This window comes from Parus major, chromosome 4, assembly GCF_001522545.3.
Source record: "Parus major isolate Abel chromosome 4, Parus_major1.1, whole genome shotgun sequence".
Classification (NCBI taxonomy): Eukaryota; Metazoa; Chordata; class Aves; order Passeriformes; family Paridae; genus Parus; species Parus major.
The window spans coordinates 39,928,126-39,990,964 of record NC_031771.1 but is presented as its reverse complement, the minus strand read 5'-3'; the positions used below and the strand labels follow the sequence as shown (position 1 = coordinate 39,990,964).

The following is a 62,839-nucleotide window of genomic DNA, read 5'->3' as shown; positions in this document are numbered from 1 at the left end:
CGGGACGCGGGTGGGCGCTGCCGCCCCTGCCGGGGGAGCACAGCCGGGGGCACGGGCACGGGCGGCCGCCTCTGTTGTTTGGCGGAGCCGGGGCCGCCCTCGGCTGCTGCTGCTGCTGCCACGCCCGGGCCGGGGCTGGGCTGGGCTGGGCTGGACCGGAGCCCCGCGCCCCGGCCCCCCGGGCGGGCGAGGGACATCCGCCCTAGCCGGGATCCCCCGCGACCCATCGCGCCTGGTTTCCACTTCCACGCGAGGAGGGAGCCGGGAGCACGGGGCTTTTGACAGGCGTGAGTTGCCTCCGTGGAGTGCGCAGTGTGGCCGGTCCCAGCCCCGGACACGGGAAGCGGGACTGGCTGTGCAGGGGGCTGAGCAGAGTTTCCCTTCGGCTCACACGCACAGATGTACACACACGTGTGTGTACACACACACACACACACACACACATACATGTACAGAGCCATTTGTGGGCGGACGTGGATGCAGGAATAGGTAACAGGAAATCCGCGAGTATCCCTCTGCCACTCTTCTGTCGTCTGGAAAATGCCCGGCTGTCACAACTTCTTGATGCCTTCTTTGTCACCGGCAGCCTGCCACTACGTTCGGAAGTGATCCTGAGCACGCACCTTGGCACCTGATCCTTAGCGTCAGGCGGATCGTTAATTACATACTGGAGGCTGGGTGTGCTAGAAGCGTTTGTGTCAATTAGAGTTGCCGAGACAGAAAGATTTATTAAATGACCAGCTCACCAGCGTCCCTTGGTTTGGAGGGGTTTTTTTTCTGATTTTGGTTCTGTTACGGTGTCTGTTGTAGAAAACCATTGAATCTGATTTTCACAGGCTAATGTGTGGCATACTGATGTTTTGATAACAATGTCATCATAATGGCACACAGGAATGTAAGTTAGCTGTACTTAGTTTTCAGCTGTTCGTGTTGAAAATCTCAGCAGTCTATTACCTAATTTTTGATTTTTTAAATTGTATACAGAGAACTGATAGGATTATTGTCCTGTGGATGCTTGGCTGAGCAGTTGGGGGATTAAGCAAAAAGTGATAACCAGGTGTAGCACCTGTTTTTTGGGGCAGTATTAAGACTTGATGTAGCTCCTATGTTGGAGGTTAGGCGTTTCGCATTTTCTTCTTCCCTACCACCATTCAGATCTGTTGGTTCTAAACATCACTCTTCAATAAAGTTGCTGTGCCCTCATGAGAGGAAGAGAGAAGTGTCTGCCCACAGCACAAGGAAGTGAATTGCCTGCAGGGCTCTGGGAGTTGACTGAAGCCTGGAAAGGAGAGCTGTAAGCTGACACGAGGAGGGCAAGGATGTTCCAGGGAAATGCCACTCTGTAGTTAATGTACTAATGTATGCAGCTTTGTGGTAGGTACACTAGGCTTGTTCTGGGCACTACTGCTTCAGTATTCTACTGTATTTTTTATTCTGCATAACTGTATGACAGAGGAAGGCTGGGTTTTAGCTTACCTGAAAGCAGGTGCCTCTTAAGGAAAGGACAGGCTTGAAACTTGCTTCAGACTGTAAACTGTGCTTCACTGCTCCCTTGAGAACCCCTCGAAGCAAAAGGCCACAGTGGGAGGGGGAGGAAGTGGAATCCTGGGTCTCAGCTAAAGCATCTTTTACTGAATTCCTTTCAATGGACATCATCAAGGGTGATTTGTTTGTTTGTTTGTTTCCCACCCACGCCCACACCTTCCAGTTGGAGCTGGCTCACCAGTTTCTTTAATTCAGCATAATAGTCATCCACAATCTCCAGTAATTCCATCTTTTATCTATATCTGGATGTTTTCCCTCATTTTTGGCATATTAAAATAAAATAAGCTTATGTCTTGTCTTACTAATGAATATTTAGTGTAAACAACAGAAGGAATAACTAACAACTTTGGGAACGAAAGCCAACGGCAGAAATAGACTGTAAGCATTTCAGTGCTTTGAAGCCAGCCTGTCTATTCAGTGCATCTTTTATTCCTGCAGCACTGAATGCTAAAGAGAATGTATATAGCTGGGTTTTTTCTGCAGCTTTCTGTCACTGAGGCTGACAGGGAACAGTGTTAACCGTTGTGGCATAGGACTTAGCAAGGACTTTGCACTGTTGTAATGTAAGTGGTCTGTTTGAGCTTTTAGTAATGAGAAAGTGTTTCAAGTATAGTATTTTGAATAGGTTTTTGGGGTTTTTTTTAGGGGTTATTTGTTGTTTGGTTTTGGGTTTTTTTTTTTATTTCATCTGAGCATTATAGGAGGGACAATTTTTTTTAAAGAAATCTACTAACCTGATTCCTTATATACCTAAAGCTGAGTAGTTACAGTATTGAGTAGCATTTTAGAAACAAAAAAGGCTTTTAGAAACAGAAAAATGAATCCACTGTTTTTAGCACTAGTATTTAGAACTAGAGTTCTGTCTCTTAGTAGATTCAGATAAGTGTTCATGCAGCTTTAACCTTTAACAAGGAGAAAGGTGTTGAACACTACCAAAGGTTCTTTCTTCTGGATGTAGAATGAATACTGAAATTAAATGTGTATATGAGTTGGTCTTAACAACTCAACAACTTGACTAAAAATTGCTTACCTCTAATCCAGTGCCATTCTCTTGATTTTGCCAATATTGTCATTTCACAAATCCTGTCTAGCAGCAGTACTTCTTTTTTCACCCTGAATAACTTCGTGTTTAAAATGACTGGGTCTTTAAGTATTCCTTCCCTTAAAAAAAAAAAAAATAAGTGTGTTTGTGAGAACCTGAGGGATACAGATTTTTTTTTTCTTTCTCTAAAAAAGGATAGGGAAATAGAGGTGGCACACAGGGAGTACAGTGAACTTTGATAGCTCAAGCTACTGAAATTTCAACCTGGGATACATAGAACAACAGTAACATGAAGTGCAAATGAAATACTTAACCCCAGCACCTGTGTCCATGTGTCTGTACTCAGAAAATACACATTGGATTCACTATGAAAACAAGAAAATGAACATTCAGTGCTTATTAAAATCTTTGCATACTTCACATGCAAAGAAAAAAAATTATTCTTACATTTCCCTTCTTAGATACATCTCTAATTCAGGATAGCAGAACCATAAGGGACTTGGAGGAGTTATCCATTCCATGCTTTAGGTAAGGCAAACCTGTAGTTACTTGCAGTTTCTGACAGCTGTTTTTCAGAAATGTTCTTGACAAATGCAGATACTGATATCCTTTTGTTTTGCTTTGTTTTCCTACCAGTTTATGATTTGGAGGTGCATATAAGAAGGAAAATGTAAAAAATTTGACAGTGTTGTGACAGATTTTTTAGTAAAAAGAACAGCTTAGCTGATGAAAGGGTTATCCTGTAGATGTTCTGTATCCAATAGAAAATGGATGTTCAGTTTTGATCCATTTTTACATGGCACTAATTTTAATTCAAAGGATTATGCTCTTTCTCAGGGAATCCTGTCAGAAAATGCAGCTTGAATTTGTAATTTTGAAGGAAAATAGATTTTCTGTGGAACAAACGAGCAATAAGCATTTTGTGACTACTCCAGTGAAGGGAAAGAGAGGAAATATTGCCACCTGGTGCGTGATTTGCCTGATTTGGAAAAGAATAAATTACTTCAGCAAAGCTGAAGAGCGGGTACAAGACATTCACAGTACTGTTAGGAATGCTCATAAGTCACATCTTTATTTTTGGTGTAGAATATGTGACTGGTATCTGTCCACAGCTACCTTCAGAATGGAACAGAAAGCATGGAATGACATCCAGCTGCTAAAGATGTTAATGATCATGAAAGATTTTTTGCTGGAGGATCAGATTGATTAGTGCTGAATTGAGGTTTTTGACCCTGTGAACCATCAGTGGAATGGAATTATAACAGAATATAAAGCTGCTTAATTCATCAAAGTTTAGAGGAAGAATTAATACATGCCCTGTGGTCTTGGCACAGTGTCATCAGGGCATCAGGAGTGGCAGAAAATAAGGAGATAGAAGCTGATGGGGCGGGGGGGGGAGAAAAGCTAAAAAAGGAAAAAAAAAGTTAGATCTAGTATTTGGTCAGCTGGATTTGAACTCTTTGCTCAGTGTGTTCTCCAGATGGATTAAAGGATTTATGGTACTTGCAGCTTATATCTTGTAACCATTTAGAGTTTAGGTTTGGCTATAGAAATGCAAGTACATTGTAACATTGCAGTTGGCTGATGTCAAATACTGGTTAAACACCCTGTCAGCACGTTAGGTACTGCTCAGGTACAAAAGTACTTTGGTCCAAGAAAGTTTTCATTTTTATTCCATGTTTTGGAAATACTACCTCTTTTTTTTTTTTTTTTCCCTTTCTTTTTTTCCCTCTTGTGACATCTGTGGTTACTCTGAGAAAAGTTTCAAAACTGGTGACTGAAGTAGAATTGGCTTCTGAATTATAGCCAGCAGTGCTCCTGTGCATTTCCCAAATTTTGTTCAGATGCTTTCTCAGACTTTCAGGGGCAGCTGCCATTCTACAGCTCTGAAACAGAATTGAAGTGTATGTTAAGCATGGCTGGTTATCTCTCCGTGTAGTGCCCAGTGTACTACCTGTGGTTTTGTGCCTTGAAATGTAAACCATGGCTTGAAGTTGAAAACATAAGGTCTGTGGTGAAGATACAGTTACTGGACAAAATTATGTTTTCAGGTAAAGGTTTAACACTGCTTGATACATAACTTCTAGAGCTGTTCCTGTTAGGGTGTAGTTTTTGTTGATAAGTGTCTGGCAACACAAGTGTCTACAACTTTGGTAGGGCCAGACACTTTTCATTCTTTAGTCTGTCTTTGTGGCTTGGAAGGTAAATGGGAAGTTTGTAAAGAAGAAAGCTTGTCAGTTTTTATATACCCTATACAAAAGATTAAAGCAGTTCTTACATTACCCTATACAAAGCAGTGCTTTTGTGACCCTACCTACAAAGGTGCCAAATAGCAGCTTGCTGCTGGGCAGGTGGACAGTGATGCAGTTTGATAGGCACAGTGTTAAAATGAATCTTCTGAAACATTTGCAGATACCATCAAATGCAAATTTATGGGTTATTGACGACTACCTATGCCAACCTTAAATATCCCAGAAATATTTCCGTCACTTTTGTTCTGAAACAAAGCACTGGTGGTACCTTGCCACACTGAATCAATGCAGATCACTGCTCTGTCTAGCAGAGAGGTAGTTGCTTTATTGCAAGCACTGATATTTTTACTAAAGGACTATTGCAGGCAATGACAGAACACTTGTCACAACTATAAAACACTTTTATGTGTGCACAGAGCTGAGTCAAACTGCATCTATAGATCAATGTTTTACAGCTTCAAGTATGCTATAAAGATAAAATACGTACTTAGTTTTGTGAATCAGATCCAAGATGTTAAACTTCATGAAAGTTTGAGAGAACTGGCTATTTATAGATGTGGCTGCAGAGTCTCTAAATCAGATGTATCTTGTTTTCCAATTCTAAAGATTTAAATATTTTTAAAAAGTACGTAAAATACAATAGCAAATTTTTGCATATTCTCTTTCATCACAGCTTTAAAAAATTAATTGCTTTCGCCCATTTTATTTTTTTAATTTTTCCCTTATTTTTAAATCTAGCCATTACATTTACAGTTCAGAAACTTTGATTTTGGGTTTAGAAGTCAAGCAAAATTTAACATTACAAAACCAATGCACATTTTGATATGAAATTTATCTTTCAAAATCTTTTGGGGTTTGTGATAGCAATGTGTCTAGCTATGTGGAGATGGATGTCTACCTAGTTTTTACATGGTTGAGTGAGAATAAAGATTTCTAGAGAAAATGAGTGGAAACTGAAGAAGTGGGCAATCCACTTGGTCTGACCCAGTGTGCAAGGTGCCTGGAGATGTGGTTTCTCTTCCTAGCACACTAATTTGGTGATGGAAGCCATCCTGGACTGTTTACGATCTTTTGAAACGCAGTATTCTGTCATCTTTGCAATTGTTCTCTGGAAGCGCAGGCTGCTTTGTGGCATTGACTATTGAACGTGCTGTTCCCGTTTCTGGCTGCTTGTGGCTTGGGGCAAGCAGGGAGCAATGTTTCTGGCTCAGGAAATTGGCATCTACATTGGCTGAAATGCTGTGTCTGTCCCAGCCTGGTCCCTGATTCCGATGAGCACCATCTGCGAGCTGCGTAATGAACCAGAGAGGCTCTAATGATGTGACAGTCTGCTAGTGCTGAACTGTAAATGGCATCCTGAGGCTTTAGCAGTGCAAGGGTGATTCTTAATGAAATTGGCCCCTGCAGTATCTCAGGCAAACAAAGCTGTAACTTTTTAATGATTTCCTGAAGACGGGTCATGTTTGTATAATTATTTCCATCTCTGAATATACAGGAGTATCATTCCATTTTGGTCCCGAAGGGATTTACCCTGTGTTCTCCCAGAAATTGCTTAGCAGTTGGGATTGCCATGTCCTTTGTGTTTATTTTAATCATCATAGACATAAATGGTTTTTACCCGTATTATTTCTGTGCTATTTCAATATCAGCAAGTGCATTTGCAGCATTTCAGCTGATATTTATTAATGACAGAATGCACAGTCTGACCTACTTTTCACTACAGTGAGTGTAACCCCTTGAAACAAATGAGAAAACTGACAGAAATACTGACACAAATTATTCTACTAGAAAATACAAAATTTTGTTTAAATAAGCACATTGTGTGCTATTCAGAAGGCAGGGAAAATAACAAGTATTTCTTTGATCAAATCCAAAATTAGAGGACTTTTTCATATTAGAAAATTATTTTCCATGCTCTTAAATAGTTTGATTTTAATGTGATCTTAGGGTAAATATCGTGTAGTTAATTTAAGAAGTCTTTGTATTGTGGTCATTCAACCAATGGAGAAAGTTTAAATTTTAAGAGAAATTTAAGAGAGAGTTTGATTTATAAGAGCCATTTTTTTTCCTGTTGGTCAGCTCTGCCACATTGGTGAAAAACAAAATGTTCTCCCACTCCCTCCCCTGGCAAAAAAAGCCAGCAACCAGACCAAGAAAACCCCAGCCAACCAAAAAATAACCCCACACCTTCAACTTTCCTCTCTGTTGTATTGTAGATGCTTGTCCATTAGTTTCCCACACACTGTACCTCCTCCTGGGAGCCTTGTTAGAGTGATTTAAAAAGGCATAAGCAGAAGGTCTGGTACCTCACTTCATGCAGGTTATTGGATATCTTGCTTAGTTCATTTCTGTCACTGTCTGTGGGAATCTTGTTGGGCAGTGCAGCCAGTCTCCTTGTAAACACCAGTTCCAATATGTGTGGAGAAAAATAATGGTAAGTTTGAAGGGACTAGCATCTCTTTTCAGCCTTGTTCCTCTCTGCTTTAGGCTCTTACAGTGGCTGTAGCTCAGGAGTGTATGAAATAACTTTTGATTTATACTCAGTGGTAAAAAAAAATAAAATTGCAAGATACACATATTAAAAAAACAATCAGAAAAAACAAAACAAAACCAGAAACATCTTTTCACCCTCCTGGGGTTAACTGGACATCTCTGGGCACTTGTGTTTTAGTCTTCGTGGTCCTGACTGTCAGGAGCATTTGTGTTCCAAGCTAGATACTGCAAAAGCTGAGAAGACAGTCCTCTGTGCAGGTGTAGACTCTGAGGAATGCTTTTCCTTCTGGAGGCAGACAGAAATTTTCAAAAACTTTAGGTTTGCTGTCTGGTAGAAATTACTGAATTTGGATTTGTCTGTCCTTTACTTATAGGCATTCTGGAAAATTTAGCCATCTCAGACACATTAGTAAATACATTTTATCCAAAGATAAGGGGTGGAAAAATCATGAAAATTGCTTTCACAGCAATTTTCTCCCTCGTAAGGAGAGAAAAATGCCACAAATTATTGTGAAGGTTGGCTAAGTAGATTTTGTTTTGAAACTGGTGATTCTACAATATATGCTTGGCTGTGACTTTTTAATTAGCAGAGAGTAGTTATTCCAAGAATACTGGCAAAATTTCTGCACGCTTTGCTGACCGTTCCAAGTGGAGAAAGAAAATTAGAATTTGAATAGTGGCTAATTTGTCTTAATCTGAGTACTCTATCACTCTTAAATTGCATATCAGCTCTGAAGATGTCTTTTGTTTTGTAAACAATCATCTGGTGGATGACTGTTTTGTTACAATTTTATAATTCTTGTGTGTTATTGTAGGGGAGCATGTCTGCTCTTCAGAGTCAAATGTACATTTGTGTTCCTTCAGCTTCTCTCTAGCATCTGTCTAGATGGATATTCAGCTTATCAAATTCTGAAGAGTTCAGAAAACTGAGGGCAGAATATAGTTTACTTTATAGTGGCTTATGCAAGTTCCGTGGTGTCTTTCTGGGGCTTTTTTGAGCTTTATAAACACAGTTGATTACTGTTTTCCCTCACATAAGGTAGATGCTTGTTTTGGTAGAGCTATAGCCGAATCTCCATTTTAATGCACCTATTAAAATCTATAATTACAGAGTTGTGGAATAATTCACGTTTGAGAGGATCCAGTCCAACCTCCTAATCAAAATACGGATAGGTGTGAGGTCACACCAGGTTGTTCAGGGTTTTATTGGCTTGAATCTTGAAAAACTTCACTGGTGGAGGCTGTGCAACACGTCTGGACAGCTGCTCCTACTTGTGGATGGTTCTCATGGTGGAAATGTTTTTCCTTGTGTCAAATCTGATCCTTTTATTTCAACTTACTCTTACTGGCTCGTGTCATCCCGCTCTGCACCAGCCTGAAGAGCCCAGCTCCTCAGTGCCTCCCTGGAGGTCCTGGGAGGGACCCTGTCAAAACCATGTCTTCTCCAGGCTGACAAGCCCTGGCTGTGCAGCCTGTCTTTAGAGGATGAGACCCTGCCAGTTTGGTTGCTTCCTCCTGGCCTTTTCTCTTTGTTTTGGGGGTGCCCAGATCCCCACAGTGTTCTGGATGTGGTCTGATGAATGCTGTGCAGAGGGGGATAAACCCTCCCCTTGACTGACCAGCCGTGCCCCTGCTGATGTAGCCCTTGTGGCTGGTGGCCCTTTCTGCTGCTCACCAGCAACACCATGGCTTCTTCCAGAGAGCTGCTCCAGCCCAGCAGTCCCCAGGCTGTGTCTTTGCAGGGGTTTGCTTCTTTACAGGTGCAGGACTTTGTCTTTGCCCTCACAAATTGGTTCATTCCCCCAGCCTGTCATGGTCCCTCTGAATGGAAGTCCTGCACATACCAGCTGCTGTCCCCAGGGTGGTGTCATCTGCAAACCTGAGCATTAGTTTAGGTGTTGAGCAGCACTGGTCCTGTGGGCCACCCTTGCAATGTGCCAGGTGTATTTAAATACTGGCTTTAACTCGACCACCAAGCCTAAGTTTAATCCACCAGTTAGACAGCTGTTTGGCTTTTCTGTAGGAGTTCCTTGTTCCTGGTGCTTGAAGACCAGCCTTTTGCAATCATTTTTATTAGGAGAACAAGAGTGGATGGGAGTTCTGTATATCTACTGTGCTGTTGTAGGCACCAGTGCTACAGCTTGTAGGCTGCTTAGCTGGGATGGATAAATGCGTGGTGGAGTAGTTTGGGTGAAAAGACAGGTTTTGGTCAGTTGGGAGTTTCTGATCTCTCTGAGATACTTGTTGTGGGATGGTCACTTTTAAATAATGTGACCAAGAGTGGAAAATGTGGTCACTGATATGTGATACCTGTGTGGTCCCTTCCATGCCTGACATACTTGCCCTTTCTCACTCTCTTACTGTCCCCAAATCTTGTAATCAGTGGGCAGTTTCTTAAAGGAAGTGCAACTTTTTTCTACTTTGAGTTTTCATGCTTTGAAGATCTAAGGTATCACCAAATATTGCTGTTAAAACCAGTTCTGGAGCCTGATACCTTCACTTCAAGAACAGAACATAAATAAAGAGTGAACCTGTGTGTAACCACATTTAGAAGAAATAACTGCTCTTCAGAGATGGCTTTTTTTGGATTAAACTTTGGCAGCTTCAGATAGATGGAGGTCCTAGTTATCAGGAAATGAGTCTGGAAGAGGAGCCAAAAACCCTTATAAGCAGTTGATATTGTGTACCTATTCTTGTGATGAATGTACACAGCATAAAAGCTTCTTAGTGTGTGACCTTAAAGTGTATTGTTTGATGATTGCTCTTCCATCTTTGGTTGAAAAAAAAGAAGTTAAAATACTGAGTAACATCATTTGCTATTAAACATAACATTTTATTATTTCCTTTTTTCTTTTTTTCAGTGACAATGACAAATATCGGAGAAAAAGGTAAGATTTTTATTAGCTGTCTATAGGTGTAATTCATATATCAGAGTAGAACAGTAGTTTACTAGTAGAATTGAGAAATAGTCTAACTTACAACAGTTAGATTTGTACTTTCTTTCTTCCTCAGCACCTTTTATTATCTTGCTGTTCCCGAATGTTGCCTTAGCCATTACAAACAGAGATGAGAAAAATTAGAATTTTTACTCTTCTCACTGGCTTTCTGATGTGTCAACTAAATCCTTATATTCTGGTTTTTTTTAAAAAATGTATTCATAGTACAGAAAGCTCTTATAAAAGCAGGGTTTCAGAGATGAGCAGTGTATTTGTGCAGATGCAACATACTTAAATGGGAGGTGATTTTTTTTTCTGCATTTTCTTTTTAACATATTTAAAGAAGTAGAATCATTCAGATGTGTAAAATTGTCAGAATATAATAAACCTGCCTAGTCAGCACTCACTACAGTTCCTACCCTGAGGCTGTAGATTAGTTTTAGATTGTTTTTCCAGATACTATTTTAATATTACAGCACAACATGGAAGTGTAAAGTGTAAGGCTGCAGAGCTTTTGGAGGAAGAGCTTTTTATGTTTGTCTAATTCCAGCAGATTTTATTAAGTCATTGGCAACTCCCTCACTTAGAAAACATGTTTGTCAATTAAGAAACATTTTCTTGAAAAATTTTTTTTCAGTTCAGTGATCTCACCCCCTATATGAGTACAGAAGTGTTATCTGCAGGCACTGAATTTCAGTTTCTTATTGCCTTGTATTCTGTGGGAGGAGAAAAAAAGTGAGTTGATGGGCATTGGTCACAAAACACATTAAAATTATCAGCAAAATCCATTGGGGAGCATTACATTTTCATATTTTCACTCAAAGCCTTGATGGTCTTCAGCCAGTCAGAAAAAACTTACCCAGGCTGTCCTTCTGCCCTAAGATTTTTCAGGAGAGAAAAGTGGGAAAATGGGGCTCAGCCATACTACACGTTGCCTCAAATTTCCAGGCAACTCTAGCTGTGCTAGCTAGCTGTAAACTGGTTGCCTTCAAGCAAGGGATACACCTTTTGGGTTGGGATTTGTTTTGTTTGGTTCACTGGGGGTTGTTTTGGTTAACTGGTTGGTTGATCAATTTTGGGGATTTTTCCAGAGAAATGTAAAATAGAAAGATTTCTGTCAGGGAGCAGCAGACAGCTCTTCTTTAACTGTCTCAAGTGAAGTGAGGTTCTTACATTGGACTCTGAACACCCAGGGAGCAGCTGGGTAGCCCAGGGTCTCCATCGCAGTGCAGGGAAACTGGTGGGCAAATAACCTGGGAGGAGTGACCAGTCAGGACCAGGGCCAGCCTGGGGAACTGAGGTTCAAGATCAAGCAAGATGAGCTTGAGTCTTGTTCAGACATCAAAGGGAGAGCCTTGGATAATGTCTTTAGGCATTAGGCTTTTTTTTTTTTTTTTTTTAATATGTGAACAATTTTCTTGTCACTCAGTTACTGGGGAGTTTTTTTGCACCAATAAAATGCTTAATGCAGATCAGTAAGTGCATCATGTACAGAACTGAGGTAACTTTGCTCTCCCTATATGCCATGAATGTACTGTTGCTTAAAAAAATACTGATTTTGCCTGAGTAAACTGGGTGTTTTTAGAGTTCATAGAAATGTTCTCATAACAGCGGGGACTTTTCTTGTCCAGATGCTTATGCAAGCAAGACTGACAAGATGGTCATTTAGTGTACTGTGCTTTGTGTGAATTTCAACAGGATCACTAGGTTGGAAGAGACCTCCAAGTCCAACCCAGCCCTAACACCACAGCTAGACCATGGCACTGAGTGCCACCTCCAGTCTTTTTTTAAACACATCCAGGATAGTGACTCCACCACCTCCCTGGGCAGACCATATCACTCTTTCCGTAAATGTTTTCCTAATATCCAACCCATATTTCCCTTGGCACAGCTTAAGACCGTGTTCTCTCATTCTGTCAGCTCCTGCCTGGAGAAAGAGACCGACCCCCACCTGCCCACAGCCACCTTTCAGGGAGCTGTAGAGAGTGATGAGGTCACCTCTGAGTCTCCTTCTCTCCAGGCTAAACAACCCCAGCTCCCTCAGCCACTCCTCACAGGGTTTGTGTTCCAAGCCCCTCATCAGCCTTGTTCCCTCCTCTGGATGTGCTCAAGTGTCTCAATGTCCTTCCTGAACTGAGGGCCCAGAACTGGACACAGAACTCCAGGTGTGGCCTCACCAGTGCCCAGTACAGGGGAGGAATGACCTCCCTGCTCCTGCTGGCCACACTATTCCTGACACAGGCCAGGGGTACCTTCTTGGCCACCTGGGCATGGCTGGCTCATGTTCAGCTGCTGTCACCAGCACCCCCAGGTCCCTTTCTGGGCAGTGTCCAGCCACACCATCCCCAGCCTATAACATTGCAGGGGGTTATTGTGGCCAAAATGCAGGACTCAGCACTTGGACTTATTAAACATCATCCCATTGGACTCTGCCCATCCATCCAACCATTCCAGGTCTCTCTGCAGAGCCCTCCTCCCTTCCAACAGATTGACACACACTCCCAGCTTAGTGTCATCTGCAAATTTATTAATGAAAGACTCAACACCCTCATCCATGTCAATAAAAATACTGAGCAGAACTGGCCCCAGCACAGACCTCTAGGGAGCCCAGTTCTGTCATTTATTTATGCTGATAAAATTTTTCTTTCAGTTTATAGCCATGGCATATGACTCTTTGCCCCATCATTCCATAAGTTTTGTATAGAGCTGCACCTCAGATTCTATTAGCTTTTGTTTATTATTTTTAAGTTTAGTGAATAAGAGTAAGTATTTACAATGTTCCTGCTATTTGAATAAACAAACTTCAACACCAAAAGTATTTATTCAGTGTTACTTTTGAGTCAAAATGGCAAAAAGTAAGAACATACCAGACATCTGTTCCTGCACTTATATGCACCATCATGCATGTGTTTTAAAGAATTCTGTAGCCCTGAATAATATGGCATATAAAAAGACTCCATCAGCTGACCATACAAGGGCAATATTTTGGATCATTAAATGAAAGTACAGAAATTTTCCGTTGTGATGCTTTTTGAGGATAGGAATTTTTGGAAGAATACTATTTTGTTGTCATTAGAGTAAGTTAATCAGGGGATATGAGTTCATGATTTATTTCCCGTAGTGAATTGCTTGTACTAGGGTGAGAACTTTTAAATGGAAATACCTATCAACCTATGCCAGACTCTTTGAAAAAGTTACTATTGCCTTCTGTATTCTAGTAAAACAACTCAGCATGCTAAATGTTGATTCTCACCTATTAAAAAGCATCAGAATAAATGCTGACTGGCTCTGAAGAATATAAAGTAATGAATGAATACTTGAATTTAAAGGACCTGTAGGTTTTAAAAACCATCCAACTGTCCTCCCTCTTAAAATCTAGGAAAACAAATTAACTGGATATGGCTACTGCTCAGGTATCATGTGCATATTCACCCCAAGAATTCCCTCACACTTGTCACTGTCCCCTTACATCCTTTGGGGGCCTGGGGCTTTTGCTGGGGGAGGCAGAGTTGGGGTTTGCACAGCCAGCAGTCTCCCTTCAAGGGTTATAAAGCTAAAAAGGCAGAGATGCATCAGTTAATTAGTATTTAACAAATGTGTAAAGGAGACTGCTTGCTAATTAATGGTGGGGCTTTAATAGGCTATTAACCATTTTCCTCAAATTTCTGTAATCTATGTAGACTGTATCATGACCTTCCCCACACAGTTTGTATTTGTCTTATGTAAAGTTGCAGTGTAGTATTTTTGTTGCAAAGCTTTTCCAGAGCCTCTGTATTTATATATCTGTTAGAGAACTATCTGTGATGCCTGCAGGCACTGTTTGTAAGTACTACAGTTTCACTGGTCTGTTTGTATTAATTCTGTTCCCTTCTGATTTTAGTTGTGTGCCTGGTTGCTTACCACATATTTTTCATGCTGTTCGTCTGGTCATATTGGAAAACAATCTTTACGCTACCAATGAATCCTTCAAAAGAAGTAAGATAAACTTAACTTCTGTTTATGAAATAGCCTAGCCAAATGCCTGATTTTGTAGTGTGTTAATAACTTATTTTCTGATCTCATGTAGTTTTACTCTCTGTAGAAAAACACAGATGGCAGTTACAGCTTCTTAATAGGAGTCAGATTGCAGTCAGTGTAGTGACCAAGACAAAAACAAAAGGTAACAATTTCTCTAATTTTTTAATAGCTATTTTAAAATGAGATATTTATGGTAGAAGAAAAAATCCTGTCCGCTTGAAAAAGATGAGTTATTTGAACTAGCGGCCTGTACCTTTGCCTTTGGAATAGCAGACTTTTATGTGGGCAAAAATGTATTTCCCTGTGTTTAAGACTTATATTTCTTGTCAGCATCTGTCTGTTGTCCTCTGAATTAAAACTTATTCTCTGTCTGTTTTGGTATGAAGGAACTTTTGGATTGTGCTGGGAGTGCACATTAGGTAAGCTGATGGTGGGAAGCCACAGCTGGCTAAGCAGGAAGGGAGCTGGTAAAGAACAGCCATATGAAAAAAGAGGTCTGGGAAGTTCCTCCATCAATGGCCCTGATGGAAATTCTGCCCATGCTGCCTTTTATAGCTAGCACAACTTTTTGGCCTCTTCCATTCTGTCTCTGAACAGAAACCCCCAAGTCCTCAGTAGGTGCTGTGTTACACAGCCTCTGAGGTCAGGAGGAATCATGCTATGGCTGCCCTGTAGTTTGAAATTCCCACAAAGCAAACACTTACTTTGGCATGGACTCAACTCTAGCTGCTCTAAGTATCAGCTCAACCTAAAATGAATAGCTTGTGATTTCTACTGTCTGTTGTGTGGAGGTTCTTATCTGAATAGTTTTCATTCACTACTAGGGTATGCAGTTGTGAAAGTGAGTAGATAATTCAAACTAATTGCCATCTTCACTGGAGTTCACGCTGCAGTCTTTACTACAGCCTGTGGTGGGTAGGAGCAAAATAAATTAAAAACCTATTTCATTTGGAAATTACACAGCAAAATGTATGCATGTATATGGTGACTGTACTGATCATTAGCAGGGCTTTCAAATCATTGGGCTGATGCCAATAAAAGCATTTTGACAAATCCTGCTGATTATAGTCATACAATGCTACTAGAGAATTTCAAATGAGATAGGAAAAGTACTGTAATTGAGTAACAGAAAGCAATGTGTGGTGTTCCTGCGTTCTTTGAATTTACACAGTGTTGCTGCCAGCAAGTGACATCTTGGTTGTTCCATATCTGTTTCCTATTCTACTAGAGCAGTATTTAAAAATTTTAATTAGGGTATTTTGTAATGTTAAATTACTGCTTGGCTTCCATATTATTGGATGAAATCTGCAAATAGAAAAAGAGGTGTTTTCAGGTGAAGTGAATTAGCAAATGCTCACTTGAAGAGTAATGCGAAATTACTCAATACTTTTGCGTTTTGTTTTCATGAGTGCTGCAGCTGCTTTCTTTTAAGCTTATTTCAAACTTTTACATGTAAAGTAGGTTTTGAGGGGCTTTACTGTAGTGTGTGCCATTCTTTACTTGCACCAGCTTTATACAAGCACTGCATGAAGATGGGAGTGGAAATGGTTACCCAGGCATGAGGGCTTTAGATGTAGGACTACTCTGAGGAGCTATAAAGAAAAATGGAACAGTAGCTCAGTTTATATCAAATGAGCATTAAAAAAAAAAGCATTCTAAACTAAGTTTCTACAGTGAGAAATCTTACGTATCCCAATATAAATCAACTCAGATGTTGGTAAGTGTTCTTGCAAGGGAAAAAAAAGCGTTGACCTGAGAAACTCAAGTTAAACAGTGAATATCCAGCTTGACTGTGGGCTTTGTCAGAAAGGGTGGAGTGGTTCCTTCTCCGTGGAAGTGAGAATTGGCTCCTAACTGCATGTTTCTGTCTGCTTTCCTATTTTTATATGCAACACTTTCTTTTAGGAAAAAAAAGAAATCAATATTATTGTAATGACTAGCCTTCCTGTAAACATAAATGCTGTGCAGAGGGCTTCTGTTTCTGGCACAGGATGGAGACATCTCTTCCTGCCAAATGTGGCTATCTTTTCAAAGGTGATTTTGTATCATCTTTCTCTGATAAAGATAGCAAAGACTTCTGGCTGTTTCTAGAAGCTACAGTGACAAAGCTGGCTATGTTGCTGTGTTGCAGAGGACTTCAGAGTTTAAGAAATTTGTACTACTTCATGTACACTAAGCATCTCTTTCAGTAATTTTTACTTTTTCAGCACTTGCTAAAGCCATGTTTGTTATTGTTTTGGGCAGTGACAGAAGCTGGCATTTTATTCAGGAAGATATTCAAGATATGGTTATTTTCCCATACAAGAGACATCTCTTCCTTCTCTCTGCCAGTCTCTAAAGTAAAAACATATCCTAACACCTGCATGAAGAGAACAGCAGTGACAAAGAATAAAAGGAAAAATGCCAGACACCAGAGGAGAACTAAAGCCTTTTTTTCTGCTATTACTAGTAGTGTATTTTCTTTCAGTTAAACACTGACATCCCTAGGTTATATTCACTAGTTAATATTTACCATTGCAGAAGTAAATTGACTGCCCTTTCACAGGAGTGATAAGATCTTGCTATTTCTCTTGAAGAATGTTGCTTAATACTTCTTGAAGCATTCGTCATTGCATCAATACCAAATCAGAAGTTAATTTGGTCTTTAGTCACCATAAAATAAATTAGTTATCGTGGGAACACACTGGGTTATTTGCTGTAATACCCTGTACACATTGCTAATCCATCTTTAGATAATGAATATTTATTCCTCTTTATACATCTACAGTTACATATTTAACTTGGAATTTGCTAATATTTCTTTCATTTTAAAAATTATTCCAGTTTCATCTATCATATTCAGACAAGGAGTCCCTAGAGAGGGAGCCTAGAGGTGAATCCCAGCAAGAAGTCTTAAGACGGGCAGCCAAGGATCTTCCTATCTACACACGGACAATGTCTGGAGGTAAATAGATGTTCAGGAGCCTAACAAAAGCAAGTGTCTTGATGTACTAGTTAAACTAATTAAAAAAAGAGTTTTCAAGGGTTTGGATAGGAGGGAAGAAGTGGTTTTCATATTTCATAAAGTGTTCCATGAAATTTAATTTTAGCTTTGTGCAGCTACATTTATTCAGTGTATAAAGATTGTTGGGAGGTAAATTGCAGCATACAATATAGGATTTTAAAGTGGATTGACAATTACTTCCTTTTGTTTTCAAATTGATATTAACAAATAGCTTGTGATACTAACAAATTGCTGAAGGGACTGTAGCAGTCATTAACTCAGTCATTTATCATAAGTTAAAAATAGAAACAGAATCACTATCTGCATGTCATGTCTAGCTAGATAGATCACAGTAAGAAACAGTTACTTTTACTTGTTGGTTGTTCAGTTGCAAGAAAAAAGATCTTCCAAACTAAGAGTTAATCTAGCCCTACTCATATTGTCAGGTTTTGAATGCTGGCTAGCTAAGCAAATCCAAGAGATAATCTCACATAATGAATTAAAGCTTTTAGAATAATAGCTTAAAATAGCTATATTGTTGAACAGACTTTAACATTTTTCCAGTCTAGTGAGGGTTTTGTAGGTTTTGTTGGTCAGTTGTTTTGCAGAGCTAAAAGGCTGGGAAAACAAAAAAAAAAAAGATTATTATGATTAGCAGAGATTGCAAAAACTGAGCTTTTTGGAGTCTGATAGATTCAGCGTTAGAAGTGGTTGAAGAATGCTTTGGTATTTGCAACTGACTGTGATCGTGCTGAAATGCCTTCCTGGGGGTTCTGCTGGGCTGAGCTGGTAGTATTTACTTCTGCACAGACTTCAGAAATCAAAATGTGTAACTGTACATTGAAATCTAATCTTGGAACTTTTTTCTTTAGCAATCAGATACTGTGACAGATGCCATCTTGTAAAACCAGATCGTTGCCATCACTGTTCAGTATGCGACAAGTAAGAATATTTTTTAAATAAGTGATTTTTTTGATTTAAGCAATTTTTCTTTCTTAGCACAGAAGCTTTTATTTTTTATGAATAGATTTTTCAGGCTTCATATTTTGGCAGATCCACTTTTTTCCCTTTTTCTTTGATTTAGTTTTTATTCACTTATTTCTAAGGAAGTCTATAGCTTAGTCTAATTCATTTCATGACTTCCTCAATGCCAGCTTGGATTACATGGTTTTACACATTCTTTACATAATGGTTAAAAATTATAAATACTATTAAAGAATTTTCTGTAAGAATGTAACCAAAAATAGCTGATAAAAAAAATGTGCTTTTTTTGTTAGAATCTGAAAACACATCACTCTCCATCTCAATCTAATCATGATATCACTTACATCTTACCTGAGGTAATAAACTTAATATCCTATTTTTTACTGGATAACTTGCAGGTTACTTTTGTTTAAAGAAAGAAACAGGCAAGCATTTTCCCTTTTCTAACTGAGGCCATAAAATTAAAATTAAGTTCTTGTTTGTCTCACACAAAAGAAGTTCTTATCCATACTCTCCAGAGGTCTGATTGCTTTCTGATTTAATCTTTCTTTTGGCTGTTCTCTCTGACCCTTCTCCAGTTAGCTTGGATGTCTGTGTGTTTCTTCACTCTTACCCCCAATACTTTATGTATGTAACTTTGAGAGAGGACATCTCTTCAGAGGGTGATTTATTCTTAGCTTTAAGGCTGTTCCAAATACTCTCCAGCTCATCAAAGGTTCCAACACGATTGTGAGTTGGAGAAGACATTGTTTTGTCCAGGAGGGCAGCAGAGGCGCTGAACGAGAGACGGAGTTGAGGCAGGAAGAACATGTTGGTTGTGTTGTATGGAATGGTGGTTGCAGTGTAAGATAGGAACATTGTCATGTGGGGTTCTAGTGAAGAAAAAAGGTGACTTGTTATCCTAAAAAATGTGAGTGAAATTTGCAGGATTGCAGGATGCAATTAGTTAACGTGTTTTGTAGAATACCTTCATTTTGTCCTTACATTACTAAAATTTCCTCATTTCAATCATATCTGATTTTCTTGTGAACATTTTGTTAATGGAGAGTGATTAATTGCAAAAGTGATTGGGATTTTTCATACAAGGTAAGCCCTTAAAAACCTTCTCTATTTTCATAGAAAGATGTATATATTTCTATAGAAACAGACCATGTTCTTGGAAATATATTTAATTGTATGACTACAAAATAATTGAATTAGCCCAGTTTCTAAGGCTCTGCCAGAAAATAAACAGTAGTTGAAAATCCTACTCAGATTGAGGACCAAATGCTAAAGTTGACCAAATCCTATAGATTGCATTTTCTTACATCATGAGTTCTTGACATATCAAATGTTTTCAGTTTGGCTTAGCTGCCAGTTCTTCAGTTCCCTTGCAAGTAAACTGTATTGTGTGAATTTAAAATAGATGTATTTATTAAATACATTAAATACCATATAGGAAATATGGCAAATTCTGAATCTGTACGTAAATAATTTAAATCTGGCATGTTACTTTGCTTCTGACAATTTTTTTTTTTCTTCTGTCTTTTGGTGATGCTTGGAATTCTGCTGGGGCTTTTTCAAGATGCATTTTGAAAATGGATCATCACTGCCCTTGGTGAGTGTACTATTGGGTTTCTTTTCTTATGTTCAGATTTGGTAAAATACACTTTTGTGGGGCCTGCCATGATGATGATGCTTCAGCATTCCTGGAGTTAGGAATGTGTGAGATTACTGGTCTTGCAGAACTGTTGGAGTTACTTACTGTATGTCCTCTTTTCCTAGTTATGACATACAGAAAGAATTTGTTAATTTATCATTTTGCTGGGACCTTTGAGTTAGGTACCTCTTTATGTTTTTACAAGTATGAATGAAGTTGAATTCTTTAGTCTACTTCAGATCAGTGAGAACTTCTTTTAAGAACTGCATCTTTTCTTCATAGGGATTGAATATTACTGTGCCTTAGTTGAAGTGTGAGGTGCTAACCTAGTTTTAAAATGAAAGGGCAAGGCTGTGCCTGGTTCCTTTTACCAAAGCTCCCAAGACAGCTGAAGTGGGCTTGCTGGAAACACCAAGTTACCACTTTGAGTTTTATGGGTTCTTTGTTTTCTTTCGTTCTTTCTCCTCTCTGCCTCCCACCCTCCCTTGTTTTGCTGCCGTGTCAGCCCACACAGTGATTTTGTTCTCCTGTCTCTTCTTAGCAGCCCTTGCTAAGAATCAATAGACAGCGTGTATAATTAGTTTTATGTCAATTTGGCAGATGTATCTCACAGAAATTATTGAAGATAGTTGCTTAGTAAGGTCCAAGTTTACAGGATTGAGTGGTACAAGGCAGTTCTTCACCATATAAAATGATCAGAAAAGTAGAATCCTCTGTGTTGGACAAACTGAATGGTAGATGGTTCTAAGCAATTGTTTTGACACTTTCTTATATCGAATTCTAGGAAAGAGGAGGCTTTGTCCTGAAGCACGGGTGGGTGCTGAGCTCCACCTGTTTCTCTTGGTCCTGACTACAGCATCTGCCATAATGTAATTTAATTTGAAGCATCTCATCCTCTTTTGCTTCTACATGGTGGATACAATTGAAAGAAATAGTTATTTGTGTAGGGTAGAGGTTTTTTGTTGTAGGGATAATGAGCATGTGAAAATTTATCATGTTCAGTGTTAGTAGTGTGCTTCTTAAAAAAAAACCCACAAACAAGGCCACAACAAACCAAACAGGTAAAACTATTGAATGTGGAAAAAAATTCTTAGAACAAAAAAGACAGTTTCCTTTTTTTCAGCTTTTTAATAGCTGCCTTGTTGAAAGCTCTAAGAAAAACAGTTGCTAGGCTATTCCTGACAAAATAGCAGTGAAAAGTCTTGATATGACTAGTAATACTCAGTATTATAAACACTTCTTATAAGGTTTGTGGTCTCTTTGGGAGTTTTGTGTTTTTCTGTCTTAAGACATTTACATGAAAATGTTCTTCATGTTAGCTTCGATTTCAGAATAAAAATCCATTGTATCAAATAACAAATCATAAACACTACTTAGGTTTTGTATAAAGGGACAGTGAAGTGTTATTTCACTAGAGCAGAAACTTCTAGAAATACTCTGTTTTCCTCTCAGTAGTGTTTGCTTACTATACATGTTTGCACTCTTTTTAATCTAACAACATAAACATCCCCAGTTTGAGAGAGTATGCACACTGCTCATTGGTTTTAATCTAATAAGCAATGGGTGCAAAAACTAAAATAAAATAGAGAAGGTAATTGAAAGATGTGTAACACTTCCTGGAGAAATGTTCCTTTTGCAGTAGAAAAAGAGGTATTGTGCATTTTTTCCTAATTTGAGCAGATGTGCACAGTTCCTTGCTCACCCCAAAGAAAATAACTGTGGAAAAGATGAAAAATTTTTGAAATACTGCAGATGTGCTGATCAAGCTTTATAGTTTCCTGTAAAGACCCATGTTTGAAGGTTCTTAGGAAAATATATATGACTATTTTGCCAACAAAAGTAAGGGTGCAATTCAATATAATGGATGGGTTTTAGCCTCTCTGAACATCACTAGGTTTTGCTTTTCATGTTGTGATTTTTTGATGGGAGCAAGTTGGGTGGGAAGGAAAGGGGAAAGAACTCAGGTGAAGCTTAAGGAGGGAGAGCAGGGAAACAGCACTGAGAGCTAGCTCTAATTTAATATTCTGCCAGGAGAAGGATTTCTGGAGAGAGGAGGAGTAAAAATAACCTATGGAAAGTAAGACGAAGCTTTTAGAAGGCAGAGGTAATGAGAGGTTGTCATGTCCTAGCCCCAAGTCAGCTGTCTTCTGCTCTCTGGGAGTCTTTGTTTTGGCTGTCACTCTTGTGCTAATGGGAACACTGATAAACAGAAACATTTAATGCTAACTGCCACTAACTACTCTGAAATGTGTAAGTGATGCATTGGTGATTTCTAGTGCTGCTGCTATTCACTACGTACAAATGGAGCTGGAGGTGGGAACCAATGGCTTGAGGCATCACCAAAAATACTGTTAGTATATATCACTCTTAGTACTAACAAGGTGCATTTAGGAACACCTTAGGAATAACTCAAAACATCTCTCCTTCATCTTTTGAGTAATCCAAATAGTTAGCATTTCCTAACAAAAAGCATCCTAGTGATGCTTTTTGTTAACTGGGTTGCATCACCTTCAATGCCTTGCAAATTATTTCTTTGCCTGCCATTTTCAGTACACTAACCCCTCAGACAGGAATAATACATATTCTTTTTGTACTTGAAAATGCAGTGTTTAAAATGCTAGCTGTAATCCAAATAGTTATTCTGGACTGTTCTGACTGTATGAATGTTTTGCTGCAATAACATACCATTATTTAGCCATTTGCTGGTATATTTATCTGTTTTTCTTAAAAATGTTAGCCTTCAAATCTAACCACTGTTCTTGAGGTTTAAGATTTGATGCTGCATGCTCAAACAATACAATTTCAAAACCTTGGTGTTTACTTTCTCTTCAGTCTTCTGAGGGACTATTCTTTTCCAGTGACACCTCTGCAGTCTGGGGCCTTGTCAAAAGGGAGCATAATAATTTATGCAAGTTTATTTTGACATGTGCATCATGTTCCATTTGCCACGTGCAAAACAACAGAAGTAAATCTATCTTAGATTCAAAACACTTCATCTTCGGGGAATAACATTTCACTTGATATTTCTTTTCTCACATCAAGCAGTGTCTTAAGTAAGAAAGCTCAAAAATAAGTAGCATGAAAGGAAAGTAGGATTATTGTCGAAAACTTGAACCAGAATTGTTTGCAGTTTATCATGGAATTGCTTACTTGGACATATATAATGAAAAAACCCACTTCACTTTGGAGAATTTTATATTTTTTCAATAAGAATAATGATGAGCTTAGAAATATATCTTTTCTTAATTAGATCAATCTGTTGTGAGTGCTTAACTGTAGTTAATATGAATGCTTAGCTATTGCTGCATGTTTAAATGACAATGCAAAATTTATGTTTAACCAAAGTGTTATGTTTTGTCTGAACAAAATTTAGAACAAACTCTGACCCAACTTGCTACCCACCCTGAGAATGGGTAACAGTAATGTACAATGAAAATTTCTTTGCTATTTTAAGATTTTACCCTTACCTGATTAGCATGTCTTCTGCCATTAACCATCACCATCTCCCTAAAGAAGGGAATAATTGTGGTAACTCGTCCTGCTCTTCTGGAAGCTGAAGTTGGGCCTCACCACACATTCTTCTATTTATTATTTTTTTGTTGTTGAGAATCATTTATCAATACACAAGTTTCTTTATGGATATAGTCTTCTCTTATTTGGCTGATCTTTCTGACAGCAGAATCAGTTAGGTTTTTTTAAACTCATATGAAGAGTTCTGTCAAGGTTAGTGCAAAGATAACTTTGGTTAGCTTCTCAATGCAACCAAATAAAAGAGGAAGCAGTTTACCAATGAGGTGCCCGTGGGGAACACTCCAATATTTTTTCATTTGGTGTAATATCATTATTTGTTTAATAGAGCTCTAAAATTCATAATACTTAATATGTTTTCTCTAATGGGAAGCTACTAAAGGGTGCTAAATGCACCCTCATCATCATAGTGTATACTAGTTGCTCATTATCATGTATGAAAATCTTTACAAATGGGAGACGGGTGATCTTAAGGCCCATAAGTGAAAATGATAAAATGAAATTTATTTTAATATTTAGATATGTTTTAGATATTATTCTCTGTCATGTTGTCACTGATAGGGAATGTTTTCTATTCCAGAGTAGCATTTCTCTCATTATTTGATGTAAATATAAATATTTTTGGGAGTCTCCTATGAATGCTCATAGTTTGAGAATTTTACTAAGAAGTTTTATAATATGGGAAGTTTTAAGTATATAGTATGATTAATGAAGGAGGATCTGGATTAAATTGGACTGCTTTTATTCTCACAAAGTTCAGTCAAGTTTCAGTTCCTGGCATGTTAGTCTCCCAGTTGACATGCAGTATGCCTAATGGTGTAACACCTGCAAAGTAAAAAAAATAGCTACCTGCTATCACATTTACGTCAGCTGTGATGAGAACAAATTTCATACCATAAGTGAAAATTTGATTTCAGTGAGCTGTTGCAAGAGGTGTTACCTGGTAAAGTTCTTTGGGCTTTTTTGTGGTGGTGGTGTTTTGATTTGGGTTGCTACGCTAATTTGAGGATTGAAACTAAATCCATTCCAGTAGCTTAAGGCATCAGAGATAGGAAGTAAAAAATGGTTTACATGCTGGTATAAATGTTTTTAGAGTAAATAACTTGAATTTAAATTGATTGGATGAAAGCAAGGAAAACTTCCATGACATTTTATTTTTACATGTTTTTTTGTTTGTTTTTATCAGGGTGAACAACTGTGTAGGATTCTCCAATTACAAATTTTTTCTTCTCTTCTTGGCTTACTCGCTACTGTATTGCCTTTTCATTGCTGCAACAGATTTGCAGTACTTTATCAAGTTTTGGACAGTAAGTACCTAGATCTACAAACTGTCTTTAAGTGTGTGAAGTTACTGCTGTGCAAGAAACCTCAGATTCTAAGGGGACCTACAAAAAAAATCTAAGGACAGGCATTTTTACAAGGACATGTATTGGTAGGACAAGGAGAAATGGCTTTAAGCTGAAAGAGGGCGGATATTGATGAGGTATGAGGAAGGAATTCTTTACTGTGAGGGTGGTGAGGCACTGGACTAGGTTGCTCAGAGAAGTTATCGATTCCCCATTCCTGGAAGTGTTCCAGGCCAGGTTGGATGGGGCTTTGAGCAGCCTGGTGTGGTTGAAGGTGTCCCTGTCCATGGTGGGGCGTTGGGAACTAGATGATTGTTAAGGTTCCTTCCAAGCCAAGGCGTTCTGTGATTCCAAGGCATTACTTCATAAAATGGTATCTCCTAATGTCATGTACAAAAGTATAGCCTATATATATAATCATAGCCTTAATTTTTTACAAATTATTCTTCTCTAAGAGACACTTCAAAGTTCAGACCTGAATTTCAGGTCCTTGCTCTCAGTATTTCCAGTTTCCCAAAAAAGGACCTATTTCTTTAACTTAGATGCTGTCACCAACCTAATTTCATGGCTGTCTGTACATAGAATGTGTATAATCCATTTATTGATATTCTTGCTGTGTGGTGTATTTGTCTGTGTACTGAATTTGATTTGGCTGAATAGAGGATGATTAATAATCAAATGAAACAGCTATTTCCCCAATTCTAATGGCTTTTTTTTTTTTTAATTTTTAGAATGGCCTTCCTGATACTCAAGCCAAGTTCCACATCATGTTTTTATTCTTTGCTGCAGCTATGTTTTCTGTCAGTTTGTCTTCTCTCTTTGGGTATCACTGTTGGCTTGTCAGCAAGAATAAATCTACATTAGGTAAGTGAATTTAACGCTTCCATGTTTGACAGCAAAAAATAGATAATAAATGCATCTTATATGCATGGGGGTAGTGGAGGAAATGGGTAATTCTACACAGGTTCCTTGGATCTTGGTTAGAATACTCCTGAGTTCTTCTGATTTCTGGAAATTTTGACTCTTTCTCTCTTGCCCCAAAGGGCCAAGTTATTAATAAATTTAATGTTCTTCCTCTTGCTGCTTTCCACCTGCAGTTTGTTAATAGAAACTGAATAAACTAAAAAAATTAAAGTAAAATCAAGATAAATTTCTAATAAATGTTAGATGGACTACTACATGCTTGCACACATAATGCTTGAATGCACATGTGTCTGATCACAAAACTTAATACATAAATAAAGACTAGAATACTTAAGTGCCTGTTCTCTGCTGCATGCTGGAGTAATAATGCCAATTTGCAATATAGTCATTAAAATTTCTAAATCTCTAAACGCTTTCCTGTTGACGTAAGCTGATTTAAATTAGGCCAGTGAATTAATCTGTTTTTCCCAGTTCTCTCAGGATTTGTTTATGATGATTTTGGTGATTAAAGGAAAACTTTGAAAATAGGTATCTGTATGACTGGAAGAAAGCTTGTTTACTTCAAGATTTCCTCTAGGATTTTTTTAATTTCTTCATTATTCTAAGAAATCATTGACTTTGAACAGTTTTTTACTGGTATTAATTTCTGTCTAGGTGTAAGTAGAGAAAAGTTTTATTAAAGGTGCTAATTTGAACAGAATAAATTGACCTGTTTATGAACTGATCTTAAAATTTTAATGCAAAAACTTTGTTCAGAGGTAATCATAATACATTACACTTCTAATTCAACATTTAGTGTTTTCAAAACAAATGGAATCCCATACTGGTATAACATGTTTCCTGCATACTTAAGTTACTCAAAAAGGTCTGGGTGTCTCTTCCCATTTTACTTTAGGAGATTGCTCAACATGTGAAGCCCTAAAAAACTCAGTCATTTGGTAATGAAGCCATGATAGGCTTTAAGTGTGAAAGTGCTTAAATCATCCTGGGAGCTCTTTTCCTGTCCTAATAGGGGTATTTAAAAGGGTGCCCCCATTTTCCCTTCCCCCTTCTTTAAAGCCCATTGTAAATGAATGCACACTGCATGTGGAAGGTCATTTCCAGCAGTTCCTAGTTAAGGTCTGACTGTAGAAGGACAGTCTCAGCATGGTTCTGACAGGCTTTGTGGGGCCTGTGCTGTCAGGCCATCAGAGCTTGCCTGCTATGTACAGCCAATTAATGGAATTAAATGGCTATCAGTTGCTTGGTGGAAGGTGAATAAAATTTCTGCCTCAGGCACTTTGCAACACTTGCAGCTATATTTAGCCCTCTTCTCCAGAAATTTAGGTTGGATGGCCAGGGGGAATAATCTGGGTCTATGAGCAAAAATGTTTCTTAATGCAGTGGTAAAAACACACAGTATTTTCATACCCCAGTGTGTGAAAGTCTTACTACTAAAGCTAACCTTTTCTTCTTTTACATTACTTTTTCTATAATAAACCCTTTGTTTAGGTTTTTCTTTCTTGAACACTATCTGTGGTATAGTCTCATGCTGAAATCTTCATATAAACATATCATGCTTTTTTAAAGACTGAGTTCCTCACTCTTCCCTGCCTTGATGAGGGAGGAGGGTGAGGGTGACTTCCACCCTTCCTCAGCCATTGGACTTGCTCCACACTCACAGTGCCTGTGTGGCACTGACTTTGGCTTCCAAGAGTGCGCTCGTTCTCAGGTTCCCAGTCATTTGGGCAGTGACATTTCTCAGCCTTTCCTCTTGGGTGGTGGTACCCACAGTGCAATTGCCTAAGTACTGGTGGGAGACTTAAACGTGCTAACCTGCAAAGAGGTCTAATTAATCTTTTTATTTTAAGAGGTATTCAGAGCTCCCATATTTCGTCACAGAACAGATAAGAATGGCTTTAGCCTGGGCTTCAGCAAAAACCTAAGGCAGGTGTTTGGTGATGAGAAGAAGTACTGGTTGCTGCCTGTGTTTTCAAGGTATGCTGTTCCAAATGCTTCATTTGTTTAAGCTGTTAAATAACCAGGGTCCTGAGAGTTTGGGGGATGGTTATTTTTTTGAAATAAGATATACTTGAATAAAAAAAGTTCTTCAAAGTTGAGAGTTTTTTTTACGTATGACACTAATTCTGACTTCTTCAGTTTAGGGGATGGTTGCTCCTTTCCAACTTGCCTTGTTAATCAGGATCCTGAGCAAGCTTCCACACCTGGTGGACTTAATTCGACATCCAAAAAGTAATCTGCTTTTTGTTACCCATTTCAAATAGTTGATTTTTTTTTTCATGTGCACACATAAACAGAACAACATATAACATACTTAAATGTGGCAAGCAAATGAAGAGTATCCTTTTAATAAATCCAAGTCAAATTTTAACAGTTAAGCTGTAAATCAGGTAATCCTCAGATTTGTATTTAAATTTATGGAAATGAGGGGGGATGGGTTTTTTTCCCCCTGGTGCTTTGTCTCGGTTCAGTGGCATCCCAGGACCTGAATTTTTCACACTTGCCTGACAATCACTATTACCAGTATTCTTTATGCATACATATGAGATGGTTAGTCAGTCTGCCTGTGATACAAATCAGCCTTGCATGGCTTTTGGGGGACACCTGCTTTTTCTTGTCTGGTGAAAGCTGCTTCATATGAGGGAGTCATCCCTAATGGCACTTGGGCCAAAGGGCAGGAAGCTGAATATAAAGTGTTGTTTCTACTGATAATAGAACATGTTTTATTAATTCTCATCCTTAATGGACGTGACGTCTTTAAAGTGTGAAAAGTATGCACATTCTCCTTTAAATGAATTCATATTGCATCTTTTTTGAAACATTTATGTAATGAAAATGCGATCAGTATAGGGAATATGTGGCTAAGAAATGATAACGGAATCATAATGACAGTCTTTTATTCATAAAAGAAATATATGACATTTCAGCTAGCTGTTTACTGACATTTTATCTTATCCCAGCATTCTGTAGCTTACATTAGGAAAGAGATTTTAGAGATGTTCTCTCCACTATTTATCATGTTAAGTTTGTTGTAGTGAAGAGGAATATAGGTAAGAGTGCATTTGGGGCTGAAGTACATGTATTATTACAAAATAGCTGTCAAATTAAAAATCCCTGTGCTTTTTAGATTGTGCTTGCACTTGTGACAACTACAGTGTAATGTATGTAATGATAAAAAAGTAGTGATTCATCAGACAAGAAGCAAGGTGAGGTAAGGAAAATACTGCGTATGACAAGCTGTTTGTAACGTGCGGTAAGATGATGAAAAATTACTGCAGTTCACTAATGTTCTTTTTATTGGCACTACAGTGAGAACCATCTGTTTCCTGCAAAGCCGTTGCGTGATTCCCAGAGCCACCTACTTACAGATACACCATCTTGGTCAGAAACTGCTGCAAAGGCTGAAAAGGGCAAAGTTGGTAAGGAGGCTGCAATGATTTGTGCTGTGTAAACGAGTTTTGGAGGATATAGTGTAACAATGACCACAGTCACATGGCTTGTATTCATGAACCAAAATTCATGAGGGTTTTTTTAAATACATACTTGCAGGGAGTTCTGTGTGTCAAGCTGCAGTTAAACCTGGCCAAGGAATATCAGAACACTGATACTAGTAGGTGCTGATTATTTTTTAAGCTAGGCCTGATAGCACCTTTAGAAGCAAATTGCTTATAAAGAGGTGACACCTATTTGCAGCTAGTGAAAAGCTATGTGATAGACATGGGACAGGACTAGGCTTGGTATTAGAGTAATGACATTAAAATGATTGTTAATTCAAGGTTGTATTATTTGCTGAAATAGACATGAAACCTTTTCCTGTGGGAATACTATTTTTTTGTCTTTTAAGGTATGAGTAATCCTGCATTAACCATGGAAAATGAAACCTAATTTCCCTTAAAAGAAACATCTGAATATGTAAGGAAAGGTATGTTAATATTCTCTGTATTTAATATTTTATTCGATGATCCTTACCATTTGAAGAATGCACAAAAGAAAATTACTAGAACACTTCCTATCTGCTTTCTTCAATTTTTTTACTATGTGTATTAGCACATGAATTCATAGTTTTAAACTAAACCTATTTCTTGATGAGTCATGTTTGCAAGTTAGTTTGATCTTTATACTCATTGATGTTTAGGTAATAGACCAATTATTATTATTATTATTATTATTATTATTATTATTATTATTATTATTATTCCCGTTCTTTAGAAATATGCTGAAATTGTGAGTATTCAAGCTGTTCAGACAATATTTGTAACACTTAAGTTTGAAAATTAGGCTGATTCTTAACACTGAATGCAAAGATCATAGCTTTGTCTCCTAAAACAGGTAACAGTATATCAAATGATGAAGCAAAAAGGATTTAGTCTAATATATAAGCTATTAGTGTCTTGCTGTGGTCAGGTACTGAGATGCATCCTATTTAATAGTAAAAACATGCTGCCTACTGAAAGACAAAAGGTGTCCATGTGACTTCCTGAGCATGTAATCACTTGTGGTCAAAAACTGCTGAGATTTTCTTGATTTCTTGCATTGATATCTTGCAACACAGACTTCTCAGAAAGCAGGTTTGAGAAGCAGCTAGTAAATTCTGTTAGGTGCATAACAGGAGTCGACCTTTTCCTGGGTTGTGGAGAATGAGCACAATCATCACATTAACTCTAGTACTTGAATATAGCTAACTCCACCAAAACTTACAGAATTATATTATTTTGTATTTAAAATAGTATAAAAAGTTTGACTCCAACCCTGAGAATTTCTGCATACCAAATGATTGGTATGGAGGAGCTGTTCCAGCAAGGCCATTTCTTCTCTGCTGCTGGAAGCACCTTTTCCATCATCCTAAAAATGTGTCTTAAGTCAATGTCCTTCATTTATGTGTGACACGATTCTTGGACGTGCTGTCATGGCTGTGAGGTTGCTCTTGATCCCTCATGGAAGAAATGAAAGGCATGAAAAGTCATCAGGGAACTGCAGTGATTGTTTCTAGACCCATTGGGAATGGTATTGCACTGTCAAGGCAGATTATAAAATTAGTAGGTGTGCAGATACCAGCAGATGGGCCCTTGTACCAAAAAGTCCCCTAAAGTTCAGTTTGGTTCACAAGAGAAATTTAAAAACCTCTTGGCCCTTACATTCTGGTTTTGTGTTCAGTGATGAAGACACAGTTCCAGATATAGGTACATCTGCAAACTTGATGATGATGTGAAGTGTTAGAGGTGTTGAAAATGTGGGTGTCAGATGAACAGAGTTAAAGAGCTGAGCACAGGAAACTCAGACGGTGTCTGCAATTTTCACTGCTCTGTGTATGGTATTTTAATAGAATATAAACTCCTCATTCAAACCCTTCGTTCAAAATGTAAAATATTACATTTCTGCACTGTTTAATCCATCAGTTCTTTCAGCAAAACAACAGCTTCTGGAAAAGACTGAATTACTTACCTTCAGCTAGTGTAATGTCTTACGTATCATCCCTAATTAAGAGTAAAATACTGGAGACAGACTTCAAAGAAACAGGTTATTGGATTGTTACAGAAATACCATTAATTGCAAATAGTTTTATCAGGTTGGAGTTCTACTTTCTGAAGTCCTAACACTTTATTTACTTAAGTAATAGTTTTTAACTTTAATATTTCATTGAAGAGTGTGTGTACATTTTGTTGGAACTTTGTCAGTCAGATTACTCTGAATATCAAACGTGGTCTGTGACTGTTCTAAAGATATTAAAAGTGGGTGGGTTTTCCCATCAGTTTAGCTTGATAAACATCTTATGCTCTTGTTAAATTCTTTTCTTCTTTTAATCCAGTCTGAGAAAGAGTTGTGTTTGCAGTCTGATTATTTCATTCTGTGGGGTTTGGGGGCTTTGTTTGGGGTTGTTTTTTCTTTCTGGAAGCATCTGTTTTGAAATGTGGCTTTTTAAAGAGAGACTACTTTCAGAGGAGGTTATGTTCCAAAGAGTAAGTCTAAAGTCACATTAAGGGGCTCCTGGAAGTTGGTTTTGCCTCACTTGGATTCATGCACTTTCAGAAGGGTACTAAGGCCTGGCAATTCTCTGGCATGAGCATAAGCACCAGATTGGATGTACCCTTAGCTCAGATATTTCTGTGTGGCAGTTAAAAGTTTCTGGAGAAGTAACAAAAAAGATAGATTACTGTCTACATATGTGTGACAAACAGTTGCTGGAATAAGAACCCTTATATAAAAACTTCTTTTAGCTACTTTGCATTTAACTTCATTACATTATTGTCAATATATGAGTTATATTTCTTCTTAGGAATTGAATAGAATACTTCTAATGGAGCTGCTGAATTCACTACAACAAAAACAAGCAATTTCATCTTAGATATAAAAAATACAGCCTGCAGCCCCTGCCAATGTATTAGAATTAGAATTTCTGTCCCACCAAAGGATCTCTTCAATATCCTATATCCTATAATCCTTCATATTTCAGCAGAGGACTAATTACCAAAAGTGCCAGATGTAGTTTACACTAATGTAATAGAGAATTGTTTTTTAATTATGTTGGTATCTGAAAGGACTGTAAAAATAGCTCTTGCCATTTTATAAGCTGGTGGCCTGCTTGCTGTGTAGTCAGTACTTATCACTGTCATTCTGAAGTGGATTAATAGCATATCTATGAACAGTCTTACTGGGTTCCTCTTCTGGGTTGGATTTTTACTCTGCTGTTAGTCACTTTTCCCTTCAAGTTCATGAGACTTGTTACAATAATTTTTAAGTATTCTTTGATTCTAATAATGTGTTTTGTGATTAATATTCTGTTCCAGTTTAAGAACAAGCTGTTGTTGGAAGGAAGATGCATTCTTCCAAATATCAGCCCTGTTGGCCAGCTGCTCCTGTCTGCTCCTCTATGGATGTGCTCAGAAAACAAACTGACAGATGATTAGCTGTCTCCATGTCACTGCTTGAAACACGAAACTAAACACACTACTTCTGAACCATATAAAGGATGTCTCAACTTAAAATTACTGGGTTTGAATGGTGAAGGATGACTGAGTACTAGAAAGTGGATAAAAAGAAGAGTCTGCGTTTACAATTGTAAAAATTCAATGGCTGGTTTTACTTTGATATTCAGCACAAGAAAAATGTGACCCCCTTACTATCAGTTCGTGTTCTTGGCTTGGTTTTGAAAATCTATCTTTTAATTCAAATTGTTGTAAGTAGTTGATTTTAAAATCAATTTTTTGCACTACTGGCTTTGTGAGGGGAGAACAGCCAGTGTTGATTAGGAATAGTTTAATTGCTTGGTGGACTGTATTTTCTTTTGAGCCCTTGATAAGCAATTTTTGAAGATAAGACCTAAGTGTCTTGACTATTTTTGGAAAACATTTTTTGGAAAACATTATTGTAAAAACTCTGTTTTTCTTCAGATCTGCACTACCAATAATTTGAGAAGTTGTTGAGAAGGAAAAGAGTCCTTTGGTTAATTGAATGCCAGAGTGGGCCACTCCTCGGTGATGCGATAAAAAGCCTGTGTTCAGATGGGTAATATGTAAATGAAATTGGCCAGCTGGGGATTTCGATGGAAGTGTCACAGAATAGTCCTATGAAATGGGATTTTATTGTCCCATTTAGAGCTCTTACCCCTTTGGGAAGCAAATGTTGGCCCTAAACTTAGATCCAAAAGGTATTTTACCGACCTGTTAGTTACCGAGGGCCATTGTCTTTCAAGCTCCTAATTTCCTATTAATCAGTATTTGTCTCAGATTTCTTTCTTCACTTTTTCTTCAAGACACTGCCTTTTTTACTGAATAACTTATTGAGTACCATGTACAGTCAAGGAGACTGTTATAACTTGTGATATTTGCATTTACAGGACAATGGACTTTTGATTACAAAACCAAAAAGCCAAGCTGCTGCACATAGGAAATCCCATTCAATTAAGTTAGGAGCTAGCAGCTTTCTTAGGATCAGAGTTTACTGACCAGAATAAAAGAGGCATTTTTGGCTTTCAAAGTCAAGGAAGTTTTAGCAACACAAATCTAATTGTCTTGTGCCTTTTGTATACACTATATTTATGGTATCAGTGTTTACATTTAAATGCAAATTTCTGTTCTGAAAACAACTTTAGGAGGAACTTAGTTATGCTTTCTAGGGGGCTAGATAAAAAGAGGACTCTAAAAAGAAAGGTGAAAATCTCTGACTATGCTGAGTTCAGTTGAAAGAGGAAAGTGCTTCTATTATCAAACCCGAGTTACTTAGTAGATTGGTTCACAGTATAAAGATGCTAGTCATTTGTTTATGGAACTGGCAGCAGGACTAAGTGATATAATTCTGAAAGCAAAAGATACTATCATTAACTCTTCTACCAGCAGGTAACTTCAAAATTTGTCTTTCTAGGGTTTGCAACTTAAGTGATAGCTGGTGTAGCAAAATGTGGCTTTTTTTTTTTCTCTAGTGAGGGAAAATGTATTTATTTTACTTTTTCTTTTTAAATCTAAAAATTTTACCAGCCTGAAAACATCTGTTTATTGCCAGAAGTGCCAGAGTGTGGATCCCTTGATGTAGAACACCTTTTTTAAACTAGCATGAAGGTAGCATACAGTTTACATGATGTCTGCAGAGATCTAGTAACCAAAAGATTTTTTGCAGCTCTTTATTCAGTGTTGTTCTGTCAGCTTACCTCATATTCATGTTTGTTTAAAGGCAAACTTGTCAAGGGATAAGGGGGAGAGGGAAAATATATTTTTTAACACTTCAGGTTCTCAATCTTGTAGAGTCTTGTTTTTTATGCAGTTAGGTGAACACAGGGTGGATTTTCATGGGGCATGCATTTAAAAATACTAAGTAGAAAGTTGAAATTCAGCTTCAGTGTATCTTGCGCCATATTTTTATGTAAAGACATACATAAAAACATAAAAAGATTTCTTCCCCAGCAAAACACATCATGGAAATGGATCTCTGTAATACAGATGTCAGTCTCTCTGTGTCCAGGGCTCTGAGATCTCTCAGTAAGGCTGAGGATCATTGTAGAGAAAGGACAGGGATAAGGGATCAAGAAATGCCTGGCTTCTCCACGTCTCAGAAGTCATACTCAGAAAGCACAATAGCCCTAAATAATCTGCAGTTTTGTTGCAGTCAGAGGCTGTCCCCCTCAGAGAAAACTGGTGGAGGCATGGGAAACAGACACTGATGAAGGGAGGAGAAAGAAAGGATGGTAGCTCAGAAGTAAACACTGAGTAGATCTAAGCCAGAGGGCTGTAGCTACATCTGCTCTCTGGATGGGCATGAGCTGTATCTCCATGCAGAGCACTGTCAGCAGGCTTTGAGGGTTCCTGGCAGTCCTCACTGTGTAGAGTATGGACAAAATTGAGCTGATCATGCTCCAAAGTATAATTTCTGATGATGTGACTGTACTCTTGGCTTTAAACTCTAATACTTTCTATAATAAGTAAAAATTCTCTTTTTGACATACTGACCATTGTCAGTGTTACAATGCATGCAGGAGAATTTGTGAAGAAGTCAGGGTAGCAAGGATGCAATGTTGTTCGTCTGCCTACACTGATTCTCCTGTCCTTTATATTCTTGCTAGGCACTTTACTACAGCCTTTTGTGTAATTTCTGTATTTTTTTTAAGGAGTGCTTTTTACCTACTGTACAGTTACTAATCTACTTTTTTGCTAAAAAGAAAATAATATCCCTGATATTTGTCTAGAGGTATGACTGCATTTCAAACTCTAGTGGAAACTGGATGAGTTCTGCAGACTCCTCAGATGGGCCCAAGTCCCAATGACAACAGAATTAAATTTATTTTGTATATATGTAAACAGTCATATGAACCATAGCTCCCTACATGTGTAAAAAAATTCTTTTATTTGTAGGTTAGAACAAATCCAAAACGTCTGCACCTGAAGTAGTCCACACATACTCTACTGGTGATGGAGTACTCAAAGTCTTCACAGAGAACTATTTTTGTTATGAAAATGGAACACAATCTTTGTGAGCAGTTAAGATACAGCTGCTGTTACGCACTTTAGTTCTTTAAATGGAGAAGAAAAACACTGTCCAGTTTAGGTTACAGACTGAAAGTTCTTTAGTAGACTGTGGCTGGGCAGGTAATGAAACACAAACTCACAGAGGTTGGAAGGGAACACCACTGGGGTTATCTGGTCCCTGCTCAAGCAGGATCATCCTAGAGCATATTGCACAGTATGAAATACAGATGGTTCTTGAGTATCTCTTGTGAGGGACACTACAGAAAGGAAACAAGTTTGTCTCAGTGTGTGGAGTGCTGGACCAGTTTTCATTATTTGGACTGAGAGTTCTTCCCCTGGTTCAGTTGACTGGTGTGTGGAGGGGTGGGGGGAAATATATTTCTACATAAATTTAGTGTATAACTTTACCACTTGTTAATGTATTGCTCACATAAATAAATGCTTCATGTTCAGCATGCCATGTACGTAGCAGTCATTGACACACTACCAGCAGTTTTAGTGATGGTGTATCTGAACAGATCATTTCTACTAGGGCTTCACTAACAACCCAGTTGCTATGAATGTCCCCCCTCACCCCTTCATCAAGAGTTTTGGGCATTGTTAGGTGTATTTCCCTTCTCCAAGGTTTACCTCACAATGCACTGACACTGAAAGAGGTTGAAAAGGAACTAGTTCTTCTGTTATCTTTCATGGGTGAAACACTCCATGCCTTTATGCTGGCAGAGCAGACAGAGCTTTGAGTACTCCTTTGAATACCGTTGATGGTCAAAAATGTGAAATTTTGTCGTCCCCCCCCCCCCCCCCAAAAAAGGGGGTGGGGGTGGTTTGTCTTAAGCCCCCTATACCATAGAAGTGAGAATGTACAAGAAAGCTTCTAACCAGGACTGTCACCCACAGCAGCTTTGCTTCATGAAGGTTCTCTGCACCCTGCCAGGCCAGATTCTTTAGAGCTGTCTGACTTTCCCCTTTCCTAAGTCTTCCTTAGGAAAGTGCTGGATCCACCTCCTGTGCAGAGAGGAGTGAGACTTGGCTTAGGGACTTCTGAAACTGCAGGAACAGTTACGTAAAGGTGAAAGCAGCTTTTATTTCTTCTACTTCAGACATAACCTGCAGTATATGGTCCATGCTCATCCTGTTTTTAAAACCCTTCCAAAAATATTGGTATTGAACCATACACAAACATTCTCATCCAAAACAAGATTTAAAAAAAGTATGTGCTGCTATGCAGTGGGGGTGGTGGGATGTCATTATTGCTACTTCACTTCCATCCATCACCTGCTTGTCAGTGACCTTGCAGTAAGACAGGAAAAGCAGCAGCCTTATGGGATTAAACTTTCAGCAGGTGACATCTGACATAACCTAAGGAAAGCCTTGCTGTGTTCCCTCAGCAGTTTTTCAATTGTTCCTTCTTTTAATTTTTTTATCATCTTTGTCTTCTCCTTCCCTTCCCTAGAAGTCCAGATTAGAAGAGTTTCATGTGAAATGTACAATCACCACTTACATTATCTTTATTTTTCTCCCTCCCAAAGTTGATTCTAATAGGTAATTCCTTCATTTCTCCAAGTTATCACTCATCACTGAAATACAGTAACTCAGCCATCCTGAAATCCAGTATTTGAGGCATTGATCACATCCTTCATCCTAGATCAGTGTAATCTCAAGCAGATGGTCCCAATAGCTTGACTGCAGCAGTTGGAAGAGTGTGCTGTGAGCCTTCTCCCCTTTCTCCCCCTCTGCATGCTCACAGTTTAACTGATTGGCATAACTGGAACACACCCAACACTGCCTGACAGTCATCAGTTTATGAAGTCACTTTCCTTTTTTTTTTTTTTTAAGCTGAAAATAGAACAATTCTTAGTTTACTTAAGAAAGGGTTCCTGTAATAAAGGCAAAAATAGACAACACACATACTGTTAGAGCCTGAACAACAGTAACTTGTTTCCAGTTATTTTCTCCATCACATCAAGGGATGTAACTTGGCTGGTATTTCAAATAGATATAATAGCAAAAATCAACAGCTTCATATAAAACACTATCACTGATACTACAGCTATTCCCCAGAGCATGCAGAGGAACAAGAATGAAGGGAGAGCTTGCCCAGCTGTTACATGATGAGAAGTAAAGAAAGGAAATACAACCCCAGCTCTGCTTCACTGTCCTACAAAAAATAAAGCACATTTTCTGTAATGCAGCTTAAAAAGTTCATCTGCTGCCAACTTCTACCTGATACATGGAGAAGGGAAAAGGCTTCCCTTCCCCTTTCTCCAGTTCTCCCTCACATTATCCAACACAGTTAACTGAGGCAAGTGTCTTAGGAGCATGGGAAAGAGCACTCTTGGGCAAGACAATTCTACTGCAACAGAGGCAGGAAATAGTATCTCATCTGTGCTGGCAGAAGAAGTACAACACCAGTCTCTTCACAGTTGGCATGAATAGGCTGATTTATTCCCAACCCAAGACTGCTAAAATGATGCAGGAGAATCATCTTCATTTCAGTACCTGTGTGAGGGTAGTGCAAGAGGGAACACCAAGTAAGCACCCTCATGGAAGAGGGAAATAAAACAATCTCCCATGAACTAATTAGGTGCACTAAACATCAGATATACCAGGAGAATAACTTCATGGTATGAATAGAAAAGTACACAGAGGTAACTGATTTTACTGTGTAAAAATTGGGATTTTTTTCTTTGTGAGATTTTGTTCAAACTCAATTTTAAGTAGTTAGACAAATACCCACAATTCTGCTGGAGGCTTTTGGCTTTCTTTGCCATCGCTGACATGGTGTAATATAAAAATCTTGAGAAGTCTGTTTTGTTGAAAATTCCACTTGATTATTTTACAGGTTAATAAACTGCAATAAACCCACACCACCCTAAATCCATTGGCATGAGAATATTAAGCTTCCAGGGAAGTTCTAAAAATGGCTTTGGTATAGAAGTGTTTTCTTTCATTGCACAGTGGTTTAAGTGAGTTATTAGTTAATTCAAGGTTGAAAAACCAATTGGGAGTTTAAAACAGAACTTTATGTCCAGTTTGTTTTTACATTCCTAATGATCTTCCTCCATCAAGGATAAGTCTTCCTTATTCCAGACTTTGCTAGGCATCTCAGAGACCTGGGATGCCTAAAGGCAGGTCCTAAGAGTAAAAGCCAAAGCAAAGAAGACATTGAGTAGCTTGGCCTTTTACGTGTCCTTTTTAAGTTAGTCTCCTGCCCCCGTTTAGCAGGAGACTAACTTACTTAACCCCCATCTCCTGCTCCTGCTGTCCCTGTACAAGCTTTTCTTGTCCCTCACCAGAATCAACTTCAGATAGACTTTGCTTTTCCTAAACCAGCCCCTTCATCCACACTTAAGACAATGTCACATGTCCTGCTTCCACCTTTGTGTGTTTCGACTTGAATCAGAAGCACCTTGTTCCTGAATGCAGGCTTCCTGCTACTTTTCTTGGATTTTCAGAGTAAGGGAATGGACCATTCTTGAGCGTGGAGTAACCAATCAGATAAGGTAAGAGAAATGTATTGATGTCAGAGTTGATAGGTCATCAACAAGTTCATGGGGGAAAAAGCCTTAAATACTCTGAATGTGTTCTAGACCTATTTTCCTCCATCTCAAGGATGCTTCTTGCCTAGTTTCAATGAGGAAAGGAACCAAATGCTTAAAATAAAAATTATATATATTAAAAAATAGTGACAGAGAACATAAGGTTCCTGGAACACTCATCTGACTTGAGAAGCCAAAAATACAAGTGGATTAAAAATAGAAAGATCAAATATAACAGGTCTTGATACTGCATTTCTTCTGACAAACCTACTCAACAACAGTGTATTTTAAATGGATTGGGAAAAGCAGAGGCCTAGAAAGAGAATTCTGCTCTCTGAACAAAAAGGTGCATGTCTAGACAGCTGGAACTGTGCCTGCACATTAATTTTTGCAAAAGCAATTAAAGCTGGCCACTTTGGAAACACATTTGAGGCTCTGAAGTTTACACATAATGGTCCTGCACAAAAGAAATTACTTTTTTCATAATCTCTACAATTCACAATTTAAATCACTCCTTAATGGAAACTAAATCTAATTTTTCCAAGGAAATGAATGATGCACAGATGTCTCCCCAGCTGCAATCAACTCTCAACAGACAGATCACAGTGATCAGACCAAGAATAAAGCATAATCTGTTTCATGCTGACCAGTGGCTTTTGAAAATGCTTTTGTTACTGGCAGAAAACTCAAGAGTAGAATTCCTTGAAGTGAAATACTGGTCGGTCTGTCCCTCTCCAGAATAAGGGGGGTGGAAGTAGATTATCTTTAAGGTTCCTTTCAACCCAAACCATTCTATGATTCTATGATGGGAAGCAAAGCACAGCACAGCACAGCATAGCATATGGAATGCTCAGCAGTCACTTCAAAAGCACATCCCCATCGGCACTAGAACTTTCACTGTAGGCACATATTCAGAAGGCTCTAAAACCTTCCTTTGATCCTCGATTAAAAACCTACTTCAAAACAAAAACCCATTAAAGTCCTTCAAAGAGTCATTCTGCTCAAGTTAACCAGATAGCTGTATCCATATGCTTTAGGCAAAGCTGCTACTTTAAAGCAAATGCATCAAACTTCAGGAGTTCTTCATTCCATGTCTACGCAAACTTTCCCTGGAGGCCACAGTAACAATTCATCCTGCTTTCACCATCACTATCTTAAAGCCAAAGACAACTGAAGTCACCATCATCTAATGCATAATGGTATAAAAGTACTAATGGGATTAGGATGCCTTCGAAGTAAATTGCAATCACCCCTCTTCCAACTCAGGACAGTAAGAATTAAATGACTGGAAACCCATGAACATAATTCTGCTCTCAATGTGAAATCAGTCAGGGAGCAGCGAGTTAGATGCCCCTAAATCAGCATGTAGAAAAGAACTATCATGCCTAACAAAACAGAGCTGAACTGACTAAATAATCACATTCCAGGAAAAATTTTGCAACAAAACCACCAGTCTGTTGTTATGTAAGAAAACATTTCTTAGGCCTTTATTTACAAAAGCTTTAAAAACAAATACCCTCTGTTATGCAAATTACTTGTTTAAAAAGGACCGCCCAGTTACATCATCATAATTCAATGAGAAAAAGGTATTTGATTTTTTGCTTTTAAGTACAAGATACAACAGAGTAATTGGTGAACATTTGGAGATTTTTCTGCCATTGATTTCCGTGTCAAACACACGTACGCGTGCACACGCACAGACACACAATGTCACGCATTCCATCATTCCAGGCTAGTATTTAGCTATTCAGTACCAGAAATCCTTCCTGCACAACTGCTCTGTGTACATGCTATGCAGAGTTCAGAAGATACTTCAGGGTCCTTGAAAACAATATATCTAAAATATATTGTAAGATATACTCAAAAATAAACTAGCATTACACTCCTCAGGTAACTTTATTAGCTGGAAGTTATTTATATTTTGTTGTATTACAACAAATATCTGTAACATCTGTCTTTGTAACAACTACAAAAAAGCATGATTTAATTGTCTTTCTAATTCAATAATTCAATTAAATAGTATTTTTTCAGATCTTTGGGGTTTCTCTTCAACTAAACTGACTTACAAAAATCATGAAATCAAGTACATAATAAATATGACTTCATAAAAAATATCTGAGGTGTACATTACTAAGATAAAAGCCACAAAGTTAATCAAGGTAAATGTGCCATTACAAGACTCCTACTTTTCCATTATCCTTCAACTCTCAGCTTAATGGCAAAAAGGCTAAATTCATAGCTGTTATTTTCCTGAAGGGTGTAAAGCTGTTTTTTCAAGCCTCTTTCCCCCATCACAGAGCGGTTTTATAGCAGCAGGCCAACCAGCAGTTGACATGTGCAGGATGTGTTGGAAGATGACCAAACACTAGTAAAGTAAGAGCAATTACTATGATTTCAGTAGTTTGTTTTGCTTGAACAAACAGATTATGCAGCAAATAGTCCCGTTGTGTGGGTTGAGATACCAAGGAAATGCAGCTTGAAGCTGCTGAACTTGGCAAGTGATTGTTTTCTAGCTGAGGGCAAAAGAAAAAACCAAAACAAACTTCAAATAAAACAGAGGATCTGAGTCAGAGTCGCTCTCTAAAGTGCAAATTTGATGGTCCACAATCTTGAATAGCTAAAACGCCTGCATACTGGAAAGAACAGACATGAAGGGGGAAGTTAGTTATAATCAGAGCCAATTAATTTAGAGAAGGGAAGGGAAAGACAAAAAACTGGAAGAACAATGTAGGCAAGTTTACCGAATATTCATTATCATTCAACTTTCCCCTTCTCTCTGCCACACTGATCCTATACAAGCTTCTTTACAAATGGGCTTGTTAAGAGGCCAAAATGTAACCCAGAAAATTTTACGTATCAATATTAAGATCAAAATCTGTGATAGGAACAGTCAAGTTTAGTACATAGAAAGGCAGAAAAGAAACTGTGCTGAGAAAGGGGGGAAAAAAGCCTTAATTGTCCAAGGGGTTCAACCAGAGATAAAACCTATATACAAGCATGTGGAGGTCAAAAAGACGGCCTTTCATTTCATGTCATGACTGTTTGTTGGCTTCTTCTTCATAAGCGTTTCCTGTGCCATTTTGTACATAAGATGACCCTGAACCAAGACCATATAAGTGGCCACAATATTTGGCATCATCAATGTGATCTTCAAAGAACATCTAAAAAGTTAAAAGAGAGAGACATGAATTATTGCAAAAGAAAAGGTTCAGTTTCATTAGAACTGTAGAAAGGCTTTAAAATTACTTTATTTTTAAATAAGATATCAAATCTCAAGGTGCAAAAGATGATATAATTAGTATAATAAGACAATCTCAACACATTATCACAATGTGCTATATGACACAATTATTTAAATCTGTCAGAAATACAATCAGTCTTCCTGTGCGCCTCTCCCAATTCAATGGCCAAATGCAATGTTTTCACAATTTTGTATTACTAGTCATCACTCAGATATCTGCAAGAGCAACAAAGATACTTTTCCATCTCATTTCTGCTTCTTACAACAAACATGCTTAGCATCCATCATCAATGCCTGTTCCCTTACCTCTCCTCAATCTGAAGTTTTCACCATATTCTGTTGTCTTGTAATAGAGATGTCCTGATTTATATTATGTGGGTTTGGGGGTGGGGAGGATGGGCACAAAACCCATCATAAAATTTAGATAAATGCAGACAGATGCATTTTCAGCTCCTCTCAGAGCTCTCATTTAATAAGGAACAGCAAAATTTGGTACGAAGACTGCAATTTACACATTACAAGTCTAAATTGGAAATGGCACCTTTCAGTGTAAGACAAAATAAAGCCCATGATATTCTGGTACTCTGCCTTTCAGACTTGGATTTTCAAACACAAAATCACAAATTATCTTGAAAAAATAAGAAGACACATATACACAAACATTTTTCACCCTAAAACCTTCATAGCAATCCTGGACACCCCAGAATGGTTCACATTCTGAGTCATCATCAATATCAGAAATCTAAGACAGGCAGAAATATACAGGAAGAGAATGGATACAATACACAATCTAAACATGGAGGCCTGTATATACCACACAGCTCAAAACTTCTCCCTTCAAGCTTTGCTTTTAGCAGCACAGTCAGAATGGGAAGTTCTGTCCTATAGGAATCAGAACCTTTAATTAAAAGTTTTACAGACCACAGCAGTTCCTTATGAAATAAAGCAGGTAGAAAAAGCCCAAAATAACAACTCTACTCTTGTAGTATCATTATTTAAGTAAGTATTCCTGATGGAAATAAAAGGATCAGTAACTTTTTCGGCTGGCATTCCAAGACCCAGCAAGCAAGTTGCATCTGCTTCACAGCAATTGGTAACAAAATTCTGTGCCTTAAAAAGCACTGTAAAGTGAAGCCTTTGTACAGAGAAATACATTTTAAAACACTGAACTATGCTGAAAAGCTTTAAAAATCTACATTAAATGTACTTCACTCTGCTTACTACTTTATTCTCATTTAGAAATGTTGTATTTGCAAAGAGTATTTGTAAGTACTGGGGGAAAAAATTCATTATCAGTCCATGTCTGTTGGCTTAAGTAAGTGTGTTGCACTAAAAAAATCTTTAGAGACTTCTAGTTGTGGCAAAAGCTTTTAGTAAATAAAACTAGCTAGTTTTCCACCTAACACAAACTGTATTTCATTACAGAAACTATCATGGGTTTGAATCTTTACTCTAGAAAACTAACTTGAAAGGCTGTATATTAAGCATGATTATCATATGCTTCCCTTTTTTTGCTCTGGATTTTGTTTCAAATTCAAGAGTGGAAGTTTAACAATACTGGGCAGACTGCAGGTAGCAAGGCTTGGATCATACCAGATAATATGGTTTATGTATTACCAAACATAATCCTTTTCATTACATCTGTAGCCCATGACCTGCTTGACAACTGCAACAGTTCCAGCAGAGGCAGAACAGAGTGCTAGGATAGGCAAACCAGCTAAACCATCATTCTTTATTATTCACTTGCTGTGTCACTAGTGTTTGTCACAATCTCGTGGTCATGTTCTCCTTCATACAAAAGCCTGGATTCCAGAAAGTAGACTTCAGCATATAGTACTTAACATGATGAAATGATGAGGTTTGATATTGCCATCTGTTTTGACATAGTAAATGACATTGAATTGCTGGAAGAATGCCATATTCTGATGCACTGGCATTTGTTCAGTGCAACTGTTTTCCAGAAGAGGCCTGTTTGACATTTGATTGTTCTGCTAATGCAAAATATCCTAATATTTTCCTGCTGTATTTCCTGTTGTATGCAGACAAATAGCAAGGAAATGTGAAGCTTGTAAGACCTGACTGTCCTTGCTGTAAACCTTGAATTAACTGACCTTTAGAACCTTAGTTAGACTGAGCTTCACTCAAGGAAAATAAAATGCTTGGAAATTCTCCAAAGCAGCCTAGAAGTCATTAGCTAATACACCTCTAGCCTGAAAGTTTAGCTAGAAGTGGTTCATCAACACTTCTTCCCCACCTCTCAGCCTGCCACAAGCAGCAGTACACAACAGCTGCATATAACACTGAGGAAAAATGCTAAAAAAAAAAAAAAAAAAAAATGCCTTGAGAACAGTCACCCAGAAAGGAGTCTGGCTTCAGCAGACTTCATAAATCACTGCAGCAGCCACCTAAAAAAAGGCATCCTACAAAACAGGTGTGGAAAAAACACCCCAAAATTAGACTTCATAAAAAATCCGAAAGTCAGGCCTAGGCTGGAATTGGGAAGAAATACTCACTGACAGCAGCAAAGCAAGGAATCAGTAAGGCTGGTTCACACTTACTCAGGGAAAAACACAGGTAGTCTCATTTTTGTCAAGAAAGTATTGATTCCTGAAGCCCTTCAGAGACCTCCTTAAAATACCACAGACTTATCAGAATCAGCAATTCCATGTAACTATCACAGCACATGACTATCATGGAAATAAAAACAACATGTCCACCTACTTCTCTCATTTTGAAAAAGGCCATTCCTGTGAGTAAAGAATCGGATCCTGCCTGATGCTGTGGTCCTATCCTTTCCAGCTCTAACTGCTCAGCCACTTCTTGTAATCCACCCTGAAAAACAAAATGTTTTTGTTAAATGCTGAAAAAAGTTAAATTAGAACAGCTGCATTTGGGACAATCTGTTACACAGGCCATACAACCTCAGGCATATTTTAATACCTACACACTGTAGCTGAGTCATTATACCTGATAAATGCATACCGGGAGAATCAAACTTTCCATATCAAATAGTATTAATATTCTCTGTCAGTATTGACTAAATAAAGCAATATGTGCAACCAACAAAACTCCTTATGTTCCATTAAATGTCATTACTTAAGAATTCCTTCAAAATGACTGTTGATACACTGCTTTAAAATGACAGACTACAAGGCTGTAGAGAACACACCAAAGCTGCAAATCTATCTTCTCTAGAAGGTAAAACTTCTCCAGTTTTGAAGGAAATTTTCTTCTCAATAATCTTATGTGAAAAATTATCCCCTTAACTGCAAAGTTACTAAATAAACACAATTTTAGTGTCCTCTCCAAAACAGTAATACCTTCTACATGTGAGAGCAAAGCTGTCAAAATTTGGTTTGGTTTTAGATAGATAACACTATCAGCTGAAGGACAGGCATGTAATACTGTAACAGCGATCTTTTACTGCTGTGAGCACGTGATTGTACAAAGACTCTTTTTTCAATTAATTAAGCTATAAAGCTACTGGCAAGACTAAAGCACATGCACATTCTTAATGATATAGAAAGATTAAAAAAACCAAAACAATCTTTAGTGCTGCCATAAGCATTGAAAGGGAAAAATATTGCACAGAGGCAATGCATTTAAATAAAGAATGCCTAGAGTTCACCTTCCCATGCACTCTTAACCCATTTTAAGTACAGGAAGTGAAGCAGTAAGAGGCAAAAGCATAGCAGTCAAAACTCATGGAGTTATAAAGGAGTCCAAACTGAAAATCAGATCAAACATTGTGAAAATTCCTGTGAGTCTTATGGCAACATATTTGCGTTCAGGTTTTTGTTTAAAATTATGGAAGCTTCAATACCAACATTCCTGATAACATCTACAAACTAATAAGAAAAGCTGGTACAGCTATTGCTAGTTTTAGTCTGTTGTGAGCAGCAGATAAACACCTGACAATAATACCTGATTTCTCCCTCCACCACACTACCCTGACCCAGAAGTGAGCCCTTCCCCCATGCCCAAAAAGTGATGTGAGGTGTCACAGAATAACCACCATGTCCTAGCCTGCCCCATCCTGGCTACTGCAAAAATTCACCCCGTCCTGGCTGGAGCCAGGACATTATCCATTTCTTATCCTGTACTATGTCATGTCCAAATCTTATATCTTCCACCTATATACATATATTCTCACACACAAGTACAGGTATAATTTCTATAGTCAATGGCCTTCTCTCTGAGATATCTGTTAATTTAGTTCATTACTATGGTTTTATTTATCCTAGATGCCTTCCAGGGCAGGAACACTGGTGTGCTGTCAGCTCGTTGCATGCTGCATCAGGAGCTCATGAGTGCTATATGTGGACCACTCCATATTCATTTGCCACAGTAATTATGGCATACAATGGAATTCAGTAACAAGTATTATACAATTCAACATTACAAAGCGTTCTTACCCAAAAATCAAATCCCCTTGAAGTACACATCATCATGTTTCCCCATCCCCCTGTGGGGAATGTGTAACCAGGTCCTGAAGGCAAACCTCACAGATGGGTTTGCCTTTGCTTGAGGCAGGACTAATCCAAACTGTCCTTCCTAACATGTTGCTCATATAAGGATATAAGAACAGGGATTTATCCCCTTCTATGGTATGTGGAGGTTTTGACTGGGCAAGGCCAGCTCAGTGGTGGACCCTCAGGTGTTAACTAAGCAGGCGGCCTCTGCTAAATGTAGAGTCGACCATCAGAAAGTTCCACCACCCACTGCTTTCAATGTTTTTTAACAGTCCATTGTACCATCTAATTTTCCCAGAGGCTGGTGGAATATGATACACCCACTTCATAGCATGCTCTCTGGCCCAGGTGTCCATGAGGCTATTTTTGAAATCAGCACAGTCCACTTACTCCATATGACATCAGGCACGATTGTGGAATGGACATGCCCTTCAAACATCCAGACCAGCAATGGTAGTTGTGGTGCCAAAAGGAGCTCTGCTTTGGTGCTAATCACTTCTGAGTCAGCTCAAACCTCTCCAAAAATGCCAGGATCTGTTCTTCAACTGGAGCATAGCAGGCCTCAGATCCTTTGTACCCCCAACTCCAGAACCCAGAGGTCAGCCTCAAGCCTCTCCAGGTGCCTTCTGGCAGAGGCTCCAGGAAGGCCATTCTCCCCAGCTGCAGTGTAGAGCACATACTACACACCTTGTCTGGTGCAAAACACCAGACTGGCTACTGGATGAACTAGCCACCAGATGAACAATCACCCATTTAAACTGTTCAAAAGCTTGTTTAAATCCTACTTCAAATCATTCTTCAAAAGCTTGTTTAAATCTCCACTTTAAATCATTCTTCTCCTGGCTCACAACATAGAGGATTTATAATTTGACTGTAATCTGAGATATGCATCCTCCAAAAACCCAACAGCACCTAGGAAAGCCTGTATTCATTTCTTGCTGGTTGGTGGGGATCTAGCTGTTATGTTGTTGATCACATCAACTGGAATTATTATGACATCCATCTTGCCATTTTCCTCCTAAAAACTGAATTTCCCAGGCAGATCCCTTGACCTGACTTTGCTTTATGGCAAAACTAGCCTTCAGGACAATCTGGATTTTCTCTCCTTTCTCAAAAACCTCCTCTGCCACATTCCCCATATAATGATGTCATCAATGTACTGCAAGTCTTCAGGAGTCTCGCTCTTTTCCAGTGCAGTCTGGATTGGTGCATGGCAAATAATGGGGCTTTGTTTCCACTCCTGGGGCAGTTGGACCCAGGTGTACTGGATGCTCCTCCAGGTGAAGGCAAACTGTGGCCTGCACTCTGCTGCCAAAGGAATGGAAAAAAATACATTAGCAATATCAGTCAATGATGGTACCACTGTGCTCCCCTGGACTCCATACTGAAGTTCTAGCATATCCAGCATAGTGGCTCACAGTGGTGGTGTGACTTCACTCAGGCCATGATAGTCCAGTCAATTGGCCATATAGGGTTACTGAAGGGTGAGTGGGTCTTACTGACCATTCCCTGGCTCGCCAGTTCACAAATCATCTCATGGATGAAGGTCATGGAGTACCCAGTCAATGCAGGATTGTTGTCAGTGCAGTGCTGTGGTAGAGATTGTTACCTGTTGTTCTTTGACCCTCAGCAGTCCCAAAGCAGAAGGGTCTTCTGAGAAATGAGGCAAGTTATTCAACTGTCTAACTTCCTCTGTCTCCACAGCAGCTATCTCAAAAGCCCAACAATAACATTTTGGGTCCTGAGGTAATCTATGTCAAGGATACACAGAGACTGTGTATATCAATAGCAGAGACTCTGGTCCTTACTGGTGGGGCATGGGACATCTATCCAGTTCACTCGAGTCTTTTGAATCTGTCTGCAGTCTCCAACAGTCTTTCCACAGCCAAGGAGCAGGCTGGTAAAGAGGAAAAGAGATTACTGGAGTCTGTCACCCAAAGGACAGTTTTTTCTCCTTCTTTCATTGACATCAATGCCTATGAGTTGGTGAATGACAATGGTGTGCTCTGTACAAACTTCTGCCACATGGATTGTGTATGGACCTTATCTGGATCTACAGGGGACTTCATGTTATTTGAATCCTTACCGATCACGTTCAGCACAACTAGTTCTCTCAGGTACTGGACATCTTTCTCCATGGTGCTGCATCTGCTTGGGCATACCACTAGATCATTCAGGAGAGAATACCTTTCTCTCATGCTTGACAGGAGTTGCCGCCAGAGGCTGAGAGTTTCTGTCCTCTTCCCAAATCCCCACTAGGATAGGGACACCAATTACTTGGCTTCATTATCATCTGGTTTCATATTGTGGGCCATATTCCAGCATCACAGCAGCCAGCTCATCCGGTGCTTTCATGACTTGCAGCTGTACTCTTTTCACTTGGCTCATCCAGGGATAGAAATTGGGTGATTATCTCTGGCCCTGCCTCTTCCTCCTGTTGTGAGAACTCTACTTCCTTTTTATGCCTCACCATGCAAACTGATTTGGTCCTGGATTTTTTTCTTCTGTGTAGGTATGACTGTTACTGGCATGAGTCATTCTTCCAGTTCAGCTGCAGTTTGAGTGGTCACAGCACTGTTGATCTGCTTTCCTCCTCTTCCCCTAAGGGTTCTAGCCTTAAGGGTCTAGTATAGAGTAAAGTGTCCAGTAAAGAGTAGCCGGGGCCCAGCACACTTCAGTAAGTTGATTCTTTATGGAGTTGCCACAGCATTCTTCTTGCAAATATTCTGTCACATTATCAAGGTCCTGTAGTGATACTCTCAAAACATTGGAGGAATTTTCCCCAAAAATGGCCCATTTTATCTCACATGCCATGCTACTCATGACTATCCTCCCTCAGACAGATCTCTAGTTAACCTTCCTAGAAATTTCTGTCCTGATTTGAGACACAGGAGCAAGAGCATGTTTTCCTTAACACCCAAAGGAAATTCAAAATTCTCAAAAGCTGTTCTAATAGGCCTGAAGGAGAAAAAGGTAGTGAAAAGCAGGGAAAATCAATCCTCCCTTGTCCCCACAGTTTAGGAATGATTAGCAATGGACTCCCAGAGGTAGCGCCCAAGGCAAGGGTAGGAGAGCAGGACTGAATATACTGAATATCCCAAATGATCTTCATTGCCCTCGATGTTATCAGGTCATAAACGTGACTCCAGTTCATACAATCAACATACATCAACAAAGCAATCCTGATCTGAAAATGAGCACCCTGATGGGCACACAGTAAATATATAGAAACATACGTGGTTAGGTACCACACAAATAGACACCCTCACACAAATAGACCAAACAGCATTGTGACCACTGCCTCTGAATCTAATATGACAAATGCTTAAATGAAATGAAGCCACTCTGATGAGATCTCAACCCTGCACACCCCACATTGGGTGCCAAGTAAAGCTGTCATGGTTTAGAAATGGTATTCTCCAATTTAGTGCTTCCACTAAAACCATTCCAAACTACACTGCCACTCACTCACTCCCCCCTCTCCTGTGGCAGACTGGAGAGGAGAACTGGAGGCACAAAAAGTGAAGAATACAGGTTGAGATATGAACCATTTACTGGAAATTAGCAGTGAGATAAGAAAACAAACAGAAATAGCAACAATACTAATGATAAGAGTGTGCAAGAAAAGAAATATTATTGCTCACCTACAGAAATATCTGACAATAATACCTGATAATACCTGATTGCTCCTTCCACCACACTACCCTGACCAAGAAGCAAGCTCTTCCCCCATGCCCAGGAAATTTTATGAGGTGTCACAGAATAAACTCCATATCTCAGCCATGCCCCTTCCTTGCTACTGCAAAAATTTACCCTGTCCTGGATGGAATCAGAACAGAAAATTATTAAATTACTGAGATTCTCTTTCAGGTAAGACTTTTACACTCCAGATAGGTATGCTTCACTCTTGGAGAAGGACAAATTCTTCCCAAATTTTCAGAGTATCAACCTTCCAAGAAAATGCCACAGAATAATTTACATAATCACTCAACCATAGTCAACAGCGAATCTACTTTGAACTCTCATTTCATGGCACAGTCACAGAGCTTATTGTTCTGCACAAAACCCCAAATTAAAAGCAAGTTTTCAACAAGGTCTACCAATCTACATTACTTAGGATTGCCACTACTATCAAAAGGTTTGGAATTGTCTGCATTAAAAGCTTTTTAGACTGTAAGCAAGAGTTTAGCCCATAATACATTAATATCTCAAGTCAACTTCAATCTGCATGCCAGTAAAGTCATAATAACAGACTGTAAATTCACAGAGTATTTAATTCCCCAAAAAAAGCATCAATCAGATTTCCAGTTCTGAAGCCTATTTCTCTTTCCAACGCCAAGAATCTTTTTTGGGTGTGTGGGGGCAGAGAGTGGGGGTCCTACAGCAGATCAGCGACTATCATACAAAAAATAACTTAGGCAAGTCAATAAAAGACAAATTCACAGCTGTTCAATTCACTGCAATTTAATAAAGATGAAAAGTGACACACATTAGGAGACAGCACACATTTTTAGAGTCACAACACTAAATGTTTAGTGATTTGTTCCAGGCAGCTTCTCTCAGTACAGTTCAAGTCCACCGTAATTTCATCACTGACAAATTTGGAGGGGTAAGATAGCCCATTTCCCTTCCCCTGCTGTCACTATCAGTCTGCAGGATAGGTGAGTGGATCAAAAGTTACTGCAGGAAAGCTGACCTACATATTCAGCTCTGAAAAAAAAAATCACCCTTGTTCTTATGGTTTGCCAAAATAAGACTTGTGAAGGCTTTTCTTGTCTTCCAAAAAAATCTTAGAGTCTCTAAACAATGCAGGTTACACACAACTATGCCTTAATTATGCCAGAAATTACAATACCCTCTTTCCCAAGCCCACTGGGAATGTCACCTCTGAATGGTGACATGGAACATCAATTTGTCACCTTTTCTATGTCACTAAATTTGGAATATACATTCTGTTCTTGCAAAGTGTGTCACCAGATAGGCACCAGATGCTCTACTTTGCTTCACTGGGAGTGAGAAAGTGAGGACTTTTTGGGGCAGGTTCCTCCCCACTACTAATTTAAGACTCCTGAAGTCTAAGAGCATTTAATTTTTACTCCTGGCCTCTGTGGAGAAGTGTTTCTAAAATGTTCCCTAATACACAGCCATTTGCCCAGATGACTGTACCAGTAACAACTGTATATGAATACAGATAAGTACACTTTTCTTACTAACTGAAAGGGTGATCTACATTTTCAACATTAATTTGATTAACAAAGGATTCACACAATTTACTTTCCACAAAAGTAGGCTACTATTCAAAGTGACACACTGCTAGTTCATCTCAGAAGGAAAGAAAACTGTATACAGCACACAGATCAGTAGTTCAGCACAATGAACTGGCAAGCCATTCCTTAGACAGGATTTGATGTTACTAAGGTGAGTGTCCTCCTCTTCCTGCAGGTTTTCCTTAAGAAATCCTAGAGTTAAATTACTTTCCATAAAAGCAAGAAATCATCAATTGCCTCAGATGAGTGTTGCACCTCACTACAGCAGCAGTGCAGAGTCTTAACAGCTCTTTAGCAATTAAAGCTGTTAACAGTGCCATTAGTATCTTTCTTTCACTTGCTGTCTTCCCCTTCACACGCTTAGCTTCAGGTCCCACTTGTGCACCAGTCCAATAAGGTATCCAAATTTTATGCTTGATAGAATAAGCCAATTAGTAGCCCCACTGGCCTGACATGAGAAATTAATTTCTAGTTCATTTTTTTTCCTAGAAATCACATGTTGTCCCTAAACATACGTTGTTGTTTATCTTTGCTTATGGAGCCATCTGAAATACTCTTCATTTCTCATCCAAGACACTTCCACATCATCCTGCAATTACCTCTGCCTAGATGACTGCAGTCCTTTAGTGGACTGCACAATAAGGAAATAAGAGTATATGAGACCCATCAATTCTTATGGCTAAGGAAATAAAGAATTAATTCCAAATATGGCTTTATAATCTATCAACAAAGTATCCAGTTTAAACATGGTATTTTTAACTGGTAAACAGTTATAAAAATTGATTTGCGCTCTTGCCTGCTTCTATCAATGCCTTTAATATTAAATATATAAAGCTTGAGACAACAATGCTTAATATGCACCATCACAGCAAAAGCAGACAATAAAAAAAGAAAGTATTTTTAACCATGACGTATCCTGTCTCCAAATGCAAAATTTGCTCCAAACCATTAACAGATTGCTTACCTTCAGATTTTTGCAACTCTTCATGAGATATTTTACATCATAGATGACAGGGAAAAACAATCGCAGTATCTCAAAGAAGTCCAGCTCTTCCTCGGGTAAATTGGAGTTTGTCAGGATCTTGATTAAATAGCCAAAGTCATATCCACTGCAAATTAATAACAAAAACAATATAAGCAACTGACTTAGAAGCATCCTTCTCACTTCCAACATCAAGACTTCACTGCACATTGACAGGATATTCTGCTTAAATTCAATGCAATAAAGACCAATGTCTATGTAAAAAACCTAAACTTCCATGTGAATGACCCCATTACAGATTCCAAAAATATTTTAATTTGGTCTGAATAAGGGCAAGTGAAGACGTAAAAAGATCTGCCTACAGGACTTTCTCTAAATCCCAAAATAAGGTAGGGCTGCTGGGTCTTCATCTATTAACAAGAACTTCCAGCAGAAAGACTGCTAAGCTGGTTTCTTTCACATAGACTGGAGTTTCTCACTACAAACTGAGACAGACTTCTACAGTTCTCAAAATCCAAAAGATTAATGCATTTCCAGAGCCAATGCATGTTTATGGCTCGAGGAAAATCTAACCCTCAGCAACAAAGGAGAGGAATTGTCTTTCAACTTTTCCAATTAAATCAGCACACAGACAACTAAAAACTTTATAATAGCTTGTAGACTATTACTCTTTCTGGAGGCAATGACAGAGTAAGCTGGAAAAAAATTTTGTGTGTGTATATATATATATATATATACACACACACAAGTCTGCAGGAGGCAGCAAGGTAACTGAGCAGTGCTTATTTGTTAGATGAAATGGTGGTATTACAGTGTGTACACTGTAGAGAGAAGAGCTCAGGAAGGTTTCCTCCTCCACAGCTCAATTGAATAAAGACGATGTAGGACTGAGGTGTGACAGTAACGGGGAAACTGTGGCCTTCTACAAAGAGTTATGAGAGGAAACAAGAGGGTTAAGTACAGGAAAGAGAGATGTCAGGTATTAAAGCAAGACTGAACACCACAACAAAAAGCAGTGATGACTAGTTATGTTTTTTCCTAGGAGGGCAGCAATTACAAACCAGATTATTCATGACCTGGCCATGAAACTCATCGGCTCTGATCCCTTGTACTTGTAGGACTGCTTATGCGCTGAACTAAATCAAGGAGTGATACTTTCTCTTCCATGTTACTAGGTTTGCATTGAACCAGATCTGCTCCTAGATTTTACTGACATAAATTTTAAAAATGGCTGTACTAACAAAGAATATGAAAACACTACAGTAGAGCTGCTTCTACGGAAGGTTTTATCAGTTTTGCTATTTAAGGAATCTTAGCATAGAGCTGAGGGATGACTCAAGTGAGCAGGTGGCCATCACAGACTCCAAATTTCCTGTTTAAGACTTTGTGTTCATTCTTGATTACACAAGGGTCATACTCAAAACCAAGAATTTTTCCAGTTGGTAAATACTGGCCAGGCTCTTTAACTGTGAGATAAGCAATAGAAAAGATAAATCAGTTAAGAGCACTATACCACTGCATACATATATATATATGTATCCTGCAGATATTCAAAGAGTGGTGACTTCTGACATAGATTCAAGGCTTCAGCTTGCACACTCAGTGTAAGTAAGTTTACTTTGAATCTTCTGTATACAATAAGGTTATCTCTGTCATCTTTATACTATGAGTTTTTAGACAGAGGGTAGAAAAACCTTGAACATACTGTGGGTAAATGGGCTGTTTGCTACAGGTCCATTAACACAAGATACCTAATAGCCATAGACTACTGCAGATCTCCCATGGGGGTTTCCAGTGCTCTAAGCAGAAAATGAACAAATCCTGTACTGCATCTGGTACTTTGAAGCTGTGCTGGCCACCCTCCAACTTCCACAGCAACAGCCACTGGCCAGGGAGCAAAGGAGCCAAAGATAAAGAAGGATTTCAGTTGACTCTTACAAAGCAAAAACTGTAGTAAACTTGGCAAAACAGTAGCTTGGAAGTCTAATTTTATTAGATCATTTGAAGGGGTAGGGAAATGGTGGGAAAGCCACTTTATGTATCAACATAAAGCCCTCTATAGAAGAAGAAAAGAAAAAGCCACATTAGCAAAAAACGCTGTTCCAAAAGACGCATAAAGCACTGTTTAGGATTATGGAGACTTATTCCTTTAGAGTCTACAGTTTACTACCTCACTGAATTACTGACATTGATCATCCTCAAGGCTCAAATGTAAGTCATATTAAAACTTTTAAAATGAAAAAATCATATTTGTGGTACTCCTCTTCAAAAGAAAGCTTTTTTGATTTGTCTTCAAAAAAATGTGTATGAATAAAATATTAAAAAACAGATGCTCTCAAACACTTCTAATTTCTTTAAATAAGGAAGTACTTCAAGAAAAGTCAACATTCCTTTACTATTCAGATGGAAAGGGAGCAGGCTATTACAAATAGCAATTTCAATTGAGAATTATATATTTTTTCCACTTGGAGATTTTAGCAGATCCAAGGTTTGAGACACAAAATTTATCACTCCAGTTCAAGACTAAGATAGATCCAGTAAAACAAATTTTGAGTGGCCACTACTGCTGCTAACAGAAGACTAAGAAAGTTCATGGTGAGTGATTAGGTAATTACCTTCACATTAAAGAAGTTTTCTTCTAAACCTCTAACAGTGATTAGTGGTTGGTTTATACCCTGAAGCACTCAGGCTTCCATGCCTTAAAAAACCTGCACCATTTCTAATATAATCATCCGAAATCACTTAGCACAGCAAGCCACAATCTGTGGAGCTATACAACACAAGCACTCACTCTTACAGACATTTGTTTTGTTTTTTCACTGAACATGGACAGCTCTAGGCAACAAGACAAAAGTAAAGATCAAACATGCCTCTATTTCTTTCCCTTACTTTCAAGGAAGAATTCAGATAGCCAATTAACAATGAATTCTACTCAAGCATCAAGCCTCTAAAATAAATCAAAACTTTCAAGAGCTGAGAAAGCTCTAGCTCATTTTATAAAGCTAACAGAAATGAGCCAGCAGATTAAATTTTACTAAATTCAGTTAGATAAAATGATTACTGAAACATATTAGCTTGGAACTTTGCAGCATCCCAAGAACATCTGGGTTTTTATTTTCAAAAAAGCATGTTTTCACAGACCCTCCAAAGCTAGACAAAGGAGGTTGCAGAGAAGTGGACACTTAAAAGCTTCTGCAGAGCAGACAGTTGAACAACCACACAATCAACATTTAAGCTGCTCCTTCCTAACTTGCTAGACTGTCAAGTACTCACAGCTCTTTTGACTGTGATAAAAATCACAAATTCAGGGCTTCCCCCTCTTCTCTCATTGACTCAAACACATTTGAACACTCACACACACAAGATTAGATGAAGTTGCCTATGAAGTTGCAATACACAAGAATTGGTGACAGTGCAAATATTTCTTCAGTCATATCTGACAGAACTGCAGGTCCACACAGACTTGGCAACATGTCAGGATGCCAAGACAGCTACATTAAATGCAAAGATAAAAAACACACAGAGAGCTATGTGAGAAGAGAAGAGCTTAGAAATGAACTGCATGAAAGCTCAAGGAAGTCAAAGACTAGAAAATGAAAACCAAATCATAACTTCATACTCTGATAAAGGAGTGATTCCACTTTCCCACTTACTATGGGACTCAAAATTTTAAAGAGTTAGTAGTAATTTAAGCATTTTAAGGAAACAGAGGCAATAGCAGAAAGCAACTACCAAGTACAGCTTTATCAGCTGTCAAAGAACTACTGCATGGAGAGCCTAAATGGAACAAATTTTCAACTGAGCATCTTGCTCCCTAAGTTTCCATTCACAGAACATAATCACAATCAAAGATGTATTTAGAAACAGCTGCTCACTATTCTTTGTGGCACTTTTTATATGACCCATGCTCATTTATAGCTTTTCATAATTTTACTTGGGTTACTCAGAGTGTAACCCACTTACTCCAAGGTTTTGTGCTCAAGATAATATCAACAAGGTCTGGAAAAGCTTCAAACACTCTAATAATCAGTGTTTGACAAATATTTGCTAAATAACTGTCTTAAGAGGATTTCTAAAGACACTTTCAGTGAAATCCACAAAAGAAACTCATATTTCAACACAGATGAAACTGGACTTCTATTAATAAAGCCATTTCAAAAACCCTTCAAAAGCTGCACCAGTAAAAGATGGCATTATGGCACACAGCTTGCACTACACTTTGACAAGCCTATTACTTAGGAATTAATATTATTAAACTAAATATAATTATGCTCTAGAAAGAATCCCTAGTGAAGAAATTGCTCAGGTATACCTTATACCAGGCCCTAAGTCATCAGGCAATATTGGAAAAACACCCATTTGAGCTTGAAGCTGCTGCTACATGGCATCCTCTGCTGAGGCACCAGTTACATGCATAACCTGCCTCCCCTTCTCTTGAACCATCCATATTACTGCAGTCAACTGTAAATATAAACATAAGAGCCCATAATACTGTGTTTAGGAAGCTGAAAAAAACTTAATACTAAATTGGCTTTTGTAGTTGTTTTGACACAATTTAAGGCATTCTTGTTACAGTATTCTTCCCCAAGGTGCTACTCTAGAAACAAGAGTGCAAAAGTAAGATTATTTTAGAGTTCTATCATGAGTACAGCCTTGTTCATTCGCTTCACCTTGCTGACTTCCTTAGAAGTCAGCCTTTAAGACTGATGTCTCAGGGCACTACATAGAAACAAGCCTTTAAAGACACTGTCATTTGCAAAAATTGTGGCATGTAGTTAGTACAACAACTACTGTGTATGTTTTTAAAGTGTTAAATCTTATTAACACTCAAAAATCTTTTGTATCATGACAGATTCATAGAGATTTAGCATTTACATTTCTATTTTTACTTGAGAGATTGACTCCTTTGATAGAGTAAGCAGTAAAATATATGCATAAGGCTTATCAGGGATCTCCTTCCAAGGTGAATAATTTCATCTGCCCAGATTTGGAGGAGATTTACAACAAATTTAAGAGTAATTTATAGACCTCCTCATTGATAATTCTCTCCCATGAAACAAACAGTATTTCGTCAAGGATTGCTTAGGAATATTTTGTTTTAGTAATGTTTCTGTTATTACATGCACGTGTACAGCGCCACCTGCTGGTTTAGCAGTTTCGTGGTTTTTTCCTTTACAATTTTCTGGTTACTGCATAAACACCAAGGCGAAAAACACCAGTAAAACACCTGTGACCTCTATTCTTCCAATACCAAATGGTGTTAGAGGTATTACAGCAGAAATATTTCCTCAGTCTTACCAATCAAGACATGGGCTACATACACAGCACTCAAAGTCAGGAGATGTGAAATCCAAGCTCTAGAACTCAAACACCAGTCAGATGTTGAAACCCCAAATACTTAACATGCAGAATTTACCTATGAAAGGAAAGCCACTTGACTCCTTCACACAATACAACTCCTGATGTCATGAGCAGCTCTGCAAAGTACTGTGTCTCAATTCCTTCTTCTTCGTGCTTTTTAAACTGGATACCAGATGTTGTCAACAGTTCAATAGAGTCCTGAGCATACATATCTTCTCTAAAAACAGAGAGGAAAAGTAAATTTCCAAAATCTACAAGCCTCAGTGACATAACATTTCTTTTTTCTATTCAATCCAGACTTCACTAGCACAGAGTAGGATCAATTTGACTTTGTTCCAGGTTAATTACAAAATCAACCATTTTTCAAAGGTCTTTTTTAAACTTTTATTATCATTTCACCATTCCCATTTCAACTCCATTCTTACCATCTTATACAAAAATTAGTTCCTGCTCCTCTTCCAGTTACCTATAACCATTCTTTTGCAAGCCTTCAGATGAAAGTGCATCTATAATACTTATTTGGCAAAATATCCGTATAATCATTTGAACTGTGACAAATTAAATGTAACAGTTGAAGCACTAACACATTATATTACAGAACTGTAAGAAATACACTCCAGATCCCTGTACTGAATTAGCTTTGTAGATAATATTTCTCAAAAGTTTTTTTGTGATTTAAGCTTGTGTAAATGTCTAGACATGTGTTCATCAAACTTGTTACTCAATAAAATTGGAAATGGACTATTTACTCCACTTAGTCAATCCTTAGAATTCAGGTATCCTAACTTTTGTTCTAAGCAACCTGTTTCAACTTTTAAAAATATTAAAATATTAACCTATTCAGTCAACTATTTTGAACCTAAAATTTAATAGGTTAAAATAAAAATTTCTCTATGATTTGTTTGATCCCCTCCTACCTCTGCATTTATTCCCTTTAACACTATCTTTTTTTTTTTTGGCAAAGTCTTAATGCTAAAATTCATGTTTTGGAGTTTTTCTCCCTGAAGTTTTATCTGTATCATAGTTACAAAAACGTGGAATGGTTAAATGAAGACAAAAAAAAATAATAATGCAAGCATGAATCTACTTAGAGAATTAAGTCCATTTTTACTGTCCATAACATACCACTCCACAGTCTCTTCAGTGAATAGTTTTAAATTTTAATGAAAAACAATCAAAACACAAAAAAACCTAGACAAGACAACCAATATATCAAACTTGACTATTAGATTCAGTCATAGACCTGTATTCCTTGCTCCTGATAGCAAGACATCATTTTTTAGAACACAGATATACATCCTCAAGATGTGTTACATCTTTTTTCTTCCATCCTGCACAGCTGCTCATTAGCTCTCCAGCTTTGAGGCACTAGCTTCTCAACACCTGTCTATCTCCATAACACACCATTTAACAAAAAGGGGGTTTCATTCTAGTTGCTACTCTGTACTAATCAGGTGCATTGTATGATTAGAGAAATATTTATGCTCTTTAAAAGCACACTAAAACAAGACCTGGCTGGAACCACATACACAAAAAAAAAATACCTTCTAGGAACAACCAACAGCTGTTTTGCTTTAGGAGAAGAACACTTGGCACAGTGCCACTTCCCAAAAAGATGTTTAGAAACAGACAAAAATAAGTAAGTTGTCCATCCACATAAAAAAAATAAATTAATTTCTTATGCAGTACTTACCAAGTTTATATTTTTCTGTACCCCCCAATCAACTAGTAAAATGTAATTCAGTGATTACCTGTATCTTCCCTTACTAAGCTGTCTTATCTCTGTGGCATCTGGCACAAATAGATGGAAAACTACTCTTGGTTTCAGTTGTTTGATACTAAGTAGACCTTTGAAGCTCAGAATATAAATCAAGTGTAGCACAAGCCCTTCTTCATAAATCACAGTTTGGAAGTTATTAATTCGCTCCTCATTCTACTTATAAATAAGTTCAGTATATTCTTCTATTTAAGAAAATTGGTAATTTTCATCCAGCATTTATATGGCCAGGTAAGTTCAGAGTTACCAAAACATTAAATCTGCGCTTACTTTTCTTTCAAGAGACAATTCAGACAAGACTAAATAGAGCATGTCATTGCTCAGATCAAACTGATTTATGACAATCCACAGCACTGCTTGCTTGAAAGAAGGCAGAGATCAAGAGAGGCAGCAGCAGTTTTCCTCTCAAAAACCCCAACTACTTTGAAAACAAGCCTTTTCATCTGCAGAAAAAAATAGAAGTCTGTTCTCTAAACCTCTCTTGTAGACTATGAATTTAACTCATGTATATAAAGTTGTCCAGTAACACAACTGCCAAAACCCCCAAGGCTTGAGCATACTTAAATGTGTGAGAAGTGTTTGTACTGATCTTCAATTCAATAGATAATCAACATACAAAAAACTATCAAACCAATTATGTTTACTCCAGAAAAAACAAAATCAAGATACTAGTAACTTTGTCGACCACCAGCTAAAGATATAATTAGAGCACCAGACAAGTGCTTGATCCCCCTGAAAAAGTGAGGTCTATGCTTATAAAGTTTTATCACATAATAAACTTCACAAGTAGTGAATTTCATAGTACTTCATAGTAAACTTTATCACATGATAAACCTCACATTTTGAAATAAAGTTCATGGTATTATTTCAATATAGTAAAGGTCAGCTTGCTTTTGAACCAACACTTTAGACAAAACATTTCAGAATGATAACATTTGACATACTTTTTTAGCCACTTCAGAAATTTTACTTTTTTTTCTTCAAGCATTGGTATTTTCCACCTAAAGTCAATGTGATTCCTATGACAACTAGTAAGAGTTAAGTAAGGCAGAAGCACTCTGAAATGCTAAACATGAAAACACAGAGCTAACTCTTGCATTAAGTACTAAAGACCTTCCACATTTTTTTTTAAAAAATTTTTGACCAAAATTATCAGCAGTAAGACAGACTGCACATAAATGAAGGAAGAAAGCATGTTTGGTTGACAAAAATTTTCCTTACATGAGCATTTACGGTATCTCAGTATTACAATCAGATAGATAAAAAGGTTGCTGAAGTATTTATACATTTTCAGTAAGTCAGAAACATACGTTTAGCAGCACAGAAACTGAATACTTACGTTAAGTTAAATTTAAAATTAAATTGCCAAGTTGAAGTTCCTGGAGGGTATTCTCCTTGCTCATTCATAAACGTCAGTCCTAGTTGAATTATTTTTAGCAAGTCAACATTGCAGCGTAAGAGTTGGTACTGATAGTCTGCGTTGCTTCTGAATTCTCCAATAGGCCTTGCAACTACTCCTGGAAATTCTGTGTCCTGCAAGAGCAGAATTAAAACTTGAACACATGACAACTATACATATCTAACCATATCATAGCTGAAGAGTACTGTGTGTAATATTAACTTTTAAAAAGACAAAAGATTAGGACACAGATGTTCCTACAATTCAATGTGTTAATTCAACATTAAGATTTCATTATGCTTTCAATTTAAAAAGGATGAGCAAGTGTACTGACCTCAGCTAAAGTCATAACTTTTGCAGCAATTTGCTAGACAGACATCAAGCACCCACTTACCATAGCTACGTAGTTATACTTCCGTATAACTTGACGAATTTTCTTCATCTCTTCATCCAAGTTACAAGCCCAAACTTCACAGATTCTTTGGCTATGGTCTACGGTAGCTGCTGGCATAGTGGGGGGCTTTAGAGACCATACATCAAAAGTTACACTTGACCGAGGATCGGTTTCATAAAGAGGACTTCAACTGTTTATTTTTTTTAGCCTAAGACAGAAAGAAAGCAAAGCATCAAAAGTGTAAGTTTTTACCCTTAGTCTGGAAAAAAAAAAAGAAAAAAAAAAAGGCTTAAGCACCACATCCACCATTTATCCATGCAGATTTCACAAAAGCAGAACATAGCCATCAAAACCACAAGAATTTCGACTACGAGAGCTCAGATTACCATCAGAAACTAAACCCCTACAGTTTCGTTAGCGACTGTTTCCCGCACAAGGGCGGCAAGGCGCACTAGTGACACAGATACGGGAGACACCCGGGTCCCCAGGCGCTCCTGCCCGCGGCTCGGAAGGGCGCGTTCCTGCGGATCTCTGGGCTGCGTGCAGCAGGGAACGAAGCGGCAAAGCACAGTCACGCCAAACCCGGCGGCACCGCGAGCGGCCTCCCGAGGCGGGAGCAGCTCCTCCAGTTCCCAAGGGCCGCGCTAAACCAGCGAGCGACGCGCGAAGACCGACACACGGTCGGCCGGGTTCCCGCGCGCGTGAAAGGCCCCAGGAGCGCCCGGAGGAGCCGCAGAGCCCGGGGGCCCCGCAGGTCTCCGTGCC

At 38.3% G+C, this 62,839-nt stretch overlaps 2 protein-coding genes across 6 annotated transcripts; one reads left to right on the top strand and one right to left on the bottom strand.

Annotated features, from left to right (window-relative positions):
• Nucleotides 1-10,198: 10,198 nt before the first annotated feature.
• Nucleotides 10,199-36,102, top strand: ZDHHC2 (zinc finger DHHC-type palmitoyltransferase 2). 2 transcript variants are annotated; one of them, XM_033513421.1, is made up of 12 exons: nucleotides 10,199-10,220; nucleotides 14,149-14,243; nucleotides 17,109-17,229; nucleotides 18,141-18,210; nucleotides 19,817-19,849; nucleotides 24,606-24,726; nucleotides 25,497-25,629; nucleotides 27,540-27,666; nucleotides 27,829-27,921; nucleotides 28,999-29,108; nucleotides 29,534-29,611; nucleotides 32,475-36,102. In XM_033513421.1, exons 1-11 carry the CDS (start codon nucleotides 10,199-10,201, stop codon nucleotides 29,572-29,574), a joined length of 966 nt encoding a protein of 321 aa, XP_033369312.1. In that variant the 3' UTR covers nucleotides 29,575-29,611; nucleotides 32,475-36,102. The 2 variants fall into 2 exon arrangements, with proteins under 2 accessions (XP_033369312.1, XP_033369313.1); XM_033513422.1 differs by lacking the exon at nucleotides 19,817-19,849.
• A 4,534-nt stretch (nucleotides 36,103-40,636) lies between these two features.
• On the bottom strand, nucleotides 40,637-62,282 carry CNOT7 (CCR4-NOT transcription complex subunit 7). 4 transcript variants are annotated; one of them, XM_015625052.3, is made up of 6 exons: nucleotides 62,075-62,282; nucleotides 61,621-61,814; nucleotides 58,560-58,721; nucleotides 53,126-53,270; nucleotides 45,144-45,254; nucleotides 40,637-42,342 (listed from the first exon to the last, which is right to left on the bottom strand). In XM_015625052.3, the coding sequence occupies exons 1-6, from the start codon at nucleotides 62,189-62,191 to the stop codon at nucleotides 42,214-42,216; spliced, it is 858 nt and encodes a 285-aa protein (XP_015480538.1). In that variant the 5' UTR covers nucleotides 62,192-62,282; the 3' UTR covers nucleotides 40,637-42,213. The 4 variants fall into 4 exon arrangements, with proteins under 4 accessions (XP_015480538.1, XP_033369315.1, XP_033369316.1 ...); XM_033513424.1 differs by lacking the exon at nucleotides 45,144-45,254; XM_033513425.1 differs by lacking the exon at nucleotides 58,560-58,721.
• Between the last annotated feature and the right edge of the window lie 557 nt (nucleotides 62,283-62,839).

Excerpts from the sequence above, each read along its gene's own strand:
- ZDHHC2 (XM_033513421.1), top strand. The coding sequence starts at position 10,199 with ATGACAAATATCGGAGAAAAAG. Across the intron at positions 17,230-18,140 it reads CACACGGACAATGTCTGGAG|CAATCAGATACTGTGACAGA; the intron begins GTAAATAGATGT and ends TTTTTTCTTTAG. Across the intron at positions 24,727-25,496 it reads ACTTTATCAAGTTTTGGACA|AATGGCCTTCCTGATACTCA; the intron begins GTAAGTACCTAG and ends TTTAATTTTTAG.
- CNOT7 (XM_015625052.3), bottom strand. The coding sequence starts at position 62,191 with ATGCCAGCAGCTACCGTAGACCATAGCCAAAGAATCTGTGAAGTTTGG. Across the intron at positions 58,722-61,620 it reads AATTTTAAATTTAACTTAAC|AGAAGATATGTATGCTCAGG; the intron begins GTAAGTATTCAG and ends CTCTGTTTTTAG. Across the intron at positions 53,271-58,559 it reads AAGTGGCTTTCCTTTCATAG|TGGATATGACTTTGGCTATT; the intron begins GTAAATTCTGCA and ends ATTAATTTGCAG.